The sequence below is a fragment of the Lactuca saligna genome, chromosome 7 (genome assembly GCF_052625555.1).
Source record: "Lactuca saligna cultivar CGN05327 chromosome 7, ASM5262555v1, whole genome shotgun sequence".
Lineage (NCBI taxonomy): Eukaryota > Viridiplantae > Streptophyta > Magnoliopsida > Asterales > Asteraceae > Lactuca > Lactuca saligna.
The window spans coordinates 53,355,190-53,427,278 of NC_136423.1; the positions used below are offsets into that span (position 1 = coordinate 53,355,190).

The 72,089-nt window shown below is 34.2% G+C and overlaps 1 protein-coding gene, 1 non-coding gene and 3 pseudogenes across 2 annotated transcripts; all 5 read left to right on the forward strand.

Annotated features, from left to right (window-relative positions):
- Positions 1-4,954: 4,954 nt before the first annotated feature.
- LOC145006946 (DNA mismatch repair protein MLH1-like) lies at positions 4,955-6,796 on the forward strand (annotated as a pseudogene).
- A 6,071-nt stretch (positions 6,797-12,867) lies between these two features.
- LOC145005568 (uncharacterized) lies at positions 12,868-13,658 on the forward strand. Its single transcript, XM_078964674.1, has one exon. The coding sequence runs from the start codon at positions 12,935-12,937 to the stop codon at positions 13,535-13,537; it is 603 nt and encodes a 200-aa protein (XP_078820800.1). The 5' UTR covers positions 12,868-12,934; the 3' UTR covers positions 13,538-13,658.
- A 9,317-nt stretch (positions 13,659-22,975) lies between these two features.
- Positions 22,976-23,692, forward strand: LOC145004974 (14 kDa proline-rich protein DC2.15 pseudogene; annotated as a pseudogene).
- A 16,036-nt stretch (positions 23,693-39,728) lies between these two features.
- On the forward strand, positions 39,729-40,144 carry LOC145005030 (14 kDa proline-rich protein DC2.15 pseudogene; annotated as a pseudogene).
- Positions 40,145-42,299: 2,155 nt separating this feature from the next.
- On the forward strand, positions 42,300-42,406 carry LOC145007685 (small nucleolar RNA R71). Its single transcript, XR_013663057.1, has one exon. It is a non-coding gene; the product is annotated as a small nucleolar RNA R71 (small nucleolar RNA).
- Positions 42,407-72,089: the final 29,683 nt, after the last annotated feature.

Sequence of the window (72,089 nt, forward strand, 5' to 3'; positions counted from 1 at the left end):
CCTTTGAACATCCTTCTTGCATTAAGTTTTCTAATCTTATATAGATTTAATGGATAACTTCCACCTATGAAACATTTCCAAATTCACATTCTGACTATCACTTCTAAACAAGAGCTACCTCTTTTTAGAATATGTCAATACGGTCATTTTCCAAAAATTTACACCATACTTCCAACTGTCCCTGAGCAACCAATCTTTGGTAAACCTTAGATTGTCCTCAACAATTGCTTAATCAATTTTAGTCATATCCAATTCCAGACCTTTTCCCCTCTTAATTCCTAGGCATTTGGAAAATTTAGAAAGGATAAATATTATAGCACATGTAATCGAACCTATATCCAAAGCATATGAGACACGATTCATGATGTCTCATAGAAAGACATGAGATTAGTCTTTTGCTACAATATTTTTGATGTCCAAACTTCCATAATAAGCTTTTAATATAAAAGACTAATCCCCTATTTCTCATATCTGAATCTAATTCATGTCTTAATGGGTAATGTTTATGGCTTTATCTCTTTGCATGATCAAATAGAGCAAAATACCAAGCCCTATGTCCATAACACTATGTTTAGCTCGTGAACTCATGCATGGATGGATGAGAGTGGCCAAGCTCTCATTTTTATGGATTTACAAGCTAAAAAACATCAGGAAATTACACTCAAAAGATCTGGAGTACCTCATACTCACAAAGACCAAGGTTATGGGGCCAAAAGCACAAAAACTCATGTCTAAAAAGATCTAACATGAGTGATCACCAACATGGAAGCTTTATACCTTCTCAAGGTCGATTATGAGATGCAAAATCTGGATCTAAAAAGCTTGAAGCTCCCAAGTGCTTCCCCAATGAACTTCTCCTTCAAAGATGCACACAAGAACACTCTAAGGCCTTAAAACTCTCACAAGGGGGATAGGGTTTTGAGATGACTGATTAATATGTTGGAGGATGGGCATCGAGAGGGCCTCAAGGAGTTACATACTTTAAATATGGCTCACAACCCCGAGAATTAAGGTTTTGGTGCAGCGTACTTATGCTCAGCGTAAATGAACCTACGCTTAGCGTAGGTCATTAAACCCTCGCATGACGTCTTCGTCCTACGCTCAACATAGGGGATTAGCCTACGTTCAACGTAGGACATAAAAATTCAAAAATGACAATTTTAAACTTCAAAGAGTTATACTGAGGATACAGGTGTTATACATTTACCTTAATTGGAGATGACCTGAATCAAGCTCTGGTGGCCCTTCTTCCCAGAGAAACCCTATATGATGTCCTAGGATTCACAACCTTCCTTCTTGGGTTCTAGGCCTCAATGAGGGTAAGGTCTGACTTCTTATGGTTGGAGTTACATCTATAAAGGGTTGGTATCAATTTGCTTTCAACCAAAACGAGTCGTGCATGACCAAATGTGGAAGTCAAACCTATGTCGGTAAATAGAGGGCATTGAGAAGATTAACGGTGAAGGAGACAAGTAGTTTTTGGTTCTGGCAACTTTGGTCCCTCAGTTTTGTACATGCTAACAACTCCACCCCCATATTTTGATTTTATTCACATGACTATTTCCTAAATTATCAAATGCACCCTACACTTTTATTATTATTATTATTATTATTATTATTATTATTATTATTATTATTAGTAGTAGTAGTAGTAGTAGTATTGTGCTACAAATGCATAAAGGATTTGTGTTATTGTTGATGATTGGTAATGGATTTTAAAGATCAAAGAAAAAATTGATTAGAATTTTTTTCACTCATTATAGAAACTTAATTTGATTTTGTTTCAGAAGTTAGTACCCCGAAATCGATGTGCGGTCATTTTCTAAAGAAGGCGGTGATTGGAATGGTTGCGAGGAATTGTACATATGGAACTAGATCGACATTTTTAATTTGAGGGAGGTGGTGGGAGTAAGCTAAACCGATCACCTCTTCTTGCAAAACACTAATACCATAAATTTTGGATTTACCCCCACACAGCGACACTTCGTAAAAGTATTAAGCATTGTAACGAAGTTTTGAAAAATATGCTTTGACCATTATAGAGTCACCCGCATAAAATACGTGGTAGATCTTAATGTCATTGGCACATATATTAGTAGGAATGACAAAAAAAAAGTATATTTTTGTAAGGAAGGGGGTGGGGGTGGATGTTGTGGAATAAGTGTCGGCCACAACATGGATGAAAATAGCGATAAATCAAATAGTCTAATTTTTTAAATTAGAGAAGAACTACAAAGTGCTCATTATTGTTATGAATCCATCTGTATATATTGTTATTAAATTGAGAAATTACGTGCTCAGATTTCGCTTTGTTTGCTTTGTGATCGCTTTGATCCGTCTTTGACCTTGGATCCGTCGCTAAATTCTTCGATATTCTCTTGTTATATTAGTGTTAAAATAATATAAAAGCAAACAGTACAACCTCAAAATATTTTTTAAGCACAAATTTTAATATTTGTAAATGTATAGTGTAAAGGGAAAATGACTCTTGAAGGTAATTAACTTTTACGTTTGTACTCATTTGGTTCCTTTTCTTTTTTTGTATTCAATATACCATTGAACTTGTTGTTTGTGTTCATCATAACCATTTTGACCGACTTTTGACCTGAGATAGCAGGTCAAAGGGTTATGGTGAATATAAACAACAATTCGATGATATATTGAATAAAAAAAAAAGGAAAGGGACCAAATGAGAACAAACTCAATAGTTGGTTACCCTCCTGAGTCATTTTCCCCGAAAAAGTTAAATGAAATTAAAGTTGCAAAATTATCAAAGATTGCAACATTCTTTGGCTATAACGTATATGAAGAGCGTTTCAGATGGATAACTTCATTAAAACATGGTCTATGCTATGCATATTGTGGTTAGTTGTCAACACCTCTCTTCAAAAGGATATGATTGTGTATGAGAGGTATATTTATCAGTATACACGTTTACCTCAAGGTATATTATGGTGATATGTCTGCAAAAGCAGCATGATATTGTACATATTGATGTTGTATCTCATCGCATGAATTCGATCTTAAAGCTAAGTAAACTAAAAAATCACAGCACTTGTGATTCCACTCGTTTGTAGACTTGTCTAGAATCCATGATACGATAAATCATTCGATTGGAAATGTAAATGTAGTCATGAAATGCACCTGCTTAGTCAAGATTCCTCTAATAAATATTCAAGTGAATTACAAAGTTGTACGTGTATGAATAGTGTTCTTTCGTGGGTTATGTTTGAAGAGAAGCAAGAATGAATCTCATAAAGTCATTAATATCAGTAGGAGATGATGTGGGATTTGCTGTAAATGAGTAAAGAGAAAATGACTCAGGAGGGTAACCAACTATTAAGTTTGTTCTCATTTGGTCTCTTTCCTTTTTTTTTGTACTCAATATACCATCGAACTTGTTGTTTGTGTTCACCATAACCCTTTGACCACCTATCACAGGTCAAAAGTTAAAAAACTAATATTTAATAAATGAATATAGTTAAAAAGTAAAGTTGTAGAAATGGTACTTATACTTTGGTTGCAGTCATGATCTATAAGGATAAAATTATCATTTAAAAAAAATTAACAACCAAGTTGTAATGTTAATGTTTTTGGATCAAAAATGCAAAAGGTATCTAAAATTGGACTACTAGTGCACTATCAAATACTTTTAGTGTCAAAACTGCATAATTTTGATAACGAAAGTGGCCATTTTTACAATTATGTCTAGTGATGACAACACTTGGTTTTTTTAGTGCTTTTTTCTTCGAAAACACAATGCTGATGTTACCATCCGATGACATGTGTTATGAGCTCGATATGAAGATGTTTTGCATCTTCTTGGATGATTAGAAATGTCTTCATAGCTTTGAAGTTCCTTCCATCTAACATTTTTTTACATCTCAAATATGTATGGATTTAAAAGGCTTTAGCATGTCATCTTGGAATGCACATGTGTTTTTTTCAACAAACTCATCTCTCTTTCTTCGCCATCTCATTGTTTTTTAAAGTTTGTGTGAATTTTGTTCCAATTCATGAAGAGATTGTTTACATTAGCCCATTTGAGTAACATTGGTCATGCGACCTATAATATTGACTTTGAACTATACCCTTACAAAGATACTAAGTAACACGTATCCAAAACTAATCATGAGATTGGTTCTTCCTTATGGCATTATCTTTCGATATGTCAACCTATGAATTCGCTAATTCTGTCTTTTCTTTTTGACTCCATCTACTACTTTCGGCCCTCCTTTGTCTTTTTGGTTGATCTTCTTGTTTGGGTTCGGAATCGAAAGGGATTTTAGACTGAGGGTGTTAATGGCAGTTGGGATTGGAATTGGAATTGAGTTTGCGTTTCGTTTGGGGTGTTGTACGTGGTTGTTAGGATTGAAATTTGAATTGTTGTGGCAATGTTTTGACGTTTGGTGGAAACACTTATTGTTGTGACATTTGGAGTTGTTAATAGTAGCTAGGAACACCACGTACAAGCATTTGATTTTGAGAGTAAATTGATAGATCGATTTGTCACTACAAGAAAAAGAACCTTTTATGACGCGCAAACCACGACACTCAGTGATTTATGTTACGCAAAAGAGAGTGACATTAAAAAAGTGTTATCTCTTCAAAAAATTTAAGGATTTAGGTCATGCATTATTGCATGCCCTTAAATTAGTGTCTAATGTAAAAAAACTAAAAACACGGAGAGCACTTTATCTAAAATGAGCGTCTTCTATGAATGTCGTTTTATATATATTTTTTTAGAAACGCGCGTCTCTCTTCTCCTCCTAGAGGGAAAATGAAATCCCCAAAAAATTTAAACATCGCTTTCTTCTTCTACATTCGTTTCGATCTATTCTCTAATATATGTCTCCATCGTCTCCGCCCCTCACCCACCCCCGACTCTTCAGGCCGGCACAACGATGATACCATCTCCATTGCCTTCAACATGTTCTCAAAATAAAATTTCTCCATGAAAACCACCGTCTTGCCATCTGATGCCGCCCTGATCAACATACAAAATCCGTCTTTCATGAATCTGTTATTGTGTGCGGCGGATGTTATGGAGATTGAAACTCCTCGAAGATTTAGGGTTTTGATCGGAGTTGTTCTCGGTGATTCTCAAGGAAGCGATTCAGGCATCATTCCTATCTTATAACGATTTAGGGTTTTTTGGTACAAGGTATCGACTAGTCTTTTTTCAGACACCAACGACTTAGGGTTTTTCATAAAACATGTGTATGTGCACTTCGATTGCTCCAATGGCGAATCCAAAATTCTGATATTCTTGAAAGATTCCACCTGAACGAACCCGGTTACGGGGAATGCAAATTTTGTGAGAAGGTAATCTCAAATCTGATATTCTTGAAATCTCTATGAACTTATAATCTTTTTTGCTCACCAAGTCTTTTTTTTTTTAATTATTGCACAGCCTGTTCACTGTGGATATGTTGCGTCAAAGTATCTTCACGAATGTATTGATTTGGGAGGAATATCAAGTATAAAATGCATAAGAGCAAGGGGAACACAAGCCCTAACACCAATGCAGGTAATCAGTTATCTATTTCAATCTTTTTTTCTAATCATTTGCTGATCGATTCCTTTTTCTAATAAATTATATCTGCTAATGCAGAGCAACCCAACTGACATTCCTAATGGCTTCATTCCATTTTCAGCGACTTGGCATTCATATGTGATTAGTAATCGAAAAAATGAGAATTCCATGGTAATGAGCTTCATTGACAGGTGAATTTTGATCTTACTAAATCTCTGTTATTATGTGACATTACTCCCCTTTTGATTAGATGATGTGTGTGTTTTTACCAGATTGAGAATTTATTTTATAACATGATTGCACGAAGGAAAACTCTCTAGAACTCTACTGATGATTATCCAAAAATTGTTGACCTACTTTGTCGGTTTGCCATTCATCATAAAAATGTGAGCTTCTTCTGCAGAAAGGTGAGTAGTTTAACTAATTGTTTTGCATGCATCTGAAACTAATAATTGTTTTTTTCCATAATTTTGGGAGGCATACTGCATACATTTTTTAATATTGGTTTTAATGTCTTGTACATATCGACTATATGATTCTTAGCATGGAGCTGGTGCAACCGATGTTCACTCAGTTGCTATGTCTACAAGGTTGGATGCAATCATATCTGTGTATGGAGTCTCAGTTGCTCGCAGTCTGATGAAGATAGAGGCTAGCTTCAGATGCTAATCCATCTACTTCAGTTTTTGAAATGGATGGCTTTATATATGACTCTAGTTACTCTGCAAAGAAGACTACCATGGTTCTCTTCATCAATGGTATGTGTTATGTATCACACAACTTTGAGAAACCATCAAAACCCTTCCCCTATAAATTTGAGAAACCACACACAAGTAACAAAAAAAAACAAAGAAAAAGTGAATATTCCCTAGCACTTATTTCTTTAGTGTGGTTGAGTGATAATTGACACCCTTGAACTTCTGAATTTTGACTTGTGCAAATTTATTGACATTCTTCCTGATATTTTGGTTCTTATTATAACCTAACTTTTCCTCACTTTTTCACAAAAAGATTAGTCGAATGTACTGCTCTGAAGAGGGAAATTGAAATCATCTATGCTGCAACTTTACCCAAAGCATCAAAACCTTTCATATATATGTCACTTATCTTGCCTCCCGAGCATGTTGATGTTAACGTGCATCCCACAAAGAGAGAGGTAATGATGTTTCTTGCATGATTTCTGTATTATTTCTTCTTGACTTATCCAAAGTGCTTTTTTAATTTTACCACTTTAAAAATGTGTAACAGACCAATGCATGAAAGACAAAATGAATGAGGTCTGTATACTTAGGGTTTTCCAGATGTGATAAATACATCCTTAGTTACTCTAAACTTGAGCTTATAAATTTATACAAGAGATTCATATGTGGGATGTTGAAGGGTTATGGGAAAAACCTTTGAGATATAAGGGCCATAGGCAACATAAATGTGTCATTTATTCTTGCTTTGGTGGGGTCAATAGCACCTTTATTGCCAGTGGCAGCGAAATTCACAGGTATATATAAATACCTGTGAATTTACCTAACTTTCATCAGCTCATTATCCTTAAGTTTATTCTCTGATAATTGTGAGAGCAGGTATATATCTGGAATTGAAGTGGTTGTGAGAGCAGGTATATATCAAGTCAGAACATCTTTTTCATTTCCGAATGTGTTGTTGACTTATTTTGGTTCTTGTGCTCTTCTCACGTACTTAATTGATTTAGATGCAGTAGTTCGTGTATGACCAGAAGGGCTGCTCCTATATTGAATCCACACATCTTCATTATATTAGATGGATATGACAAACTTGAATCCAAAACATTCAACCTAAATTAAAATGTTCAGAATCAAATTATTAGTTAAGAATGTTGAATTAGATTATGCTTCAATAAATTTTAATGTCATCTTTTCAGGTTCCAGCTACAAGTAGCAAAGGAGCTGGACCTTCTATGTTAGAAGGGCAAAGTGGCTATGGTTCAACCATGCAAGACTCACCAAAATTCACATCTGGAGACTACCCCGCAGCTACCCCAAAGTATGGCCAGAAAGGGGAAAGTATGCTCATTTTTGGTTTTTTATAATCATTAGATGGCGATAATGTTTAACTTTCTTCTTGCAGAATTATAGAAGGTTATTTTTTAATACTTTTTTACTGTCTGTACACTCTGAGATCTTTTAACACACCATTTACTATGAACTTTAGGTCTACTTCAACAACTTCTTTCTGGAGTGAACCTGAATTAGTTGAAGTTATTGGGCACTATTCAGGGAAACCGGGTTTTTCAAGATTTTAATATTAAAAGGGAAGCAGGGGGGTTCATTTAGTCATGTTTCAAGGGAAGTGACAGTTGAGGTTTAAATAACTACCTTGAGATTCATCTATTATGGACTGGAAAACGGACTTGTGTACCTACTCAAGGAGATTTTGGACCTCTGATCTCAGAAATCAGTGCTACACCAAGTAAAATTCTTTCATGAAATTGTTTTTTCATAACTTTTTGCTCTTGATTGACAAAATGACAAGACAACCCCCTTTACTTTTTTTTTTTACAGATTTCGTCCCTACCGTGAGCAACAATCCACCTTTTAATAACAAGAAGAGTAATATTGGTTTGATTGTATGGATTTTGGTTTCGGTTGTAGTTGTGAGCTTTCAGATGACTTTAGTCCTACAAATAAGCTACTAAGCTCAGGGAGGGTGATTTTGGACCTGTTTACAAGGTACTTCTATACTCTTTTTTTTAATCAAGAATTTATTTTTTTCTTTTTAAACTCGAATGGAATGGAATGGAATGACAAAAGAATGGAACAGACAGGGCCAAAATTTTCTTTGAGACTGTGAAAGACCCCTTCATTCTTTTTGAGATCCCTTCATTCTCTTTGAGATGAAGCATTTTTTGACAGATCAGCGGGAAAGTAGCTTTAGTCACCGGTGAAAGTTTGCTAAATTGGTTTGTAAATTGTAATTCAATTCTCCATCTTCAATGTTTACATTTTTTTGATCAGGTTCAACACTTATAGGTTCTAAGAAGATATATAAAGATATACACAGAACTTCGTTCACCTGTGGAGAAAGATGAAATCATATTTGAGGTAACAATTTATAAAAATTTAGGATTTAAGTAAAAAAGAACTAGACGATTGATGAATACTATGGTGGGTGGGTGTATAACTGTTGTTTTACGAAGTTACACGACAAAAAGATTCTAAGTATTATATAATACAATATTATCTAAATGCTTTGACTTATGTAACACCGTAAATTTCAAGACAAAATTTTCATTTAAAATAATCATTTTATACTTAGAAACACTTGTTCAAAATCTCATTCATAGTCAAATTACAAAACATAAATCCATTTTCACTTTCATAGAAAACCAGGATCCTCCAAAATATGACTCTTTCTCTGGTGTGTACAATCAAGCTGGTGCCGTCCCGTGATACTGAAAGAAACCTGAAAAACATCACACAAAACACTGTAAGCACAAAGCTTAGTGAGTTCCCCAAAATGCCACACATAGCACATATTAGCCACTCGAGGCTATAACTCTATGGGTCCGTGCACCCAAACTCTATGAACCCTCAGTTTCTAATTAACTCTGGGAACCTTCCGGTTCCAACTCTATAAACATGCACAACATAAATCACATAAAAGTAATGCAGTACAACACATCATGTACATATGGCATACAAATACTCTGATCACATAACTCTAGTTACCTACTCGAGGTAAAGTATAGTGAGAAGACTCACCTGGCAAGCAGAAAGCAGATTTCCCCACACTTAAATCTCGATCTCGCCACCGCCTAACACGTAAGGCAAATACTCTTATGAATATAACTCTCGAGACTAGAATCAATCCACTCATGGCACCCTCTTAAGGGTAAAAGACTATTTTACCCCTCTCTTGGCCCAAAGGCCACATCGCTGACCAAACCCTAAAAGTCAATGGCCAACTCTTGGTCAAAATCAAAGTCCTCAGTCAAAGTCAACCCCTGACTGACCCTACTCGCCGAGTTAACTCTGTGACTCGTCGAGTTCCCATAATCAGAACTTCACTCAATCCGCGACCTAACTCGTCGAGTCACCCCGAGACTCGCCGAGTCCAACAACTCTGAGTCCACTCGCACACAACTCACCGAGTCATCCCTCGACTCACCGATTCTCGACTCAACCAGAGAATATCGGGACCCTTCGACAAGACTCGCCGAGTCCAAGAACAGACTCGCCGAGTCTAAGGCTATCATTAACCTACTCGCCGAGTTGTTCTTCCAACTCGCTGAGTCCCAGCTCATCTTCAAGCAACTCGTCGAGTACACCCATGTGACTCGCCGAGTACCACCGGTCTGAATCCATTCAGAAGCATTCCAGGCAATGCAACTGCTCCAAAACATAGATCTAGTCTCCTACCACTCATCCGTCACGTAAAGTGGCAAACTTTACGTGAATCCAAGGAGATCTAAGCCGTTTGCATATTGGGCTAGGGTTTGGGACATGTAAGCTTCACTAAACACTCCAACACAGGGACTTTCATGCTCTCTGATTCTTCTCCCTTCCAGATCTGAGGTAGCAACCTCAGATCTAACCTCTAGTCTTCCCATTACATCCATAGACAAATTCCCACAAACCCCAAAATGAAGAAACAACATAACAACAGTCCAATAACGAGATATTACCTCTAAGAAATGCCCCAACTGCAATGTAATTCGAATCCAAGCAAAGCCCCTTGCTCCAAGCCTTCAATCTCCCAAAATTCCTTCAACAATTACTTCTCCAAGCTCCAATCCACTCAACAATGGTGCTTCTCCGTGATTTAGGGTTTTCTGGGGCTCAAGGGGTGATAAAGAGGCTGGGAGGAAAACATAATGATCTTTATATAAGGCTCAACCCCGAGAATTAGGGTTTTCTCCACTCAGCACCTACTCGCCGAGTCCATTACACTGACTCGCCGAGTTGGCCACTTAACACGCGACCAAGTCGCGACTCTACTCGCCGAGTCCGCACATGGACTCGCCGAGTCACTCTTTCCCAATTTACTCTTTTAGCCCTTCAACTCTACTCTTGATATTTCGGGATGTTACAACTTATAAGAATAAATAGTAATTATCTTTTGGATCCCCTTAAAAGGTGTCTCAAGGTAACATAACATATCTATTTATTGTTGGAGTCTTTATATATTAAGTACATGCAATCAGAATATTGACACCTTAATATGTAGTGTGTATTTAAATAGTGATTTGTATGATCTTGTAGGACCTAGATACGTTCACTACAACTATTGTTGTGAGTATTGCCTTCTCTTTCATTCCTGCTTTGTTAGTTGTTGCTATTATTAAGGTAGGCCACTCTCCGGTTGTATTTTTCACATAATTGACAAGGAGCTGTTGTATCTATTCAGACTAGGCTTAGAGCAATGGTTGCAAGAGATGAGTTCAGAAGAAGAAGAAACAAGGCTGCAACTATAGTTCAGGTACTATGGATGAATTATGTTTGTAAAGTATTTAAGAAAAAGATTAGAAACAAGGGTGAATTTGTACAGATTAGTTAGTTACTTGCTGGTTGATCTTGAATAAGCAAAGGGGCAATGGATTGTATTTTCGTATATAATTCGTTTGTAAATTTTTGTTACAGCTTCTATTGATTTGTTTTATATTTCCATGGAACGATTATTTGTATGACATTAAATTTATGCAATGGATTCTATTTTTTGTATATGATATTTTATTTTCTATTATGAAACATTAAATACAAATTTAATTTGAAAATAAGTAAATCTATGAATAATATGTTTTTTTAAACATTTAAAATGATGATACGCAAAAATGTGTGTCATCTTCATTTATGACATGACCTTTCTTGACAAGGGCTTTCTTGATACGCATTGCGTGTCATTAACATGCGCGTCGTAAGTTTACGACACACGAATGCGTGTCGTCTTTCTTTATGACAGCGCCTTCATTGATATACATTGCGTGTCGTAAATGCGTGTCGTAAATGCGCGTCATAAATGAGCGTCGTCTATAGATGACACGCAAAAGCGCGTCGTCTCTCTTTATGTCAGGGCCTTCCTTGACGCGCATTTGCGCGTCGTCTGAGCCTTTTACGACGCGCAATGAGCGTCGTAAAATGCTGTTTTTCTAGTAGTGTGTGTTTTGTAAGTCGGTGATGATGACTGATCGTAACTGAAGAGTGCAATTGGGTTGGAAGAGTCGGAAGAATTTGGGCTGTTAGAAGACATTTTAAGAGTAAAAGATTTGTAGTTTGTTTAGATTAAATGGTAAAAATATGATTGTATATAGCGGTTATTTGGTTTTAAAAAAAATGAAACACTCCAACGGACATAAAATGCAACCGTACGATCTCCAACGATCCATTTTTTTGAACGACGTCAAAAGCTTGCCATCGGCGTAATGCTGCCGGCGATAAGTCCACCGGGGATGGTATCTACCGCCGGTAACAATGTCCACCTCGACTTGCCGCCGGGGAAATCACCACTACACCGTCAAGTCTATCCTTAATTGCTCCATGCAGCCGTTTGTTTTCACCACGTGCCCACTTGCATGGAACGCTATTGTCTTGTTTTGACAATGATTTTGGTTTTATACGTACTTTCGTAATCATGCATACCACAGCGAAACAAATAATTAAATTCAAAATCTTTTTCTCATATAACACTTCTTTTATCAAATGTACCCTTTTAAAAATATTTAATTCATGTTTATATAAATTATTTTAAATTTCTTATATACCAGACATTGGTATTAATTTAGTGTTGTTTACAAAAAAGACACCGGTACTTTGCATAATCATTTTATTTAAAACTAGGAATTGTTTTTACACAATAACTAAAATAAAATCTAATAAACATTTCTCCTTAAGAAAACTATTCGCCAAAATAGATATTTATCGTCCCCATTTTGCGCGGACACACATCTAGTTGCAAAAAATTATATTTATAAGGTTTTCTGGAAATAAGTATTGGCGATGAGATTAATGAAAAATAACAACAAATCTAATAATATTAAAGGTGCCAAAAAAAGATATTTGTCAAATGAGTATTTGTATAAAGTCTCAAATTAGGCTGAGATGCAAAGTGCCAAAATAATTATAAATTGTAAAGTTGACTTTGATGTTACAATGTTTCACTAAACACGAATGCCTACATTTCTTAACATCCGTATGGAATTTTGAAAAATTTCGAGATTGATGGGTTTTATATATAATCATTTATATGATGAAATTATGTCATTTTCGTTCAAATTAATTTTGTAATATTAATAAAATGAATAAATATACTATGCTATTTATCAAACAGTGATGAAGCTATTTCTATCTATAAATACTGCAAGTACTTTGCATATCTTTACACAAAACAAACTACAACACTTTCCAACTATAAGAAGCAAAACCTTTAAAAATGGCTTCAAGAGCTTTGGCAACCACAGCTTTTCTCCTTACGATCAACCTTCTTTTCTTCACTCTCGTATCTTCCACTAGTACCCCAAAAGGCTGCCCACCTCCACCAAAACCTCCAACATCACCAGGATGCCATTGTACATCACCACCAAAACCTCCAACACCTTCAAAACCTCCAACACCCACAAAACCTTCAACACCTCCAACACCCATAAAACCTCCAACACCTCCAACACCTTCAAAACCTCCAACACCCACAAAACCTTCAACACCTCCAACACCCATAAAACCTCCAACACCTCCAACACCTTCAAAACCTCCAACGCCTTCAACCCCTCCTAAAGCCACTTGCCCAATAGACACTCTCAAATTGGGTGTGTGTGGTAACGTTCTCAACAACCTTCTCCCCATAGTCATCGGAAGCCCATCCGAGACACCATGTTGTTCCCTCCTTTCCGGCATCGCAGATCTTGACGCTGCAGTCTGTCTTTGCACTGCCATCAAAGCTAATATCTTGGGAATCAACCTCAATGTTCCTATCTCATTAAGCGTGTTGCTTAACTACTGTGAAAGGAAGTCCCCATCCGGCTTCCAATGCACCTAGATTTTGAAAGCTTATAACTATAGATTGTTGTGTTTTGGAATGTGTTTTCTTATGTTTAATACGATGTAAAGAATCAATTACGATATGATTCCATAATAAAGTTGTGTATTATATTTTGAAATTTTAGTGACTTTAAAAAAAATATCAACTCCAAAAAAACCTCCTAACATACAAAATAAATAAATGTAACTTAATAATCTACTTTATTTACAATAGAATACATTCTGAATTTATGGTACTCTATAACTCTTCAAGGATATGTTGCTTATATATTATCATAAGAGTCTATAACATGATATGTGATTATATCCAACCAAACTTAAGTTCAGATTACAAACATATAGTTGTTTGCATGTTTTTAGTGCGACAATTAAATAGAAAAGATCGAGGAGAACGAAGAAAGTCAAACTCCCATTAGCGTTGACCACAAAAGAAGCAACACCGACTTTAATTATACGTTATGGAAGGGAATTATTCTTTTAAAAATGAGAAATTAAATACGCTTATATTTATTCTTGTTATCTCATTCCACTTTTTTTGGAACCCATAAATATTATAAATAAAGACCAACTTCTAGCAAGGAACTTGAAGGGGCCAAAGAGGAGATGGCTAAAAATATTTACATAAAAAGGTTAACACACCAATCAATCCACATCTAAATGAACTACGGATTTCACATTATTAACCACCTTTGTTGGAGATATCCCATTTTTTTCTAAAATCCAATCATACCTCGCCTTACAGGCTTCCATATCAACCATGCAGCTCCATAATATGTTAGAAAATAGGGGATGAATAGATTGCTTGAATTCTCTGAAAGTCGTGATTCACTATCAAATTGAAGTATTTCGATGGTACAGATCGAACACTCAATTGGATGAAATTCAGATAATGAAATCTGAGAATGTATGTGAAAATGTTCTTCAAGATGTACCAGAAAAATGACCAAAAAACAGATATATCATTCCTGTTTGAAAACTGTCAATAGACAGTTACAAACTGTCATAAAACTACTAAACCAACCAGGGGCTCTGCCCCTTGGACCCCACCAGGGGCTACCGCCCTTGGGACCCCGCTCTCAGGGGCGTTGCCCCCGGAACCCCGTTCGTTTACGGGCTTCGCTCCTAAATAACAATGTACTTTGAATCTTGAAAAACTTGAACTAGTGTGCACTCCTACACCATCTTAACGTGTTCAATATTCAACAAGATCACTTTTGGTCAACAAATTTAATCGTATTACACTTAAATAATATTGATGATATAAAATCACCAACATAATATATGCGAATGAGACTTTTTCTCCTCTTCAAACAATCCCCCCATTTTGCACTAAACTCCACCACTTCCCCAAAGTTGTCGTGAAGTCACGTCTTCTGCTACTTTTAAATAATGATAAGTGTAAATTTTTTTTTATTAATTTTACTTAATATTACAAGTGTCATAATCATAAGTGTAGGAAGACGATAGAAGAAAAAAAAAAAGATATTTGATTTCTTGAAAGAAATTAATTGAGGTGACTGGATTTGTTTTACGTTTAAGTGCTTGTAACTTTTTTCCTCTTGGTGCCTTACCAAGTATTGTAGTTTAATAAATTGTAGGTTGTTTCAAAAAAATAAAAATAAAAATTCATTTGTATAATATGCACTATTTTTAAATCTATTGATGTATATACATTGAAATATATATTTTATATGGATAAATTAAAATTATAAGTGAAAACAATTATATATATATATATATATATATATATATATATATATATATATATATATATATATATATATATTACTGAAATAGGGTGTTATTAAATTTGAATTAATATTGTTATACAAAGTTGATATCAAACATTTTATATTTAAAAATATATATAATGTTGACATCTATTAAAACCATATAATATCAACCATCTCAACTAATGAGTCGATGTGTAAATATAATATAATTTTTTATATTATATTATTTTAACGTATTGTTGTAATTAATTGATTTACATAGACATATATTGGAACATAACATGTCATTGGTATGTGCCTAAGTATTTTGTATGAATAAAAGTAAATATAATATTTTATTTTATTTTTAAATAGTTTTATGCTTAATTAATTAAAAATAAGTTATTTTCTAAAGATAAATGAAGCATGGAAGTTTATGATATTATGGGGTTATTATACCGAAAGAAAAGTAGAAAACGTATGAATTATCCTAATCATGCTTATTATGATAATAAGTGGTGTAATAATCATATAATCAAGAAAAGTCTTAATGCATTATATATGCATGTTTAGTTAACTATTATAACAAGGACGATGCCGAATTACAATATATCAATATACGGTATTTATCGGCAAAGGAAAAATGGTATTGCAGTTTCGTCATTTATCAATAAACATATACTATTCTAACAGAAATCGAGATGGTCATTACTTATGCCAATTCATCGAGAATGGAAACCTTAAAAAATCATAAATTACAAAATGGATCACACAATTATATATACATTTGAGGTATCATAAGAATAATTGGTGTGATAACATTCGTAAATTTGTTCAAGTATCAATACAACATATATTAATCTTATGAAAAATAATAAGTATTATAAGAAGGCATAAATACATTGATGGTTGTGTTACCTAACGATAAATACATATAATAGTCAAAACCTAATTCGACTATTATAAATTAGTATACTGATCAGGTTCCTTTTTATGAACTATTTTTGGTTTTGGCGAAAACTAAGATTTCATTTCTTAGTAGAAACCCTCCATTTTATAACCGTTAATCCAAAATGAACGACTAACAACAAATATAAGTATCATATTATTGATCTAATATGGTTCGACCGTCTGACGGGACAAATTTAGGCGCTGATATTTAGATCAATGAACATTACCACGTGCTATAACGAGATGAATTACTTTAGCACGCCCTATTATGAAGTCGGTGCAAAATATGACTTCATTATAAAATCCCGAAATTATCTCAATCTTATATGGAACCGATATAGTATTCATACATGGATCAATTACTCCACGAATCGGATAAGAATTAAGGATAGTAAGAAAGAATTGCCTTACTAATCTTCGGTTGGTTTTCAAACTAACTAATATAACAATCCATTATAATAATTAAGATAAGACAATTTGGCACCATAAACTTATTGATTAATAGTTTTCATAAGATTTACGCAGTCATGGAATGGAAATTTTATGGTGGAAAATGGCTATTTTTATGTCTTAAAAAGGATAAAGCTTCTCATTATTTTATACTAAAATATTTAAATAAATTTATTTTTTATAAAGATTTATGGAGTCAAAAACCTGTAAAACTCACCAACAAAGTCATTGACGTGTCTTAACAAGTATTCTCAGGAAATTAAGACAGAATCCACACGAAGAGAATGAGACCATCATCTTGTGTTTTTGTTATAAATTATATTTTGTGCTATCTTTTCCTGTTACTGAAGATTTATCATGAACCATGTAATAAAGTAAGATATAATTATGACCTATATTTTGTAAAACCTTAAGTGGTTGTGTTAATCAATACATGTTATGTTTGTGATATTCGATTTATGTCGATTTATGTCAATCGCACGGTGATTCTGCTTTTGACTGGGGTGTGACATACACAAGATTTATGTCAACAAGTTAATTTAATCAAAATATGTATTATGTCAAAAATATGTATCCTGACATTCATATAAAATATCATTCTAACATAATTTCATTATGATAGAATAAAATCGGCTATAATTAAAAACTATGTTAGAATTAGAATTGATTTAATTAAAAAATCAAAATTTTAAATCAAGATAATTAATTATCTCCTAAAATCAGAGATTTTCCTTTTTAAAATTTATTTCAATTGATTAAAACACCTTTATAGTGAAATTAAATGGTATTTTTTAATTATTTTTAATTCAATAATATTTATTAATCATTTTATTAAAATAACTAAAATGATTAATACATATTAAAATCTATATCCGCACAATTGATATAATATAATAATCTAATCATCTCTTTCTTTCTCTCTCTCTCTCTCTCTCTCTCTCTCTCTCTCTCTCTATATATATATATATATATATATATATATATATATATATATATATATATATATATATATATATATATATATATATATATAAAAGGTTTTGAAACTATTAAAAATAAAAATTAACAAGATTTTCACTTTGGCAATATTTTTTTATAAATTATCCTACCTTGCATTTTTGTAGATATAATTTTAAGGGATAATTTTATATATGTATTTCTTAAACATCAAAATATCGTATTTAATCAACCATAAACTAAAATATCATATTTATCCTTTATAAATTCAAAATATTACATTTATCAATTCTAAACATCAAAATATCATATTTATCAAAATCATATTTTAAACGTTTTTTTTTTTTTTTTTCAATTTTATAATGTTTTCAAATTAATATATTTATCAATTTACAATTATACCGCTTCATAAATTTTCAGTTCACCATCAAACAACCACCTAAAAGAAAGTTAATTGAAGTGTTTTTTTTGGAACAATGGTGGTTCTTATTTGTTTGAGATCTTTTCGTATAATATCAACGACTGAGTATTTTTTTTTTTTTTGAACGGTCAGTTAGTTGTTAGATGTTAAATTCATCAAGTGAATATTTTTTTTTTGAACGGTCAGTTAGTTGTTAGATGTTAAATTCATCAAGTGAATATTTTTTTTTTGAACGGTCAGTTAGTTGTTAGATGTTAAATTCATCAAGTGAGTATGTTTTTTTTTTTTGAACGGTTAGTTAGTTGTTAGATGTTAAATTCATCAAGTTAGTAATTCGTCTATGCCTAGGATTGAACCCAAGACCTCCTATCTAAAAGGCATCCACCTCTACCAAATGGGCTAGTTCCACATTGGCGAACGACTGAGTATGTGAGGGCAAAATTGTAAAGTGGTTTTCAAAATTAAATATGTTATTTAATTATGTATGACTTTAATGAGTAATCAATTTTGAGAATTGATTTGAGGAAGATTGAACTCACAAGACATTTAGTTTATTACTTTTGAGTAGAAAACACTACCAAAATTCAAAGCAACAGAGACGCATACATATTTTTGATTGTTCAGACTGTTTTGAGATGTTTCATCAACGTATTAAGCACTTTTGGTATTGCTCTAAAAATATCAAAGTCAATTCTTTCAGATGTGATTTTGAAGTTCGAACAATCAATAAATGTTGAAGAACTTATGAAACGTTACTAAAACTAAATATTTAAATTTATTGTAAAATGTTAAAATAAATAAATTTTTTAGGGGAAAATATGCTATTTAAAGTTTATGAATGTGTAAAATGTTAAAATGAATATTGTAACATACACGTTCTGTAATTGTGTATTGTTATAATTAATCATCCCTAAAAATCCGAAAATTTCCTTTTATAAATGTAGTTAATTGTCCAAAATACCCTTTTGCTTAAAATTTGTGTGATTATATGCTATATGTTACCCCATTGTAATATCATACATTCTCAAATCATGTCCATTGATTAATTTTATCCATTGGTCCAGATCTGTGCATTCTGGCATACAATACTTAGTAAAAACAAAATAATCTAACCCTATGTATATATATATATATATATATATATATATATATATATAATATATATATATATATATATATATATATATATATATATATATATATATATATATATATAAAAGTTCAATTTAGAAAATAAAAAAGAATGAGAATGTGGGAATCATTCTCAACTACTCACTAAACTATACTAATCATTACATTAATATATATATATATATATATATATATATATATATATATATATATATATATATATATATATATATATATATATATATATATATATATATATATATAAACATAGTTTTTTTTTTTGTTTTTTTTTTTAATTTTTAAGGAGCTATTTTTATCAAAAAATGATTTTAAATATATCAAAATTCATAATGTCATTTGATAATTTATGAAGATAAAATATATGCTAATACCGTTTTTGTAGAAAATTCTGACGAGTTATTGACAACTTTATTTCCTTCGTTTAATTGAAAACTCGTCATTATATTGATGAAAATTGATACAGAAGTTCTAGGAGTAGGAATTGAGAATTATAAATAGATGAGTAATGGTAAGTATAATTGTGTAGTAAATGACATTTATATAGAGATGAATTATTTTTTTAAATTTATTTAAGTTATAGTTGAAGTGATATGTTATTTTTTCAAATTACAAGATCTATAAAAAGTGATGAATTATTTTTTGAATTTTGTAAAAGTCAAAAAAACGAAGTAATGTTTTATTATTTGAAATTATAAGTTGTAAAAAAAGTGATGAATTATTTTTTGTAATTTGTAAAAATTATAAGTGTAATGCTGTTTTTGGAAATTATAAAAAAAGTGATGAATAATTTTTTGAATTTTGTAAAAGTTATATGAAGTGATATGTTATTCTTTTAAATTAATAGAGCTATATAAAATTTAAGTTATTGTTTGGTACCAAAGATTAAAATACTTAAATGTGTTATAAAAGAATAATGAAAATACTGTTAATAATTATGAATAAATTAAAAAACTCCAAACCATAATCAATTAGTAATAAAATAGATTCGTTTTAAAATTAAATATTAGTAGTAGTGTCCATAAATAATAAACAATAGTTCTATTTATAGTCGTAAATTAATCATAATAGTTAAGAAAAACAATATTAACTAAATCAATAATATAAAATTATTATTTATTATATTCTAGAAAAATGAATAATAATAATATTAATTATTTATAGCATATAGAATATTAATTGAAAAATTATAAAATAATGATATTAAAACTAATAAATTAATAAAAAAAAACATAAATAGTTGTATTTTATGTAGATTGAGGATTGATTGAAAAACTAGGTTATGACCCGCGTTTAACACGGGAACATAAATTAAATATATATCACATTAATAGGTGGTTTTGTTTTAGGTTGAATTTTAATAAAAAAAAAAATGTTAGTTAGATTCATTTTTAGAGTTTTTGAACCAAACTTATTAGATAAAAATATTTAATATATATTAGAGCAATTTGGTTTTTTAATACAATAATTTTTAACATAAATGATCTATGTGATCTTTGTTTTATCACAACATAATGCGACTTCTTGATTAAAACATGTTGTGTAGTAGCTCTATGAATTAACTTTGTTCGGTGTACCAATCCCCATGGAGGCTCATATGGTCCTTTTTATATTGGTCATGTAAAACTGAAAACAATAATAAGTTGTTACATGTACCGACAACATTAAATTCTGCAAATAATTTGATAAACATTACAAATAAAGTGAATTGTCATAACCATAAACATCAAATTCAGACATTGTAATTTGGTTGATTTCAAAGTATTTTTTTCTTATAAAAATTAAAATATGATTTTTCAGGTTACACCCAATCACATATACATATATTCCGATCAAATTAATTATTACAAAAAAACATGTTACCAACAAAAATATAATATTAGTTTCATAATTTGTTAAAGGTTAACACTAATAAATAATAATGAGCTTTCACAAATCTTGTATTTTGATCACTACATCCAACTAACAAATAAAATTCGGTTTAGATGATTGATTCAAGAAGTGCATCCATGACTTCTTGTAGTCGAATTTTGGGAAATGTAAAGACCTACTGAGTTATTTGCGAAATGCAAGAAATTGAAGAAGAATAAGGAGAACACTGTAAAGTAAAAGCTTGGAAAAAGAACCGGAGAATAAGATTGCTCAAGAAGAACACTGTAAATCATAGGACTCAATCTAAAATCGTAAGAATAACCACTTCAGTGTAATCGTATATATAAGGTGTTTTTGAATAAGGAAATCATTATCTTCTAAAAAATTAGGATCCTAAGATGTCAGTTTGGAGATTTTCGGCTATTCATCTGGAAAAAAAAAAAGATTTCAGCTATATTAATTCAAAACTTCAAATTAATTGACGTTCTTATTTAATAAGTTTTAAAATTCAAACAATTGTCTCAAATTGATTCATTTTATGTGAGATATACTGTGAGATAAATTATGAATAATATTGAATTTAATTTTGAGTCTTAAATATTTTGCTGATTTAATGGGATTAGATTGTATTTCATAGGTTAATAACTTAATTATTGATATTTTTGTTTAATGAGATTTAAAAAAAAACAAATAAATAAATAAAATATAAACGGGTTTGAATTTGGAAATGAAAACCTATAAATAATGAAGTTAAATTAGGAACAATATTAATTAAAGAAACTTATATCATGTATATAAATAGAATGATATGTTTCAATTGATAATATAATTACTAAATTTAAAGATTCTATAATTATTACAGATTCTATAATTAAATGTAATTGTGTTTGAATTTTATTTGGAAATGATGATGTCAGTAATTTGATCTAAGTGTGGAAAACATAGTAATAAAACACAATCCATGGTCCTGATTGCTTTATAAGTGAATTAAGGGTTTTCTTTTTTAAAAATAACAATAAGTATTTAATATTTATTAATAATGTAAAATTACCAGGTTTGAAACAACAACAACCCCCCCCCCCCCCCCCCCCCTAAAGATTTAGCCCACTTGCATGAAATCCAAAGATTTAACCCACTTGCATTAAAGTCCTGTTTGACAACGATTTGGTTCTGTACATACTTCACTGTCTAAGAATACTTACATTTTTCTAAAAGTTTTTATATAGCAACCTAATAAATATAATAGCATGTTAATTTACATATGTTTCTTAAAATCGGAAACTGTATTTCAAACTTCACAGAATCACGGTACTTTTATATTAAACGTGAACAGAATAGCATGTTAATTTATATATGTTTCCTAATTTGGGATTTTTATTGATATTCATTTAACATAATAAACGTGAACAGAAATTAATAATATTTGTCAAATAAATATCTATAAAAAAATCCAAAATTAGGCTCCAAAAATGTTATACAAAATAATTATAAATCCTAAATTTGATTTCGATGTAACAATGCTTCACAAAACTAGTTTATATAAAAGACTCATGCATGTATTAAATGTTTCACTTTAATTAGATCGAACATATAAATACTGTGTAATGCAATTTCTGTTTTTAAGAAATAAAAAATTAAAGTTGCTATTATGTTTTTGTACAAATACTTTTTAAAAAAAAACAAAGTGTAACTATCATTTCTTCTTTACACCGAATGGAATTTTGACGACGAATGGAATTTACAAAAACGTCATGTGGATGGGTTTCATGAACATTTATGATGAAATTCATGTCACTTTCGTTGAAACTATTTTTTTTTTAGAGGAATATAATGGAATAAATATATTAAGCTACTTGCATGATTATCAAACAGCGGGATGAAACTAGTGGCAAGCAACTGAGGATTTCCATCTATAAATAACGTAAGTACTTTGTATATCTTTACACAAAACAAACTACAAACACATTCCAACTATAAGAAGCTAAAGCATTAAAAATGGCTTCAAGAGCTTTGGCAACAACAGCTTTTCTCCTTACGTTAAACCTTCTTTTCTTCACTCTTGTATCCTCTAATAGTACCCCAAAAGGCTGCCCACCTCCACCAAAACCACCATCACCAGGGTGCCATTGCACATCACCACCAAAACCTCCAACTCCTTCAAAACCTCCAACCCCTTCAAAACCACCAACACCTACAACACCTTCAAACCCTCCCAAAGCCACTTGCCCAAAAGACACTCTAAAATTGGGTGTGTGTGCTAATTTGCTCAACAACCTTCTCCCTATAGTCATCGGAACCCCATCAAAGACACCATGTTGTTCCCTCCTTTCTGGCCTCGCAGATCTTGATGCAGCAGTCTGTCTTTGCACTGCCATTAAAGCTAATATCTTGGGAATCAACCTCAATGTTCCTGTCTCATTGAGCGTGTTGCTTAACTATTGTGGAAAGAAGTCTCCATCCGGCTTCCAATGCTCATAGATTTTGAAAGGTTAAAATAATAGATTGGTGTGTTTTGGAATGTTTTTAATTATGTTGATGTGATGTAAAGAATCATGTAGGATATGATTTGAGAATAAATGTGTGCTTGTATTTTGAGATTTTAATGAATTTACAACTGTTCCAAAATGTGAATTTTACGAAATGTCCATTCTTAAAGTTGTAGCATTTTATATCCCTTACAATTTAAACATGTCTTAGGGCATTATGTTTAAACATGCACACTTATTTTTTCTTTTAAACATGTGGGTCGAAAAATTAACCCGACTCAACCACAGGAGTGGATCTAAGAGGACAAGAGTGGGGGCAGTGCCCCCCAACGATACAAATAAAAAAAGAAAAGAAAAAAAAACTAATATACATAGGCCTTTTTTAAGATCAAAAGAAATTTTAATATATAAGGCCATCAACTAATTTGGGCTATACTCTAAAACTATAAAGTGAATGTTTGAGATAACTTTTTAAAATAGCTAGCTTTTCAAAAAGCTAATAAACTAAAAAAATGTTTGTGTATTTAAAAAACACTTTTTAAAACAGCTTTTTGGATAGAAAAAGAAAAAACTGAAAAATTCTAGTTTTTTAGCTTTTTAAACCATTTTACTCCAGAAAAAGCAAATTTTCTTATCCAAACACTTTTTAAAATAACTCATCCTAAGAGCCCTACATTAATAACCATTTTTCTTAAAAATCACTTTAGGTGTAAAAAAACTAATCCAAACATACCCAAAATGTCTTGTTTGGTGAACAAGGCACCGATATATTAAATCTCCATTCCATCTTTTGGACCATGATTTTTATAGGGATTTTAACATCTGAAATTATCAAAAATTTATGCGATTTACAGAGATTTTAACATACTATAGATATGGTAGTTTGGTTTGCGGGTAGGGAAGAACATAATACACGGTGCATATTTCTTTTGTATGCTTGTTTATTTTCGTATTTATGATGGGTTGATGACGTTGTTATGAATTTTGGCAATGAACCAAGTTCTTATTACGAGTTCTTCTCAGCTTCTCTTGTAGTTGTTATTATTGTCTTTGTTTAACAAAAATAGTTCTTGTGCGTTAGGATGTCTTATCGTATTGACATCAATATATCAAAGTTTTTTTTTTTTTTTTTTTTTTTTTTAAATGCCTATCAACTATTTGACAAAATGTATCACTGTGATAAAAATGTGATTTTTAGTTTATTTGTTTGTTTTTGGGTTTTTGGTACATCAATGAACTAAAAGTCTAACTTTTGGAAAGCATGTTTGATTTTTCACGCCTATAGGATCTAAATATTGTCTTTAGTGGAAAAAAGGTAATTTATATTATAGATATCAAGTCCTTGTCCAATATTGGTTTTTATGTTGATTCTAAAAACTAAACGATTAGTTTGTAATCTTTTTAGTTTGTATCAATAATCTAATAATGAATGAAGTTATTTGAATCAAAATTAGGCATATAATCACATACATCTTTGGGCTTAAACTAAATATCTTTATGAAACCTAACCCGACCAAGTATGACCTTTCAACTTTTCGTTTTTGCAGTTTTAGACCAAGTTTATGATCCCCTCAACTTTTATTATTTTGCAGTTTTGATCCAAATAATATTTGTTTTATTAATTACTTTAAATCTTTTATATAATTTTTCCTTAGCTTTTCTACAAATTTGTTTCTATATGCTTTATAAAAGAAATCCTTGATAAATTATTTTCTTACAACTCGATTCACAATTTTGTTAAATGATTTTTTTTTTCAGACTTAATAATCTAAGAAAAAATTCATTATTACATCTTTGTTTTTAAATTCTTTTTTTAATTTTTACAAATTAGCATTTTGTTACTTTTTTTTTAATTTTTTTTATTTTTTTTTATTGTATGTATTCACTTTCATGCATGCGGACTATGTTTTTCAAACGAATACATGTTCTCCGCAGCAACACATGGGGTTGCAAACCCTACTTAAGAATAAACATGACTTAATACTATACCTAATTTACAGTATAATAAAATTTAAAATTACTATAATCTATAAGTCTTTAAGACCGTGAAGTTTATATATTATAATAAAAGTTACTTATCAATAGAATAAAATTTAAAATTACTATAATCTATAAGTCTTTAAGACGGTAAAGCTTATATATTATAATAAAGGTTATTGATCAAACACTTCAAAATATATATTTATCTTTCTTCATATTAATTTTATATTGTTTTTAATAATATCACTAGTGAAAAACAACTGCTACCCAGCCAAATTTCCTTGACTATGTCCTAGAGCAAGAACAATGCTTATTTTGGGATTTTAGAATCGATCCAGGAATGGATTCCAATAGCAATACCATGTTTTCTAAATGGCACTATTTCTTTTTTAAGCATTTGGAAGTAATACAAAAAAGCTAAAAGGACCGGTTAAATATTACAAAGGACTTAATTTGCAACCGAGTTTTTATGGGGCGAGTCCTATCGGTGAAATCAAATAGAACCGGTTTTACAATTGGGCTTATTAAGCAAATACAACCCGGTTCCCTTATATAAAACCGAGATTATTTTTTTTAACTTAATATACCCTAATAAAGAAATCATTTCACTAATTTACGATGAATTTCTACAACCACTTTATGGGGCAGAAAATATAAGTAGGATTTTATATCAATAGAAATGAAAATGAATAAAGAAAAATAAATAAAAAACTAAACAAACATTGGACACTATTTTCTACTTTATATAAAATGGGAGAATGATGTTATATTGAACAACAAAACCAACAGATGAATAAGAAACAAAAACTAACTAAACCATTATTGGACAGGAAATATAAGTAGGATGTTATACGAAAAATGAAACCAATAATTAGATTGAAAAACAAAAGTTAGACCAACAAATATATTGAAAAAAGTAATCCACAATAGATGAAAGTAGAATGTTATACTAGATATGAATGAAAATGGAAGTCTGATAAAAAAACATGTCAATATAGCAATCAAATTATTTCCTGAAAGAACTAGGGGACAACTTGTCAAATGATTATTAGTAAGAAACAACATATTAACCCTATTTATTAAGAATTTTGTCCATTAAAACCACTGATAAATGTAACTTGTAATAGAAAAAAATACGTTCATGGGCTTATTAAGAAGGAAAATAGAAGTATGTAATCATAAACATCAGTCACTTAACAATATTGATATTTTTTTTCCTCTGGGACCATAAATGAGGTTTCTCACAACGTTATTTCTATCATACTCAGGGACTCCTATGCATTTAAAAAATGAAGGAGTTAATCAGAAATCATATAATGATGTCAAGAAAGCAACCACTTATTGTTACAGGTTGTATCTTTAGACAAATTTGAGGCATTTTCGTACACTTGTTAAGTTTTCAAACTCTAAGATGATTTATCTTTTTGAACCAAACATTGTATATATTGCACTCGTTTATAATTAACAAGATAAAAAAATGACAACAACCATCAATCCAATATTAACCCTAAGCGGAATGAGTATCAATCGAAATGGTACCCCAATAGCGTGGCTTTAGTTAGTGATGATAAAGATTCAAGTTCATGTTGTTTCAGAGTATTAGGAACTTTTGATTATTGTGGCTCAAGTGAAAATAGTGGTGATAACGTTGAGAATTCATGTTGTTTTATGGTATTAGGGTTTTAGATCGGTGGTTTCTAAATTTCTAAAGTGGTCGCATTCACAAAGAGTAGCTTCGAATTGAAATCATAGTCACATGGTGGGATAACGGAAATTAGTAGGTGGGATAACAAAATGATGGTGGGATATCGAAAATTGATGGGCAGTGTTTTTTTAATTGAACTGGTGTCGGAGTACTCACAGAAGAGTTAAATTCCTTTATTTGGTGATATTAGTTATTAAGTAATAAAAATAAAATAAATTCAAACAAAATCCAATACTAAAATAGGTCCACAATTATATTATAAATAAAATCACTTATATATCCATAAAGTTTAAAAGGCTTTTGTAACACCCTGTCTGGGTCATTTTGTGATTCAGAGTCCTGAGTCGATTTTGTAAAAGCTTTGGGCCTAAAGGAGGCAAAGTTAGTCATTGAGGAAGAGGTAATGATGGTGGAGAGATCTAATCTTTGAATAATGTTTTGGGCCGAAGAGTAAAAAAGGGAAAGTCATAGGCTGGGGCCTTACGTGAGATATTTTTTTCAAGAAGTTTTTAGTCCAAGATATCTGGATAATATTGTGGGGGTCTTCAATACCTTTCCATGGATATAAAGAACGTCGAAATCGGAGTTAGAAAAACGTTATGGCCTTCGGAAGTTAGAAGGTTTCTGGGTTTAGCCTAGTATGTTGGGCCTACAAGATGTATGTTGGGTGTACTAGCTCATATGAATTGCGAATGCTCAACCTAGTATACCGGTCCAACTAAGAGTATGCAGGGCATATGCACTCAGGTGCCAAAACCCTAAATTGAGGGTTTTAAGCCCTATTTAAGCTTTTTAGCTCACCCAAACCCATTCCATTCTCAGACTCCACTTCCTAAACGTCCTCCCATGAAACCCTAACCCTAGTTGGAGCTTTATGAGCAAAAGAAGGTGTTCTTGAGTGCCTTTGAAGAAAGAAGAAGGTGGTGGATGTTCTTAGATGCTTGAAGCAACCTTGGATCTAGAAGTTCTCCTCCCTCATTTATCTTTAGAAGGTATAAAGTTTGTACCTTTATGCCTCCATTGATAGATCTAGTTAATGGTCAGAGTTATGTCCTTTTTGTCCCATAAATTAGTCCTTTTGAGTGTGGGATGTTCTTGGTCTTGTGAAGTGCATATCCATGTGTAAAATAGGATATTAAATCATAAAAATTTGATCTAGGCCTTGTTCTTCTATACATGCATGTATTATGAAGTTCAAAATGTGATGATAAGTTAGAGTTTTGGTTTTGGATCCTTTCTAGCCATGAAACATCATAAAGTTGGAAAGTTTATGATTTAGCACACCATTTGTTTTGGATTAGTGTCTAAGTCCATAAATATTTTTGTATGAACTTGACCCGATTATGAGCATGGTCCTTTTGGGTTGCCTTCATCATAGCAACTTGTAGGATTGATTATGGAAAGAGAAAGGTTTAATTATGATTTATTAATATATTATAAGAATAATATATTAATGGAGAAATCATATTGTTTAATTAATATTAGTCAAGAATTAAGTAAGAATAAAGTTTGTGGCTAAAAGAGATTAATTAAACTTAGGAGACTGGATTTGTAATTATAAGATAATTACAATTGGGCTATTGATCACCTTGGAATATAGGTTGGACGAATTCTATGGGAAGCCCATAAAGAATTCATCTAAGAGGTATTCTAAAGGAGTCCATGGGCTGCTTAGGGCTTAAGCAGTCAGATTAGGATTTCCTAGTTGCAAACCCTAATAACCTACATATATAAAGAACCCATATGGCCCCAAACACGTGGCTAAGACTTCCTTTAGGGTTTCTAGACGCTTTCTGAATTCTATGGGAAGCCCACGAAGAATTCTTCTAAGAGGTATTCTAAAGGAGTCCATGGGCTGCTTAGGGCTTACGCAATCAGATTAGGGTTTCCTAGTTGCAAACCCTAATAGCCTACATATATAAAGGACCCCTATGGCCCTAAAAACGTGGCTAAGACTTCCTTTAGGGTTTCTAGATGTTTTTGGCTGCCTCCTCTCTTCTCTTCTTCATCGTTGTTGCTCATGGTGTTTGTGACTCTATTAGAGGTGCAACACTTGAGGCACTAAGCATTCTGAAGCCAATAAAAGGAATGAATAGATTGTTATTGATACATAACAATCAAAGGTATTCTCTAAACCCCAATTTAGTTTATAATATGTTAGATCTAGGGTTTATAGCTTTGGATATTCGATTGCATGTTCATTAGACAAACTAGATCTAAAGCATTAGGGTTTGCATGTACACCATAGGATTGATGTACTGCCCACAACCCTTCAGTGGTATCAGAGCCTAGGGATGTTTGTTAATAAATTCGATGCCTATTTGATTAAATATTAACTGAAAATCGAAAATTTTGAGTTTTTAGGGTTGGACTCGCCGAGTCCATGATTGAACTTGCCGAGTCCACTGGGTACTTGATGAGTCCAATGCAGACTCGACGAGTCAGTGAGTCTGCCAATTGATTTTCGTGATTTTCTTACTGTACTGGCTTAGGATAATTACCAAAAACGTTTTAGTTGATAAAATCCGATTTTTATTGATTTTGGGTGTTTATCCTTACCAAAATAGTAGATAATTACCAATTAATCACATATTTATTGCCTTATAAGAAAATTTTTAAATTATTTGAGTTATTCAATGAATTATCTTGTAAGAAATTGGATTAGGTCAAAATTAGATAATCACAAATTAATTGTTAATTGCCTTATTTAAATGTGTGATCTAGAATATTCTTGATATAGTTTTGAAAAGTTTCAAAAACATGCCCTCAAGTTTTGGAATTTAAAATTTGATTAAAAGTTTAATTTTGAAATATTAAATTCTAAAACCCTAGTATTTTGAAAAGTTCAAATTACACCCTTATGGTTTTGTTAATTAATTGAAGTGTGTAATTAAAAGAGAGTTAATAAATCCATAAAGTTTGGTTTACATTTAATTAAATTAAAAGTATAATTAATTAAATTCGACAATCTAGTATTTTAAAAGTTTAAAATACACCATATACTATATATAACATTAAAAGTCTGTTAATATATATATATATATATATATATATATATATATATATATATATGTATGTATGTATGAGTAAACTGTCAGTCTTACCGTTAGTAGGCTTCATTCACGAAGTTGGTCTATAAAAGGCATTTAAGGAAATTGCCTATAAAATGACAATTGAATGGGTATCTACTCTTACCCACCGCACTCTTGACTAGTGGAGGGGCGTTAGCCGAATGGGTATGATAGGACGAAACCTTCCATTATAAGTATAATAAAGTACAAAGTAACTAAATGCTTTTACAAATTCCCAAATCATAGTTACTTTAAGCAAAATGTGAAATTATATGCTAATCCATGGAATTACACTTCATATCCTTGTCAAACATTAGTGGAGTGTGTGTGGTTAATCGGCACACTAATTTGGGGTTGACATTGGTAGTGAATGGTGGTTCGATGTTTATCATAGATCAATGGAGCGTGTGTGGCTAACCGGTACATTGATTAGGTGATTGTAGCATTGGGTGCACCACGTGATTTGCATGGTTATTCACACCATGTTTGTGATCTCGGTATCCTAGTCGCAGACCTGAAGGGTATAATCGAGATTTAAACATGTCATTGAAAAGTTCAATGAATCTCAAAAGATCTGGGAGTTTCAATTCATTTAAAACTTAAACTTCATTTTCGTTTTTCATGGTGGAAATTGGTAAATCGTCATTTACCTACCTTTAAATATTCTGCAACTAGATTACGACATCCATCTTCTAGGTTTTAGAGTATTGTGTTGGATCCTACCCTTAATGACTCATTTGAGTCTTTTATTAAGGACTCAATCAACTTGACTTGAATTTTCTCCTGTTTTGTAGATGTCTGGTTCTGACAATCATGGTCTTCCTGAATCCTTTGAAGATGATATTCGACGATATGATCAAGGAACAAGAGATCATGCTTCACTTCCTCCACCTCCTCCAATTATTCTCCCTGACCCACAAGTTTGAAGGCTTGAAAAGTTGAAGCTCACTCAAGCCCTTTTGGCAAGCAAACACAAAGATGGGAAACCTGTATGTGCACACGTCTTAGAGTTGTCACACATTGACAGGTCAAGGATGTTAGGTGTCGAGATTTTAGGTGAGTTGGCTATTGACTGGGTTCTTCAGTCGCTTCTTGAATCATATAGTGAGTTCGTAAGAGAGTACTATATGATGGACCACGATGTGACCCTCATTGATCTCATCTATTTGCTTATAGCTGCCAAATCATCAATGATTTGGTGTGCTGATCAAACAAACATGTCTGGTGAATCAAACTCCCAAACTTCAATGGACACTGGCAACAATGGAAGTCCAGAAAGGACTAAGTATGAGATAGTTCCTTGTGCCATTCCAAAAGGTGTCACACCCCCAAACCGGAACGAAAGAAACATTCGGGGGTGGTTGACGTCATGCGTAGTATCACAACAGTTGTATCATAGGAAGCATAGTAAACACAACCAACCATTGAATACATATATGAATAAGATTTACATTATCTTAGTACAAAGTTGTGTTTCTTAGCAAATGTAGAATAGAAAGACGTGACTCTACGCGCGGACTTCTCCAAAAGACCTGAAAGTACCTGTCTACTAATTCCCTAAGAATACAACTAGTTTTGAAAGAATACCAGCATAAGGTTGGTGAGTTCATAAGCATATAGTTTTGGTGGAAAAATGTTTCTTTGATCCTTTTGAAAAGTGTTCCTCCATAAAATCCTATATTTTCTAATGAAAAGTGAATTTGAAAAACCCATTCACTCCATGATTTCTTGGTTCATACTAGTTATCTATAAACTAATGCCGGATAGACAGTTAATTGTGTAGATCTGCCCTAAACCCACAACCAAACAAGGAACAAGGAATAAGGCAGAAACAACGCATTCCACAGTCTATCAGGTATTCTTCATACATGACTTAGATGTATAAACTAAGGAATCATGGGATCAATAATGAAAGTTCGTTAGTTACATGTAAAAACAATCCGTTTATGAAAAACAGAGTTATCCCGAGAAAATCCTATATTTTCCCTAAAAGTTGATGGTTGGTTATCCGTTCTGAGCCGAGGTGTACAAGTATCTACCATACTTATATCGATAAGCGTAGTTTTCCTTTTAAAAACCCTGGTTACCCCCAGTGAGGTATGTTAGTCTTATTATATAGATAAAATTGATAAAAGAAAACGTATTGAGCTAAATCCTGAAGGTACTATTAATACCCTCTAGTAATCAAATCGGTTATTACTTTAAGGTTAGTTCACTTGATTCATTATTACAAAAGTAAATCTCTGCTATATAGGTTGTGAGTTTTATAACCATACAATAACGTGATATGGCACGTAACGGAGCCAATATCTTATGGCTCTTGTCACCCCGGACATGTCTGCCTAATTGTAGCTAGCAGTTCAGGTGCGGGATAGTCAGTCCCATATAGATCTATACACAACAGTTACACTCTCCCTACAAGAGATTCTGGTTACAGGAGGTGGTCCTACACTCTCGAATAAAGTGGGAGTGTTACCAAGGATGCGTCTCAAACTTAGACTAGCAAATTTACAAGTAATAGTATAGAAAACCCTTCTTGTGATTAACATGAGTCCTTTATAAAAATACATTTTTCTACATGATTCATAAGTTCGTTACTCTAGTTTTGGAAACTGTTTCTACGAATTGATTTGTTAATCATTTGGTAAAACTGTTTTTCTGTGTTAAAAACATTCTGAAAATTTAATTATCTTAAGCAAAATAATATATTTTGAGCACAAGTTTCCTTGTACTTTTGCTTGTATCCCCCCCCCCCTGAAAAATACGAGAAACTCAGAAAAACGTAGGGGTATGAACTCACCATTTTGACGTAGGATTTGAATGTAAGATCGGTATGGATGCTGAGTGTCAACTGAAGCTTCAAACACAATTGGACCCTATTCAACATGTAATGATTCAAATTAGGGTATTTTATGACTAGACATGATAGGAAACCACTCTAAGGACTCGGGAACACTTGAACTAAGTGTTAAAACCTTATGTGATTGAGTGAAGGAGGTGTATGGCCACCCTAAGGGTGTGTACGGCCATGGGTGCATAGTCCATGAGTGTACGGCCGTACACTAATGATGGGGAGTGCTTTTGAGGTGTTTCCAAGGTTCTACAAGCATCCAATGAGTGTTATAGGTCCCATACTTAGTGGTTTTCCAAGTTTAAGGCCAAATATGAACATCAAAGTGAGTGTACGATCATGAGAATAAGTGTGTGGTCGTACAAAGGGGTGTGCAGCCGTACACTCTTCATCTGCACCCAAAATGTCAATTTTGAGGTGCTTCAAGGCTAATACCAAGTCCAACTAGCAGATGGAGGCCAAAGTCTCACTTTGGAGATCCTTTAAGGTGTATATGGCCACCTTATGAAGGTGTGTGGCTGTACACCTTCAAAGGATGAAGAACATGATCAAACTTGATGAATTAAGGCTTAGATCAAGAAGTCTTACTAGTATAACAATCTAGATGATGGAATACTTACGTTTTTGAAGCCTTTGGAGGGTCCTTATATGAAGATTCTAGAGAGAGAAAGTAGTGTTCATCCAAAATGGGAAAAGAATGAATGAAGGGGTCTCCTCCTATATATAGAGGTGGGTGTACGGTTGAAGGGTGGGTGTGTGGCCGCACACCCATGTGTATGGCTGTACACATCTCCCAAGAGGGTGTATGGCTCGATTTCGCTACTATGAGAATTGATAGCTTGCCCCTAATCTTAGTCTTGGTTGTACTCATGCTTAGAACACTTAAACGAACCCTTAAACGGCGTTAAAAGGTGACGAAGTCGAGTTTAACATTGATAGAAGTTCTGGGTTGTCACATCATCCCCCAGTTAAAGGGAATTTCGTCCCGAAATTCAAGCATATAACACAAATAGCAGACTCAGAAAAGATGAGGATTATTCTTCCACGAAGTGTAAGCTCCCGAATAGCTCTGAGCGGTCTTCGTCCTGAAGTTCATGATAGGAATCATACCTAGTCCATCTATCATTGTCTTGCGTACATAAGTCGTATATAATAAAGATTGATAGAACGGTCGGATGGGTGACTCTGCCCCACGTCCACAACCAGACAAGGAACATGAGATAGGGCGGAAACACACATCCTAAGTTTGTAGGGTCTTAATTATATACCACCCTCGTGTATACATTTAACATCGATAGACTAACCGTATTTGTCCCTAGTCTCTGTGTTTGAACTTGGCTCGTTGCGATAATAAGAATTCTAGATTGGGCTAACAAGGATGTTTAAGGGAGGTTGTGGGTGGATGTCATACTTTTTGCGTTCATACTCTCGGGTTCCGGAAGGAAGATGAATTTTTTGAAGTTCGCATCTAGTTTGTCTTTATGAGTGATGTGGGTTTTGGGGTTCGAATGGTTAAAGGAAAACGATCTCCTTAAGGACGTGTATGTTCGGTCTGACGTAGACTTAGTCGATCTAAGTGGAATGACGTCGTATAATCGCGCATTAAGTTAGTTCGGATGGGGCGTTTTGCTAGAACATTGGTGCCTCGTTGTGTATATTTTTGATGTTTCCTATTTTTCTGTTCGACGTTAGTGGGTACTACTGGTACGAGGGTTCTGATACTTTGAAATTATGATACTTTTATGAAATGATTCTTACTATGTCTCTCTATAATAGTTTGGTGTATACTAGTCATGTATAATAGACCTGTATGTATACATTAATCCATCATAGTTCGCCCATTAGGGCTTCAAGGTTTATATGAATGTTGGAATTTAATTTGAACGAAAGAATAATCGGAATACAGGAAATTATTGGGGTTTTGAAAGCGTACCAAAATATAGCGGCGTTCCTTGATGCTTCCTCATTCCCTGAGGTCAGATCCTTCCTATTTCCTCATTGTTCTTCTCTGTTGGGCAGTCCGTTTTGAAATGTCTCTTTTCTCTACATGTACGGCACACTTGAACTACGCTAGCATCGGTAGTGGAAATGATGTGTTGAGTCGGGGTCTTTGTGAAACGAGCTTCTTGACCATCCTTAACCCTTGGACAATTTCTTTCGAAATGTACGAGTTCGCCACAATTGTAGCAAACCTGACCCATCCTAATAACAAAATTCGAGGTGTTTGGTTGTGCAGGTGCCCTGCAATATCGAGTGGTGTGTCCTTGCCTATTGCAGTTCTTACACCAAAGTTTGCGGCACTTTCCTACGTAGTGGAAGTTCCATCTCTCGCAATTTGGAAGTTTTCCTACGTAATGCCGCACTGGCGTTGGCACGAGTTGGGTGGATGTGGTGGCTGTAGAAGTTATCTCGGGTTGTCATCTCTTGGCAAGTTTCTGAGACAACTTGGACTTTATCCTGATCCAAAATTTTCATTTGGTGCTCTTAGGTTTGGGAGTTGGAGTGTCCTCCTGAATAAGCCCTTGTTGGTTTTCGGGGGTGTTGCTACAGTTCGAGGTGTGGAAACTGTTCCCATTCCTAATTAGGTTGTTAGCGTTAAGAAAAACTAGGGTGGCTGCTATGGCTGCTGTGACAGTAGCTTGGAACATGGCTAAGTCCATCTGGAGGACTGGTGTCTTACTGGAGGGTTGGTTACGTTTCTTTGGAGGCATGATCTGCTACACGTCGAAAAAAATGAGCTTGTGAGCGACAATGGTTACCTCTAGATGTATTATAAATGTTTATATGCATGAAAATTTCCCATTTTTCTATATGGTTCTCATTGGTCCGACCCACATCCCTATGATGTGGTTCTAGCATGAAATAGAAGTAAGTTTCTAAAGTAGTTAGAGACTGAGTGTCATCTGAACTCAGTTACCTTAGATTGGCGAATATTGATTTTTAAATTTTTGAAAAGATTTGAAAACAATCCATAATAAGGTTCACATGACACAGACTTATGAATCTTTTGCTGGTTGGAAAAATTTTGTACTCTCGCCGGCGTTAGACGATATTAAAGGCTTAGATACAGGGGTAGCTCTAGGGATTAAGTTGATACGAAACTCGACTTGGCGCTCGGGAGAAATCCCTGGATTAGTTTTGAGGAAGGTATCGGGAAAATTTGCAGACTTCGAGAAAGTACTCGTGGTCTTCAACATTTGCATTTCATTATCATGAGTTGGAAATGCAAAGCATTCCTTCTGCAGGTACTTTTGGGCTTTGATGCATGAAATGATACGAAGATTCGAATTGAGTTTATCATGGAAAATGGCGAGGGATTCGCCAGAGGAAAAATTTAGACGAATCGTTTTCTCGAAACAAAGGTTATTAGCGTGATTGAGGTTCACTCATCTATGCCGATCATAATATCGAAGCTCTTTATGGAGAATGACATGAGATTGATAGGAAAGGAGTGATTGTCTAGGGTAAGAGTACAGCCTATAAATACGTTTCGAAGATGAATAATGCTACGACTTTGATAAAGTTACTTAGTTCGCAGGTTACTGATCTACGATATACGTTTGCTAACGATGACCTTTAACTGAGTTAAGACTATTGTCTCTTTAGTTGGTATTAAGATTACCCAGAATTAGTAAAATTTTTTACCTACGATTAGGTCTACAACATACCAATAGAAGGAAACAGCAGTATGAAGAACTAGCAAAACAGTACTTGCAATACAGAGTTGTTTACGGGAAAAAGTGCTACTTAGAGCATAAGCAGGAAGGCTATTCTTATCTAAAAGAAAGGATGAGTAGAGTATTTCCTACTAGCGACGGGGACTCCTCGAACGGATCCTTAAGTTAGCCAGCTGGCGCTCCATGTCAAGACGGTGTCGTTCGAATACTTTTTGGCATACAAGGAATTCTATGACTTCAGCTCGAGTTGCAGCGAGCTCTCACCGCAAGATCTCGTTGTCACCCATAACCTTCTCACGAGCATCTTCAAGGTGGATGGTGCGGATTTTATGCATTCTCGGATACCATTATGTCAATTCCAAACTGTAAACCTCGACAACAACGACGAACTGGTCCAAGACACATTAGAACCATCTCGAAGAAGGCAACCAAAATCAAAAATGAAAAAAGTAGTGTCTTGGAACGAAGAAGAGGAGGAAGCTTTAACGAAAGCTTGGATTTTCATATCGCGTGACTCGAGAAGAGGCAACACACAATCCGTGGAAAGTTTTGGAATTGTGTTTTGGATCACTTTCATGCACTACTTGGAAGGCACACGGATCAGTCGTACAACACGATCAATGAAAAATGGCGTGATCTACGTGTTGCTTGCACAAAGTTTAATAACATATTTGAAAATCTAAAAAATATGTAAAAAAGTGGTTGCAACGACTTCAACATTTTATCAACCGCATGCTACCAATTCAAAGTTACCAATAATGTTAAACCATTATGTCACCAAAAAGTGTGGGAAGTTTGTCATAATAGTCCAAAATGGGTCCTTAACACGGAGACGTCGCATTCGGAATCGACCACCAGCTCCAACAAAAGGCCAAGAACTTCCTATTCGGATGCGGGTTTTGGGTTCGACCTCAATGATATTTTGAAGATGCAGAGGGTCCACTGGAAGTCCAACTTCATCGACCAGCGGGAAAGAACAAACCAAAACGGGCGGCATCTTCAAGCGGAAAAGCAACCACAACTAGTGACGACGGACTTTAGGAATCCATAGATAAAACTCTTAGTTTTCTTGAAAAAATATGAATCAACATAGCAAGCTCGTCGTCAAAAAATCATTCTTACCGATCTTCAAATCATCAACACAAAACCCCAACCGGATCTCGATCCGTAAAATCTCGCGACATTTCTAAAAATCCAACAAGTGCGAAAAATATGTAAAATAGGTTCTAATATTTATGTTTTAGTTGGTATGTTTTATGTTTTTTTAAGTAATTTAGGATTTTTTTAATGTTTTTTTAAAGTATTTTAGGATTTAAATTTGTTTGTTTTAAAATTAAAGTAATATATTTTAATTTAATGTGTGTTTTTATTTGAATTTTTTTTTAATTTAAGCTAATAATGTAAAAGAAAAATGATATCTACATAAGCATTTCAAAAAAACTAGCGGTTTGATAGTGAGTTTGTAGTAAAGTTTTGGTATGCTCATGTGACATCATTTTGGGGGAGTTAAGTATGACCATACCCCTTAAGTTAAGTGTTGTTGTCGTCATTCGATCGTAGTTTTCTTCTTATTCACACCAAATGACTATAACTTGTTTTCTGTTCTTTTTGTATCTTGTGAAGCAAGTCGTCCGTTCTAATGAATTATGTCCGTTTGATTTGGCATCTAACTGTGATATTTTATATTGTCGTACTTTTTTGTGGATAATATGTTTTCCCATTGGCCGTTGCTGCTACGGCTTTATCAAGTTGGCCTGGTCCCTCTTGACTAGTACTCATTATAAGAGATACAACGTGGCATCATTATTCTTAGGATACTAATTTACAAAACACGGATGCATGCATTAAACGGTTTAAAGAATGATTATATATACAGGTAATTAGTATATTAAGCTTGTATCAATTCCACTATATGTTTATTTCTAATGTCAGTGTTTTCTTCTATCCATGCCTAGCATCTAGCTAGTGTTCCTTACACTACAAGAAGTCTGGGTATTAGCAATGACATTAGGGCAATAGCGGCGACACATGGAAGGAAAAGTCAGCACGTCTTTTCGCTTTCCTCTACAACCGTTGGATTGAAAAGAAATCGGACGGATGAGAGTAGTTTGACGCGGATTGCTGTAACTGAGCACTAGCGGCGACACCAGACAATAGCGGCGACATGTAACGCGTCAATTACATGTATTGTTAATGCATCGCTGCTAAAGGCATCGCCGGTAATGCTAACATTTCTTGTATTGTTAATAAAATTGTATTATTACAAAAAAAGTATATTTTAGTAAGGTTTTTCATAAAATAAGCATTGTCGAAGAGATGGATTAAACAACTGAAATATCTAATCAGTCTATTTTTTTTAAACTATAAGAGAATTAGAAAGAGGTCAGTGACATATTAAAGGTAAACGAAATAATGATATTCGTCAAATAAATATTTATATAAAATCCCAAATTAGGCTTACATGCGAAGTGTTATACAAAATAATTATAATTTGTAAAGTTGACTCTGTCGTTACAATGTTTCACGAAAACTAGTTTACAAAACACGGATGCATGCATTAAATCTTTTGCTTTAATTACATTGAACATATAATATACAGTGAATTCCGTTTTTAAGCAACAGAAATGAACACGCGATTATGTTATTGTACCAACTAGTAATAATGCCTACATTTCTTCTTAACATCCGAATGAAATTTTATTGATCGGTTTTATGAGCATTTATGATGAAACTCATGTCATTTTTGTTCAAATAGCCTTATAATTTTAGAGGAAGAAAATGGAATAAACATATTAAACTATTTATCAAACAGTGATGAAGCTAGTAGAAAGCGATTGGCATTTCCATCTATAAATACCGTACAGAAAACAAACTACAGCACTTTCTAACTATAAGAAGGTAAAGCCTTAAAAATGGCTTCAACAGTTTTGGTAATCACAGCTTTTCTCCTTACGTTCAACCTTGTTTTCTTCACTCTCGCATCCTCCACTAATACCATAAAAGGCTGCCCACCTCCACCTTCAAAACCTTCAACACCTCCAAAACCTTCAACCCCTCCCAAAGCTACTTGCCCGAGAGACACTCTCAAATTGGGTGTGTGTGCTAACCTCCTCAACAATCTTCTCCCCATAGTCATAGGAAATCGATCAGAGACACCATGTTGTTCCCTCATTTCTGGTCTCGCAGATCTTGACGCTGCAATATGTCTTTGCAATGCCATTAAAGCTAATGTCTTGGGAATCAACCTCAACGTTCCTGTCTCATTGAGTGTGTTGCTTAATTACTGCGAAAAGAAGGCTCTATCTGGCTTCCAATGCACCTAGATTTTGACAACGACTTAAAACTATAGATTTTTGTATTTTGGAATATGTTTTGTTGCCTCCCGAGAAGTGCTTCTTTTAGTTGGAGTCTTGAGCCGAACTCCTTGCCATCTTACGTTGAATTACTCGGAGTGTCCATCACCAATTGCACCTTTTGCTCCTTCCATTTCCTTCTATACGCTTGGACTCATCTAAGATACGCCTTTTTGGAGTTCTCTTTTTTACCCTTTACATCTCCTTCTTCAAGCTTTCTTTTAACTCCCTTATTTTCCACATGTTTAACTTCTTCATTTTTAAGCTCCACAGGAACCATCCTTTTTTTCTAAATTGAACTATTTAATTTAGAAGTAACATCCTCTTCATCACTGGACACCAATTCTTCATTGTCTTCACTTACCCAAGATGTTAGAGTTTTATAAGCAATAACTTCAAAGACCATAGGAAAAGATGCTCTTGGTTTGGTGTGGTTGACTTGTCGAATTTCTTCTTCAGTAAGCTTTTCTAATTCTTCAAGTTCATTTTCTTCAGACATTGAAAACTTCATCTTGAACATCACTCCCTTGGAAGCCATCTTCTACTCCAAAAGTAGCTTCATCATCTCCCACTCTCAAGTTAATCTTGGATTCCTGAATATCAACGAAGGATCTAGTAATATTAAGTAGAGGGCGACCAAAGATAATTGGAACATTATTGTCTTCTTTCATGTCCATTATGACAAAATCAATTGGAAAAATGAATTTTCTAATTTATAACTAAAATATCTTCTACAATGCCTCTCAGATATGTTACTGAACGATTGGTCATGTGAATTGTCATTCTTGTAGCTTTCATCCTTGGAATATTAAGTTTTTGATAAAATGAGTAAGGCATTAGATTTATGCTAGCCCCATAATCAGCTAAAGCATAAGTCTTCAAATTATTTCCAAATTCACATGGAAGAGTGAGATGTCCAAGATCTCCCATCTTCTTTGGTAACTCTCCCATAATTACTTTAGAACTCTGCTCGCTTAGAATTACCTTAGAATCCTTCTCTAGCTGCTGGCGAGTAGTGATTAAATCTTGCAAAAACTTGGCATACTTGGGAACTTTAGATAACGAATCAATGAAAGGGGTATTTATTGGAATACCCTTCACTTGTTGCATAAATTTCAGATGCTCCTACTCAAGCGGATGGATATTGGCTTGGGAAGGAAATGGTAAAGGAGGACGATAAGTAGGAACATTATCCAAATTTTTCTGATCATAGCTATTCCATGTCGTGGAAATTGGATCTCCATGTTGTGGTTTCAGTGTTTCAGCAAGTTTACGTTCTTCGAGTTTGGACTTCTTCGAATTTGTTTCAGACTGAGCTGGATCGACTTCTAGTGATTCAAGGAACTCAGAAATGGTATCCTCTTTAGTTTCCATTACCATGACATGTGATTGAGGCTTTTTCTCAGGGATTTTTGGAGATAATTTATCTTGTACTAGAGTATTTAGTTGACCTAGTTGGACTTCGATATTTTGGATCGATGCTTGGTGATTTCTTAGCAAGGCTTGTTGTTCTTTCATGATATTCTAATGTTCCCTTATCACTGCATCTGTTTCATCGTGTCTTTTCTCAGAAACCTCAATAAATCTAGGTGACATAGATTCAAGATCAACTTTTTTCTCGGGAGGTGGTTGTTCTTTTTGGTAGAAGCCTCGGTCAATTTGTCTATACTTTCCTTCTTTTTGCTTCTTGTATTCATCATATGGTAACCACTCCCTTTTTGGTTTCCTCCAATTTTCATCATACTTATCCCCACTTGAGTAGCAAACTTGCACCTTTTTATTTCCATGTTCATCCAAGTGGCAATATTTTTTTAAGTGTGGACCATTGCACCTTTCAAAACCAACTCTAATTCCATGAATCGATTGGTCTATCTTGGTCATTCTTCGATCCATGGTATCAAGCATAGCTAGTACAGTAGCCATGGCTTCAGAATTTCCTCCCCCAATTCATTTAGCTCCATCATGTCTTGGATTATGGTATTCACGAGAATGCTTTGAGAACTCTTCAATCAAATCCTTTACTTCACCCAGATTTTTCTTAGTAAGTGGTCCTTGAGAATCAAGGAGTTTCCTTGTCATGACATTCACCCCGTCATAAAAGAAAGACACCTCTTGTTGTATTTTAAGGTCATTTTGAGGGCAATTTCTTAGTAACCCTTTATAACACTCACATGCCTCATAAAGTGATTCACCCGGATTTTGCTCAAAGTTAGCTATTGCCTTCTTGAGTTTAGATTATTTTGATGGTGGGCAGAATTGTTCCAAGAATTGCTCACGCATCTATGCCCAAGAAGTAATTGCAATGGGTGGAAGTGCTTTCAACCAGTTTCTTGCATCTCCCTTAAAAGTAAAGGGAAACATCCTTAACAACCCAATCTCTATTGGAACATTTGGGATATTGAAATAATTGGCAATGTCGTTGACTTCATCTAAATGCCTGTAAGCATCCTCATGATCCTTCCTAGAAAATGGTACATCCTTAAGTGCAGTAAGGATGTGCCCTTTCAACAAGAATGTTGCAGTGGCGGGAATCATAGGTTGTACTAAACAAGGACCAACATCGTCTTTTATCTACTTTTTGTGTGCTCCCATGGACATATCCTCAATATTTTCCATTTCGTTTTTTTGGCTCATCTCCGGGTTCACTTTTCTCTAATTCGAATTCGGGTTCGAACCCGTATTACTAGTTATTTGATGAAGATCTTTAATCTTACTTTAGTCCTTCGAAGATGTACTTGACTCTCCCACTTTCTTCCATTTCTTCTTTCCAAATACTAATTTAAAGTCTTTAAATGGTGAGCTCTTTGGTGGTTGGTCTTCTTTCATGTTTTTATCCGTCTTTTTGTGAAGGGTCGACTCTGGATCTTCAAGTGGTGCTTCCAAAGGTTTGTTGGAACCTCTGGTCATGAACTACTGCAAAATAAACAAAAACAAAAACAAAAACAAAAACATAAAGCTGAACAAAAACTAAAAATTAAAAATACTAAAAACACTTTCCTAACTGAACCCACGTCGTGTACTTAAGGTCCACGTCGTGGTCTCAGACTTGAAACAAAAATTAATGAAAAAATTAACGTTTTGCAGGTTTTACCCCACAAAAAGGGTCGATTAACTCAAAGCAAATAAATTAACAATCAAATAAGTTGTTCCCCGGCTACGGCACCAAAAACTTGATGTGTTCAAATAGCTACACCTAATTTTACCTACTCTCCCACTAGTTATTCGACTCAGGGCAGTGTACCTATCGCAAATAGTATAGTACAAAAGTTGGGTAGTGAACACAGGAAACGGAATCCATTATTTAATCTACGTACTATTAAATTAATCTAAAATTCTAATAAAAGTAAAATGGGGTTTTTATCTAATTTTTCAAGTTTAGATGAACTTAATTTATCAATACCTATTCAATCAAATTATAAAAACACTTTTGTTAGTTTGAATCCACTTTCCCTTAATTGTTTAAATATTAATTATGACAATTCTCGTTGGTTACCAATTAAAGTATTATTAGCAATTCAATTCCAAATTTACCAATATTCATTTAATTCATGTACAACTATGCATGGTTATATATAATTTAAAAAATAATCAATTATTAGATAGGATTGGAGGTATGTAATATTGAGTTAACAAACACAATTGTGCTCACAATATGAGTTCTCCAACACAACCAAATTCAATACTTCAACTGCTTATCTAAAATTGGTTTAATCTTAGCTCTAATAATCTAATGTTCACTAAATTACTAGGTAGTCAAATTCATGCAGATTAATGGTCACTAACTACACAAAATATGAATTAAAGCAATTACGTATCAAATTAAACATGTTAGGTATAAACAATCAAACACAAGACATCAACCAACTAGAAAAGTCTAAATTAATATAAACAAGTCATGAGTTCCAGCTTCATCTAGCTAACAAAAGCAGCTAGATTTAGCTACTCATCAAAACAATCACACTAACAAACTTCATAGGTGAATACATAGTAATATATCAAACAAAGAATAAACTATGATCTCCTTCTTCTTCCTTGGTTGAAATTCTGGGTTTCCTAGCTTGTAATCCTCTGAAAAAACGACTTCTGGAACTCTATTCTCCCAAACACCAACCTCCAAACCCGTAAGTGTTAAAGATATATATATATATATATATATATATATATATATATATATATATATATATATATATATATATATATATATATATATATATATAGTTGTCATGAAATTACATTCAACGTTGTGGACTTAGAGGAATCCTTATCGGGAAAGGATTTCGACTTTGCGCATACACATCTTCCAGAATTTTCCTTGCCACGTTGTGTAAATGATATCCACGATGTGGATACAACTGTTTTCATGGGTTTTCTTCTCTTTAATATTCCAAGCCTCTAAAGTTTCTTCTTTTTCCACTTTTAGTCTTTATTTTCCAAAATGAGTTATATTGGCTAAAAAAATACAATTTAATCTTATAAGTACCATTATTCCATGAAAACAACCAAAATATGTATAAAAATGTATTCAAATATTGCTTAAACGTATGTATAAATATGGAAATATCAGATCTTATCATTAAGCTTGGTCATTTAAACCAATTTCGATGACTCTGTATCTTCTTCAATGGTTGTATTCTTTCAATCAGAAAGTGATGTTTGTTGAGTTCTACGCTAAGCATCTTATTGTCGACACAAGATAAGGAAGAACTGCGCTCAGACAAAATGTTATGAATTCTATCCTTGCATCCTCTTAACCAATCACTTGTTGCTACGGAGTTAGATGATGAAACTAATTGGAGCACCTCTAATTTCCGTAGACTCCACTCACTATCTCACTATCCTCCGTCCTGGATGAAAGAGCTCATTGTCAAGACAATTATTCTTGTCTTCCATCTCATGGTTCATAATCTATTGCTCCTTCAAGTATCTTCCTGTTGATTTTCATAACACGAAGGTTACAAAGATTAGACCCTTTTAACTCGTTGTTACAAAGATCATGTTCCTCCTTTTGACTTTAAGATCTTTCTGAAAAAGATGCAAGATTCTCTCATTTTGACTATTTCCTTATTGACTGTTTATTTTATTTTATTTTATTTTGTCTTGTACCATCTCAAATGAATTGATGGTGAATCCTTGATTCTAGACTGAAACTTTGTCACTAAAAATGTCCGTAGAAGCATTCTGATGAATGTGTCAAAATCTCGTTAAGCATCTTATTAGCAAGACCAACTGTTGAGATGTCATTGAGTCACTAACTCACAATAATAATGTGACATTGTTCATATCTTCAAAATAAGATTGTCCGGTCCTTTCAAGAAAAATTCTAATAAGGCTTGATGTTTCATCCCCTTAACTCGATAATGCTGGAAGTTAAACCACTCCCTGTTAATGAGCTAGAAATTTTATGTTTATGATTCACACTTTTAAAACATATTGTGATTGAGACATCCAACATCCTCTTTTACACTATAAGTCTTTTATATTGACAAACTGGGAGAGTTGGGTTTCAAAGTCTTTAGAAATTTGGATGTTCAATCACTTTCTAAGTCACATAGTGAGTTCATTTAGGACTACTATGAAACAGACTATGACATGACCCTTAATGATCTTATATATTTGCTTGGTGTTGCTGAATCAACAATAATTTGAGGACTAGTAAAGCAAATTTGATTAGGAGATCAACTTCCCAATGGACATTGACAATGGTAACATTGGATATCTAGAAAATGCTTTCTCTTCCCAATAGAAATGGATTGGCCATAGTCAACTCGGTTGAGCAAATGGTAAAGAGAAAGGCTAAGTTTGCGATAGTCCCATGTACCATTCCCAAAGAGTCCATTTGTTTCTCTTGCCAAAGGATGGGGCATTGATTGCGAAGATGCCTAATTACCTGCAAGATCATAAGGTTGATCAAGTCAAGAAGTTTGACTCTACTTCAGGTAAAGTCCACTATCTAACTCTATTAAGTTTCTATTTTGATATTCTTATTACATGATGTGACTAGGTCACATGTTTATGTTTTAAGAATCAAAGAAAAGTGAAGAAACATAAAGGAAGTATATGTTGATTCTGATCGCGAAGATTGATTAAGATCACATGGTTCGGTGATCAAAATTTTGAGTTGTTGCTTAGGAGTTATGTATATTGCTTAGGAATAGATAACAACAAGTTTTTTCACATGCTTTTGCACTGTAAGGATAAGTTTTTCCACAAAGTTTTAAAATAAAATTTTTTATTTTATTTATTCTAAGTATCCTTAAAATGACATATGTGAAAAATTGTTGCTTATATGATTCCATTGATAGCAATATTGGGAAATGGATTTGTTTATTTCATTTGTGGTAATGTCTAATTTACCAAATAAGGAAAGATTCTCATCATCCAAGTTTCTATTGGGCTAAAACTTGGAATCATGAAAGTTGTATAGTATGATGAATGAGAATTTTCATCTTTGGAAAAATAAGACTAATTCCTTATTCACATGTATATGTGAGTCAAAGTGAAGGACTAAGGGATCGAGTATACATTCTTGTGCACTGATCAAGTCCACCACAAAAGATCGTTAAGATCATTCGACATGATTTACTAAAGTTAATAAATATGGTTATAGTTACAAGTTTAAGTATAATTCTAAAACATTGGAAAAGCTTCAATGCATGGCAGAACGGATGAGAAGAATCAAATTAGGCAAAAAGATAATAGTTTCTCAAATCTGAAAAGATAGGAGAGTATTTTAGTATCATGGTTTGTGATCATCTTAATGATTAAAGAACCATATCACAATTGGTATTCTAAGGAAATCTTAGTGCATTCTTATGGATAAGAAGAGGAGTCATGAATTGTTGAAATGGTTAAATCAAGAAGATGAGTCATACTTCGTTCCAAAACAAGTCTTAGAGTCATACTCCAAGATTCTAATTTGAGTGAAAGATCTTAAAGAAGGTTTATTAACACTTGTCAAATGTAAGAGTAAAAAGTGTCCTACTCTTGTACATTTGAAATTTGTAAGTTGTGATGTTTTGGATAAAAGAAAGACCAACTAAGGCCAATTGTGTGAAGTGTTTGGCTTGCTAAAGAATATTCATGATCTCTTGAATATTTGGCAAGAAAGAGGTCAAGAGGACAGTGTGAGTCTAAAAGATCCTGAAATAGTTTCAAGAACTAATCAAGAATAAAACATGTATTTCATCACTAGCACACGACATGAGGTTTATAACCTATCGTGTTGACATATTTCTATTTCCGTGCCCATTCCAATTAAATTTGTCTTTGCATATGAGTTCTGAGAGTTCTCAATTGGTTGCATAAACAACTTGGAAGCAATGGCAAGCCCATGTACTGCCATGTCGCAATAAGTTAAGATTGCACAAGTTTAATCCATATGAATTTGGATTTGTCACTAGCCTAATCTTGTGATTAAGACCACATACACCTTAAAATCTAAGGGTCATAAGGTTTCTCTCCGATTCATGAAAATGATGGTTAGGAAACACTTTCACCAAGTAGATTTTAAGTAAGATAGCAATTGTGATCTTTGCATTCTCAAAGTCGTTAGTGGAGTGTGCGTGGTTAACTATCACACTAACATGGACTTATGAGAAATGGCAAATGTCTAAACAATTGAGACTATGATTACGACATTCCTTTTCATAGTTCTGAAATTGTTTAGATATACATGTGTGCTATCTAAGGAAAGGTGTATGATTTTGATAAAATTTTATCAAAGCATCTCGTATCATAAATCTAAAATTTGGTAAGAAAGTCAATAAAGTCTTGATTTCTAGAAGTCCAACTAATTTTTGAGTACATGTCAAAGCTAGTGGGAGCATAAGTGTTTTGCTAACAATTATCATGTTAGTGGGAGCATGATAATTATGATAAGTGTTGCAAGTTAGCAATGTTAATTATAAAAAAACAAAAGTTCAATTGGGAAAAGTTGTTTTGCTATAATTAAAGGAAATGAAATTATACTTCATTTTAAGTCTAAAAACTTAGATTGTGGTTTTAATCATCTTTAGTCAAGGATATATATATATATATATATATATATATATATATATATATATATATGAATTTTGAATTTTATGTTGGAATGGCTTTACATAAGGAAATTCTATATATGGGTACATTATTTGCGTTCTACAATTCGATTATGATTATAGTATCCCTTTTCATAATCTGAATTATGAGAACATGGCAAATAGAAATATAAAAATTATAGCAAAAGACTGGTCTAGTATCATGTCTTTATGTGAGACATCATGAATCGTGTCCCATATGCTTCGGATATAGGATCGATTGCATGTGCTATAATACTCATCCTTTTCTAAATTTTCCAAATGCTCAGGGCATTAAGAGGGGAAAAAGTCTAGAATTGGATATGAATAAAATGATTAAGCAATTTTCGAGGACAATCTAAGGTTTACCAAAGATTGGTTGCTCAGGGATAGTTGGAAGTATAGTGTTAATTTTGGAAGGATAATATTGATATATTCTGAAAGGAGGCAACTCTTGTCCAGAAGTGATAGTCAATCTGTGTAAGATTAGAAAACTTAATGTAAGAAGGATGTTCAAAGTAGTGTACTTTGAATTTGAGACTTCGTTTCCATGGAATGATCTCAATTGGAATACTTTGTAATGACGGTTGACAAGTCTTTGTGACTTTGTGCATAATCATTACAAGAGGATCAATGCATATAAGTTTAAAATCTAATAGATTTCGGTAAATGGTCGGAATTTGGAATTCTTTCCTTTACGGTAAGGATTTAGGATTGTGAAATGAGAATCGTTAGAACTATGTTCAATCGATCTATTTCACAAAGTAAAACATAGTGTGCATACTTGGTGTATGGCATGACTAGTGTTCAGAAAACATAGTGTACATGCTTGGAGCACGAGACAACTATTGTTTTATTTCAAGTATAAAGTTGATAATTTGAGACAGTATACAATGAATAATGTGTAATCAATATAGTGATAAATAAAATTTGTTCTAATTATATTCATAAGTTCTGATACCATATTGGATTCGATTATTCTTGTGTTTCACTTTGCATGTTTTGACTTCCAGAATAACGAGGTTATTCTTTCCGAATGACTAAGTTATTTAAACCATTCACAATTGGTCATATGTTGGAAGTAGATATGAATCAAGACTCTCATGAGTTGGCTTGTAGATGTCTAAGATGTTGGACATAGCAAAGAGGTGCTACAACACTCATGAGTGCTTATAAGTTCTGAGTATTGGATTCAACCCACGCTTATTTGAATCACTTCATGGATTTTATCACGAGTGATCATGAGACGATAATATCTTATATTCTTCAAAACCTAGAGATATGAGTTGTTACTATGAGTTGGTTATACATTGATAGCACAAAAACTCATTAGTAACTTTATGTTATAAAATGTGCCTTTGTGTACGATTCAACAAGTAGTAGAACAAGCCATATGAGTTGAAGTTTATCCATTCCTTTTACCTTTAGGATAAAAGCGATATCTGTGGGCCCCTTGATATTTTAATGATGACACATGTGAGTTCTTGGCCAAGCCAGGACTGATTTGATATGTTCAATCAGTCAGTCATTATGAATCGGAAATCAGGAAACAAAAAATGGATAGAGAGAATGATTTATAATCCATGTCTCAGTCCATATGATATCTAGAATGGATGAATATATGATCCTTTATCTAATGGACAAGTCATTGACGAGATCAAGAGTTTTGATAACTATGATTGCTAGTCGGGTTATGAAGTCATACTTGCAATAATAGTTTTAGACTTACCCAAGTGGGAGATTGTTGGATTAATATCTAAGTCCATAACTATAATTGGTAAGACTTGACCCGACCTGTCATGGTCCATTTGGGTTGCATGGCATCAGAACACTTGGATAAACCTTTTATGAGAAGAAGATATTTGTTACATATTAATATATTATAAGTTCTAATATATTAATATGAGATTATGTTATTTAATTAGTATTGATCTAGAATTAATTTGGACTTAATATAGTGATCAAAAGAGACTAATTAAATATATGGGGATTGATTGTGTAAATCATTCATTCTTATATAAGTGGGCTTATGATCCATGATTCCTTATGTTGGGTTTAACCCATGTGGTGACCCATGGATACTCCATGGAGGTTAAAACCCATAAAGCATAAGGAATGGGTAAAGTCATGGGTTACATGGTGTAACCTAATGTGCACATTATATAAAGACCCCATTGGTTGGAGAAATTGGAACTAGTGCATAAGATGGAGTGCAAGCTGATTTCCAAGTCTCATATCTTCTTCTCATGGTTATTCCATGTCTTGGTGATGTTGTGTGAACCATTTGAGGTGTCACACTTGGGGCACTAGGCTTTCGAGCTTCACGGAGTCAAGCTACATCAACAAGGTATGTATTTTATCTATTTTATTACCCAAGTATCAAAGTTTGTATGCTAGTTAGGGTAATACCTTGGAATATTCATATTTGCATGTATAATAGAGAAAACATAGATCCAAGGTATTTAGGGTTGCATGTAGACCATAGGAGTGTTAGAATGCTCAAAACCCAACATGGGCATGTATAGCCCTGGATAGGTGAGACCGGGAGAGGCCGTTCCGAAGTGTAGTTTGGGTGAGACCCGTGGGTGAGGCCCGTGTACTTATAGCAGCAGATGGGACCTGGTAGAGACCTTAGGGTAAAGTAGGGGATTGAGGATCCAAGATCTTCTAGAGCTAGAGTGGCTAGGTTGGTAGAGTAGTTCAGGTAGTCGTAGTATCTTCAGAAGTCACTGAGAGCAACTGAGAGATTTTTCTTGTATTTGGTAACCGGTAGGGGATCGGTATTTTAGGTAATGATAGATCAGTTGGGTCCAGGGTAATCTCGGTTCACCCAGAAAGCGGATGAGGGTCAGCAAGATTTCAGGTAGGAGTGATGATAAGGGATTTCCTGCGTAGAGCAGTGAGTTGATCAAGAGATGCTAAGTCGCTCACGGCGGGAATAAATAATCTCAGAGTGATTAATTTGGTTCTATTGCACAGCTCTTGTCTAAGTCTTATCCATTGCAAAAAGGAATCTTCTACTCAAAGGATTATCTGATTCACACACTGGGTGGAGCTTATAGCATTGAAGCATAGTAAGTGGAATCTTTCAGTGGGTAATGGTGTGATGGTTGACACCGGAGGTGCCTGGGATTGTATTTTTGGCAGAAGGTTTGATCTTGATGGAGATAGGAAAGGTTTGTTGCTTATGGAAACTCTCCTTGGGAAGGCTAGTGACGACGCAGGGTGAAGGGGGTGAACCCCTTGGATGTCAAGTGTAAGTGTTCGAGAAGAACCGGAAGGATTACTTGTTAAATAAGAGTATTGTACTCAAAGGTTGTAGTGAGTAGATTGTTCTTAGGATGATATTTTCAAGAATTGAGTTGAGCAGGCAAGGAATGCGACGATTAGAAATGTTGGGAGAAATTGCGGGGTTGTTAACCGTTGTGGACTTCGAGAATGAAGTCAAGTTTAAGTGGGGGAGAGTTGTAAAACCCCGAATTCAGAAAATCTAGAAAGGATAGAAAAACCTCAAGATCAGGAAGCGACTCACCGAGTTCTTGGGATGACTCGACGAGTAGGAGCACGTGTTGAGCCGCGGGTTAAGTGACCTACTCGACGAGTCGGGGGACCGACTCGGTGAATTGATCTGGTTTGGAAAACCCTAAATTCGAGACTTGGTACCATATTTAAGGATCTTATTCCCCTACTCTTGGTCTCTCCTCCAGCCTCTAAGACCAGAACCCTAGATCTCGAAACCCTGATGCTTGTGAGCCATTTTTGAGTGTGTTGTGTGTTCTTGAAGTCAAGAAGAAGAGGAAACTTGAAGGCTCAAGGAAAGGCTTGTGGATCCATAAGTAGCTTCTCAATTTCATCATTTTCTTGTAATCAAGTCTCTAACTTGATCATTAGTTCATTAGATCTACTCTTTTCCCCTTTTTGAAGACTTTGGTCCAAGAATGGTTGCTTTTGGGAATTGGACGTTCCCAAGCAAGATCCTTTCAGATCTGGATGTATTTAGGGTGTTTAAGGAATAAAGGTGCAAGCTTTATGCCATTAGAACTCCCTATGCAAGGTTAAAGAGGTTGTTATGGCCTTTTGAGCAAAAAGGGCCATGTATGGATGTAAAGGCAGAGGCTTTGGGTGTTATTTCGACCCTAGAAGGTTAGATCTGGGTTCTGGATGCTTTGTGTTCGAATAAAATCGTCTAAATAGAGTTGGACTTAGGAGGAATCGAAGAGTTGCTTTTAGGACTCGGCGAGTCAGGGCGTTTTCTGCCCAAAACCCTTCTGATAGCGGGTGTGTGTTGAGTTGCTAGGGGACTCAGCCAGTTGGGTTCATTATGGAATTGAAGATCATCGTACTCGATAAGTTCAAGGAATAAACTCGGCAAGTCCAAGGTAAAATCCCTAACTTATGAAAATGGACTCGACGAGTTCAAAGGTGAACTCGGCGAGTCAATTGTACAAGGGTCCCGACGTGTTTGAAGGTGAACTCGACGAGCTCAAGGAAGACTCGGCGAGTAGAACCGAAGTACAGAGTTACGTGTGGATTGTGGGACTCAACGAGTTGGTAGGTCAACTCAGAGTGTTGACTTTAACCTAGTTTGACTTTTGAGGGTATTTGATCTAAGTGTTATTTTGGGTATTGATAGTTCGGGGAGCTGAAGGATCAACAATTCAGGAGTTGTCAGTTAGCAGTCAGAAGTGTTCAGCTAGTCTTTAGCAGTGCGAGGTGAGTCTCCTGACTGTGTGCATGGGTCTACGACCACAATGTCGGCCCATTATGTTTATGTATCGTAGAAAAACCTGCAGGTTACTAGGCACTTATTATATATGTTCCGGGTTACGATCCGATGTCGGGCGAGGCCCGAGGAATGTTGTATGCTAGAAGCCTTTGTGATTCTTTCATGTGTTAGTACGATAGGATCCGAACCAAGGTCTGATGTCGGGGTAACCCCGAAGTATGTTTATATGGTAATATATTCCGGACTAGGGTCCGATGTCGGGCGAGGCCTGAGGAAGATTTATAAGTGCATGTTAGATTATACTTGTTGTCTTTGTGATACTTGTATGTGTCTGGTAAGGAGGTGAGTGTAGGCGAGGTCCCATATCTCATCACTAGGTGAGTATGGATGGGGTTCCATATCTCAATATTATCATAGTAGAGGCCCGTTATAGGGGAAAACTGAGTGCGGGCCGGGACAGGTATCTCACTCACAGCAGGAGTGTGGACGGGGTTCCATAACTCATCAGTAGCAAACCAGGGGCAAGACCCAAGATAGGCGAGGCCTTAGTACAGGAGTACGGTAGAGTATTTTTTGTTATGTGCTATTATGTTATTTGATTGCATGTATGTGTATAGCAAGCGAGGCCCAAAGATAGGAGGGGCCTAAGAAAGACATATCTGTATACCGAGTTAGGCTCGATACCAGGCGGGGCCTGATGTTGGGCGGGGGTCGAGTATGTGGTTATGTGTATGTTGATATGCGTATGTGGTATGTGGTAGGTTGGGTAACTCACTAAGCTTCATGCTTACGATTTTCAGTTTTGGTTTTAGGTACTTCTGGTAGCGGAGGGAAGAGCTTGGGATGATCGCGTGGCACACACACCAAGAAGTTTTAGCTTGGGATGTTTACTCTGGTAAAAAGAATATGGTTTGAGATGATACTGTAATTTGATATAAACCTTTGCTTAAGAATGAAATGATTTGATACTTATGGCTTATTTAATGTCTTTACAAAGGAAAATTTTGGTCATGATTTTTGGGATGTTACAGGACCGTGATTGTATTAATTGATGACATCCTGGTATATTCCAAGACCCAGGAACAGTATGAGGAACACTTGCGAGAGGTGTTGGAGACCCTGAAGAGGGAAATGTTGTATGAAAAGTTCTCCAGGTGCGAGTTCTGGTGGTGCGAGGAGTGGTTTTTGGTGCACCTTGTCAACTAGAATGATATTCTAGTCGCTCCGGCCAAAATGGAGGCCGTGATGAGGTTGGAAGTTTCGAGGTCTCCATTGAAGATTCAGAGTTTCCTCAGTTTAGCTGGATATTACAGGAGATTTATTTAGGATTTCTCCAAGGTAATGGTTACCTTGACCCGGTTGACGAAGAAGACTGCCACTTTTGTTAGGGGCCTGAGCAGCATGCAGTGTTTGAGACTTTGAGACAAAGATTATGCAATACGCCGATTTTGACCCTGCTAGAAGGTGTTGAGGATTTTGTGGTCTACTATGACGCGTCTATCACGATATCGGGCACGGCCTTGATGCAAAGGGGACAAGTTATTTCTTACACCTCAAGGCAGCTGAAGCCTCATATAGGGATGTCAACGTGGGCAAACGGGACGAGGAGTGCATCCCCCACCCCCGCCCCCGAAATTTCCACGTTCCCCCGTTGCTACCCCCGCCCCCGAAATGTTCAGCCTTCCTACCCCCGCCCCCGCCCCTGAATCCCCTTTATTACCCCCGTCCCCGCCTGATTTTAAGCTATCTTTTTTTGGCTAAAAGAAGTTGTTATTTATGCTAAAGGAAGCTATTTTTTAGGTAACAAATAATTATTTATAGCAGAATTTTACATGTTAAAAATAAAAAAGTTATGACATCTTTAAAACATTATACTAACAACTTAAAAACATGTTTTTGATGAATTTTCAAAGCTCAAAATCACGTTATTGTTTATTATATTTATATAATTAATATATGTATATATATGTGTAATTTATTAATGAGGGTCCCCATTAGGGTTTCGGAACTGGATTGCCTACCCCTGCCCCCACCACTACCCCCAAAATTAAAACGGGGGTTAACCTTGTCCCCACCTTATGTGTGTAAAACAAACTATTTTTAATCCTAACAAACTCAAATGAAAACAAACACACGCAGGCAGTGTACCTATCGATAGTAGTTTAGTTTAAGCAAGTAGGGTATTGAACACAGGGAACGGTAACAATCAAATTAAATACTAGTATTATCTAATTAAAAACAATTAAATAAAAAAGGGTTTTTCTCTAGTTTTTCAAGAATAAAAAAACTTAATCAAGCACTTTAAAACTCAAACAAAGACAATTAACAACTAAGAAGAATAAGAAAGGACAACTAGATTCAATGATAAAAGAGACTTCTGTTTAGATTCGATTCACTTATTCCTATAGTTAATTTCGTGGCAAGTGTAATGAATTAATATGTCAATGGTTACCGATTCCTAATGTGATTGGGTTCATTTTCATTATTACCAATCCTTTAGTAGACAAGTTAATTCAAACAATGATCAAGTGATTAAATTAACAAGTTTCCTAGTGTTCAGCTCGTATCAAGCAAGACTTATAACAATAGTTAATTAAATTTGTTGAATTCAATCAACTCATGTATGGTTGTTCATCACGCATTCTCACACATTGATTTACACATTTTATAGTTAGCCCTAGTTTCATATTCACTATTTCTAGGCATACAATCTTATATTCATAAAACTATATGAATCAAGTAATCAAGAAGATATTCATGCAACTCAATCACTTATTTGTTAACTAAAAATATTTATCATCAATACATAAGGATCTTTAATAAGCTTAACAAGATGAATAACCAAATTAATATCAATTCAACCACTCAATCAAACCATGTTCATAAGATTATCTCATCCAAACAGAAGTAAAAAAGCTTTTAGCTCATATCTAAAGCAAGTAATAACCTAAAATCAAAATTTAATGATTCAAATGTGGTTCAAAACAAAGATTAAGAAAATAAGAATGATTATTTGCCTTTGATTCTATTTGAAATTGTCTATTATGTTGAAAAATCGAAAATAGCATCTCCAAGAACCCTTCTGATCTTCAAAAGTCGCAGCTAGCCTCCAGTAAAAGTTAGGTTTTCGGGTCTATAAGTTATCTATTTATAGTTTCCAAAAATCGGCCCAACTCGTCAAGTTTTTTAGAATAACTCGACGAGTTTCTTTAGTAATTCGCGTGGTCAGCGTGTACGGCAAGGCATCCTTAAATCTAGAATATTCTAATAAACTCGTCAAGTTTGTGCCAAAAACTCGTCGAGTTTCTTCTTTTATTTAGCTTCTTTCTTTAATCCTTGATCTCTAAGCTTCCAATCACTCAATCCTCTTCCTTTTTCATCCAAGCATGTCTTTAATTGATGAAATTGAAATATTAAGCTAATTAAGTATCTTTTGTTTATAAAACGATATAAAATCAACAATAATTAATAAGATAATGAATGATTTCTATGACTAAATAAGCCCATATCACCACCCCCGTCCCTGCACCCAATTTTTAAAAGAAAATTCCCCCAAACGGGATGGGGCCCCCATGGGAATGGGGCCCCACGGGACTTTTTGACATCCCTAGCCTCATAGGGCGAACTATCTGACACACGATTTAGAGCTGGGGGATGTGGTTTTCACCCTCAATATTTGGCGCCATTGCCTCTATGGGGTCCGCTGGATTATTTGCACGGATCACAAGAGCCTAAGGTACTTGATGGATCAGTCGAATCTTAACATGAGGTAGTGTTGGTGGTTAGATGTGGTGAATGATTATGATTATCACATCACATCTCAGAGTCGGCACAAAAGCTATGCCGACAAGCATCGATCAGACTTGGAGTTTTAGGTTAGGGATATGGTTCTCATGAAGGTGTCACCTTGGAAATGTGTCATTCGCTTCAGGAAGCGGGCAAGTCGGGTCCCAGGTATATCGGTCCTTTCAGGGTTATAGCCTAGGTGCGCAAGGTGGCATATCGACTGGATCTTCCGAGGGAGCTTAGTCTGATTCACAGTACCTTTCATGTCTCATAGCTGTAGAAATGTTTGGTTGATGATTCTGTAGTGGTTCCATTATAGGACATTCAGGTGGATGACCGTCTGAACTACATTGAGAGACCTGTACTGAACCTCTATAGGAAGACGAAAATCTTGCGGAATGATGTTCTCGAGTTGGTTAAGGTGCAATGGTAGCACCACAAGGTTTCATAGTGGACGTGGGAGCCGGAAAATGAGATGAGGGAGCATTACCCGGAGTTATTTGGAGCATCGTACTTCGAGGACAAAGTCTAATTCAAGTGGGGGAGAATTGTATCATCTGAGTTTTGGTAACTATCTTTTTAAGCCTTAATACAATAAATTCTGTCAAAATTAGTCTAGTGGTTAGTATGTTGGGCATACTCATTGGGTACACTTAGTGTACAAGCCATGAGTTGGTCGCCAGACTTAACCACATACGCAGGGCGTACGTGGACTATGCATGGCATACGTGAGTTTGAGACAAACCCTAGTTTTTAGGGTTTGAACCCTAATTAAGGACCTTAATTCCCCCAAGTCCCTTACCTTTTAAGCCTCCATTTTCGTGGAAGTGTAGATCTCGAACCCTAAGCCACCTTGAGTGCATTTGTGAGCTTTCATGAGAATTTTTTGTGTTCGTTGGAATCTTTGAAGAAGAAGGAAGCTTGGGAAGATGCAAGGACATGGGAAAAGCTTGTAGATCCATAAGTTTGGCCCTATTTTTGACCCATTGAAGGTATAAATATTAAAACTTGATCGTTGCATGCTTGGATCTAGGTTTAGGGTAGAAATGGTATCTTTTGGTCCCATAATTTTGATTCTTTGAGTTGAGCAACTTCAGACCATATGAGCTGCCCTTTTGAGCTCTTGGAGGTGCTTTAAGTCATAAAAATTGGATCTTGATGGTTAAGCCAGAAGCATGCAAGAGTTAGGAACCATCCACGTCTACTTATAGACTTGATTCATGTTTTGAGCCCCATCCTTGCATGCAAAAGCATAAAGTTTGTAACTTTATGGCTTAGGACGTTTTTAGGGGTCTGGATCTATGTTTTGAACGTTAGGACTTAAAGGATTAAGACTTGAAAGTGAGTTTGGGTTGGCAGACTAGTACGCCATGCGTATTTCAGTGTACGTCGAGCATACTGGGTCAGCTCCTCGACCCTTGGTCAACACCAGCATACGTTGGGCATAAAAATAAAGTACGTCGCGTGTACACAATCTGTGGGCCTAAAAGGTTTTTGGTCTCATTTGGCGTTCACCTTTGGACTTGAGTAAGTTGGGCCTTGCGCCCACCTGATTGTAGCAAGTCATTTTTTGCCTAAGGCCATGTTTAGGGTTCTTGGGCCATATTGAGCCTTAGAGGCCCTATAGTGGGCTTGGATGGATTTTTGTGTTTTTGTGGATTTGGGCCTTGGAGGAAAGGAGGCCCAATAAGGCGAAAGTAAAAGAGCCCTTTTACCTTGAGTCAAGAATTATGGTTTTGGACCTTTAGGTTAAATTGTGGCCTAATTTCTAATTAGGGTTCTATGCTTGTGCGATAGAGAAAGGAATTCGCGAGTCATCCGTTGAGTACAATATGATACCCACAGTCTAAGTCCATAACTATGATTTGTATAAACTCTAATTAATAGTAGCACAATACTTTTGGGTTACCCTCAAACAATAGGATAACTTTTAGAGAGAGAGACTAGTTTATTAATTTATTACTTGTTTAACAATATTAATTAGAAATCAAATAAATGATTTGTTAATATATTATAAGAATAATATATTAATTAATAATAGTAATTTTCTAATTAAGAATTAATCAGAAATTAATTTGAATTAATTTTGTGATTAATTGGATTAAATTAAAGTACTGGGGTTAAAGTGTAATTATTTAATAGTTGAACAAGAGGCATTCTAGAATCGTCCATAAGCCTTGGACGGTTTTGATAGGGATCTAGAATATCTAGATGATCTAGAATTGTCCCTGTAGGATAAATAAGAAGCTAGATAAATACCAAAATAAGATAATGTTATTTTAATTTTTTGGGACTTATCTAGGGTTTCTTGGTACACAATATAAAGACCCCCAATCCTCATATTTTCGTCCAAGCATTCTTAGAGAAGCTAGAGTCGAAATTCTACCTTTCTCCTCTCTCTCTCTCTCTCTCTCTCTCTCTCTCTCTCTTCAAGCTCCTTGGTCGCTAGGGTTTGGGTGTGAACCATTAGAGGTGCGAAACTTGTGGCATTTGCTTCCAAGAGTCTTTCAAGAAGGAATTCAATATTGTTGACAATAACAATCTTCAATGTAAGTTTCTTATTCTTATGGGTTATTTTTCATGGAAACGTTTTGTCAATTAGCCATTCATAGTATGTTTCCTATATGTGAAAGACATAGATCCAATTAGGTTGCATGTGCCCTAATCATTTAAATTGTTGGAATGTTTTCCATTAGTGTATTGTGTTGTAACCTCCATAACCCATCTATGGTATCAGAGCCTAGGGTTTTCTTTCATTTATTTGTACATTGGTGAATCGATTTTCTAAAAAAACCCAGCTCACGATGTGAACATAGCTGCCCACGACGTGAAGCCTAATGAAATCCGAATCTGATTACTGTTCGACTGGTCTCACGGCGTCAAATTAAATTTTTCGAGATTCTATTTACAGATCATCAATCCTCACGACATGGGCTTAGAGGCTTACGACGTGAACTCAGTGTATTCCGAATTTTCGGATTTTCTAGCCTAACGTGATTTATTTGGTTGTTATTTGGTAATTATCTTTTATTAAATCTGTCATAATCTGAATTTTGGTAATATTAGATAATTAAATAAGACCTAAATGTTAGGTGATAATTATAGATTAGATAATGAAGAATTTATTTGATTAAAAATATCCTTGTGGATGTTATTTTTAATTTAATTAATGGATTAATTAAAGGATAACTAATAAATCCATAAAATTGTTTAAATTTAATTAAATTAAAAGTTTAATTTATTAAAGATTAAACCCTTTCTATTTTAAAATGTTTTAAAATAAACCTTATACTATGTATATATAATTAAAAGTTATATGTATATATATATATATATATATATATATATATATATATATATATATATATATATATATATATATATATATATATAAGAGTAATATCAAATGAGAACACCTAAAAGGTTGAGAACGATAAAACAGATCTGGACCATTTAAATATTTAAATCTAAGGTCATTATTGAAAGGGGGATTTATGAAAAATTCTTAAACTGTTGGCATTAAAATGTAACTTTTAAATGGTCAGAAGGACATAACAGGAATTTCAACTTTACCTGTATCCTATAATTTCTCACCCACTCACATATTTCCTTTAATCTTCTCGTGTATATATTTCTACCTTCTCTTGTTAGGGTTTCATAAAACTCAGGCCATCATCAATCTAGGCATCACCTATTACCCACCACGAAGATATGTTCCCCATCTTCATCTTACACCGCAACCATCATCGTCGCACATAGCTCCAATCAAGAGTGACGGCCGAAGATGATTGTGACAATTGGTAATGTTGAAGATGACTGTGACAATTGGCAATGGTGAAGATGACTGTGACAATTGGATATGGTGAAGCAGCGATGTTTGAGGCATATTGCGGTGGTACTCGGGTGGCCCAACGAGCAAACCACAACTAGTAAACCACAGTGTTGGTGTTCGTGTCATTCTACAGGTATGCTACCATTGATTCGTAGGTTGATTCTTTCTCACCTGAAGTCGGGTAGATTTAGTGGATGGAAAGGGATGCATTGTTCATAGGTATGCTCTTTGAAATTTTATTATCTAAATGCAAATATCTTAACACATGGCTACCCAGATTTGGTATTTAATCGAAAATCATGGATCGCTCTCAACAATTGTACATTTTTTTTTTAGAAATTGGCAATAGTCTTTAATTTGTTGAATTAATGGGAACCAATAGGGCCAAGAGGGTCTGTTCGTGAAGAAGGGATGAACTATGCACATAAGGTGCTCGATAAAATGTCTGTGAGAGCATTTTCGACTGGAATGATGGAAGGGGTCTCGATGGGGCAGTTGCTTCGATCGGTAATGATCATCTTCTCTTTTATTTTTATTTTGACTGTAAATCAATGAAGTTTAATCAACTACATTTCTTTACTCATATTTCTTTCTATTCATACATGAATCTAGCTTTAGAATTAAGTTTTATGAACCACAAGATCTTATCATGAAAATGTCTACTCAAAACCACAAGGTTTCTGCTATTTTGATCTTCGGAGACTCCACTTCTGATCCTGGAAACAACAACTACATTCTGACCCCTTTCAGGGGCAATTTCCTACCTTATGGGAGAGATTTTGCAAACCAAAAAGCGACAACTAGGTTGTATTTATTTACCAATGGAAAGAAACACAATCCTAATTTTCGAATTTTTTGGTAATAATTTCTTGAAGGGGGTGCGTGAATGGTTGTATTTATTTATGAATCGCACGTGTATTCATTTATGAATAACATTGTAGTTATATGTGAATAGTTGTATTCATTTATTAATAGCACATGTATTCATTTATGATAGAATGTGTATTAATTTATAAATAACAGTGTATTCATTTGTGAATTGCAATGTATTCATGTGTGAATGATTGTAGTTATTTATGAATATTAGTGTATTCATGTGAATGAGTGTATTTATTTATGATTAGAGGTATTCATTTTATGAAAAAATGATAATTTTTACACTTTTTTTTTTTTTTTCAATTTATGAGAAATGCATTGAATTATTTGTAATTTGATGTGTTTTCATTTATGATTGGAAGTGTATTGATTTGCAATTGGATTTCTATTTTTTTTTTTTTTGAAAAACAAAAACGTGAAATAGTCGAAAATAATTTTTTTTTAAAGATTTTCTTTTCAGATTTAAAATAAAATGAAATATCAATTTTTTTAGGTGATTTTTTTGAAACGGTCATAAATAATTTTGGGGAAAAATCATAAAAAAAATATTTATATATATTTTACTAACTAAAAGGAAATATTAATTTTGTTAGGTAATTAAATCATTATTCCTAGATTTTAGGAAATCAATAATTAATATTTATATAAAGTTACTAATATACCCTTATAAGATGATTGGTTCAGAACTGTTCTCGCGTTCTCAACCTTTTAGATGTTCTCATTTGATCCTCTCCCTATATATATATATATATATATATATATATATATATATATATATATATATATATATATATATATATATACACCTTAATAAGCATTTAGCCTTAAATGTTGAATTTTAAAAGGTACATCCCTTAAAGCAGCATTTACAACTATTTTATGCATTGAAAAAATAAAAATATATGTTTTAATCCACGATGGCTCTTCGACTTGGTCCCATCACTAATCCTGGCCAACAATTTTCCCATTATGTAGCACTTTCTTCCGTTGTTAATCTTCTTCGCCATTTATAGGACCCTCTCCCACCTCGACTCTCTCTTCTTTATTTCAAAATCGTTGCACCACCTCTCTCTTTCATTCTAGACCTACACCATCATAGACTATCACCTACACCACCATCATTTTGTCTCTGCCATGACCAAGAGTTGTCATTCTTCAACCACCCATGCAAGAGGACTATATGAAGTTATTACAGTTGATAGGTAAATCTATCTACTCCTGATTACCTATTTCCCACTTGGTTCAAAGAGACAAAAGGACCCAATGTCTTTATTTACTTCTTTTTATCTTAATTTATGTTTTTGGGTGTAGCTGGCTCCACCAAGAACGTCGATTAAAATCGTGAATATGTTGATTTTGTGAATTTTTTATCATACTTTTTTTAACGATATATTTCTCCATTATTTTTGTTCTTTTGGTTAATTTTCGTTGTGAATGTTTTTAGCACCACCGAATAGGGTTCACATTCCCTCAGTCACCATTTCTTCTAAAACCCTAAATATACAGGTTCTGAAATCATTTTCTCAAATAAAATGCTTTAGGTTATGAAATTTTTTTGTCTCTGATTTTTTCATGTTTCATGAAGAACAGGGGGACATGGTGTTCATAATTTTGAATGAATGAAAGTAGGGTTTTGGTTCTTTGGATCCCTTCATAACTTAGGAGATATACCAATAGAATGGGTTTTCTACAGTCTAACCATACTATCAGATTCAAGGGGAAATTATGATTCATTATGTTAAGGTTTGTTTATAGATTTTGATTCTATCGACCGCTGTTAGAATGGGAGCTCTAACCATTCTCATCAATAGAGTAAAAAACATTTGAGATTTTGTTTGATTTCTTAGATTACATTAAACTGATTCTTTTGTTTTGTTGTAGATCTGTTTCTTTTATAAGTCGGGAGGTTTTTGGAGTTTCTTTTTGTTGTAGATCTGTTTCTTTTATAAGTCGGGAGGTTAATGGTGTTCTATAACCTCTCTTGGTTATCATATATGAAAAGAACCATGACATCAACAGTGTGAATTTTTTTAATTATATTTACTCATATCATTGGTTATTTTTATAAAATATCCTAGAAATAAAATGTATTGTGTTTTATTATACTGTTTTTAACAAATGTCATTAAATGAAATACTTTACCATTTTTAAATATTGAAAGTTATGTGCTTGGACTTTCTTTATGGTTTTTGAGATGGAAACACAAATTGTAAATTATAATTATGAATATTTTTTTAACGGAAGCTATAATTATGATCAAAATTAAGAGATATAGAGGAATTACAAAACTAAACAACAAAAGCCCCACATGTTCTCTAATTCATGTTGAACACGACTCTTTATGTGGGAAGCAACAAAACTTTTATTAAGACGCTTAAGAAGATCTTACACTTTGTGAGACTACTATACACTTTGCTTTCTTTGAGGCTTTCTTGGATGGTTTGGAGAAAATCAGCTGCATACCTATTTATAGGCCTCTTAGGAAGGTTCTAGATACTAGCATACACTTACTACATACTAGATAACTCTAGAACTATCTAACATACTATACATGCTTCCATATGTTTCTAGAACATTCTATCATGTTTTGGAGAGGTCTAGGTTCCTCCAGTGTCTTCTAAAATGATCCATGACCTTCCAGGGCCTTCCATGTCGTTCTAGAGTATTTTAGACTCTTCTGGTATATTCCAGAGTCTTCCATAGTCTTCCATAATGTTCTAAAATCTTCTAGAACATTCCAAAACAAGCTAAACTCTTCTAGATAATATTTGTTCTTATTGGGCTAGTGATGATCTTTAACACTCCCCCTCAGCACTAGCCCCCATTCTTCGTACCATGTTAAGCTGACAGCGAAAACCTTCACATTTTCCAGTACTCAGCCCTTTGGTGAACAAGTCAGCTATTTGGTCATCGGTCTTGATCTGTCGCATCTCAATTTCTTCCATCAAGACTTTCTCTCTGATAAAGTGATAATGCACTTCCACATGCTTTGTTCTAGCATGAAATACTGGATTTTCTACCATCCGAATTGCAGATTGATTATCGCAGTGAAGTGGTACTGCATAGTTAACTTTTTGATGTAAGTCCTCCATTAGGAGTACCAACCATGTACTTTCTTGAGCTGCTACGGCCGCTGCTTTGTACTCTGCTTCTGTGGTTGACAACGATACGGTTGGTTGTCTTTTACTACACCATGATATTGGCCCCGACCCAAGCTTGAACACATACCCAGTGGTTGATCTTCGGGTATCATGGTCTCCTGCATAGTCAGCATCACAATATCCAACCAACTTGCAGTCTTCTCCTCTTTTATACAAGAGACCATAGTCAATTGTACCTTTGACATATCTCAAGATTCGTCGGGCAGCTTCCAAATGAGGTTTCTTCGGACTTTGCATGTATCGACTCATAACTCCAACTACATAAGGAATGCCAGGCCGAGATAAAGTTAGGTAGATAAGACTACCTACTAGTTGGCGATACATCGTTCCATCGTCCAACTCTTTTCCTTCATGAGCACATATCTTGGCATTTGGCTCTATTGGTGTTGATACTGGCTTACACTCCAACATGCCAAACTTTTGAAGTATATCTCTTGTATACTTTTGTTGGCAGAGGAACAACCCTTCCTTTGTATGATCAATTTCTAACCCCAAGAAGTGTTTAAGCTCCCCCAACTCTTTCATTTGGAATCGCACCGATAGATTTTCTCTTGTTTGATGGATTTCTTTATCGTTATCCCCGGTAATGATCAAATCATCCACATAAACCAGCACAATTGCCAACTTCCCTTCTTTTTCAAGCTCTTGGTGCCTGCTTCAATCCGTAAAGTGCTTTTCTCAGCTTGCACACATGATTGGGATTAACTTCATCCTCAAACCCCTTTGGTTGGTTCTGATGGGTTTTGGTCATAAGACATCCTATGTGCTCATACAAACCCTAATGCTTGGATCTAGGTTTCTCTATTGTACATGCTTTGAATCCAAGACTATAAACCCTAATTCTAGTATTCAAGTAATCATATTAACATAATAATGAGTTTATAATGTTACCTTGATTGTTATGTAGCAATAACAATCCCAAATCTCCTTGATTTGACTTTGGAATGCTTAGAGTCACAAGTGTCACTCCTCTAATGGCTTACAAACACCAAGAGCAAATGGAGAAGGTATAAAGAGAGAGGAGAGAGGTTAGAATTCGTCCTTAGGACTCCTTGGGAACAAGTACACGAATTCTAAGGCCTTAGGGTCTTTATATAGGTGTAGAGATAGGGTTTCAGTCATTATCCTTATCTAGTTGCTTATCCACAAAGCAACTATAAGATAAGCCTTGAAAACCCTTATCCTTTATCCTTCAGACGATTTCAAGGATCCTTACCTCCTTGAATTCGTTCAACCCATATTTAGGATAACCATTACCATATTTTGTAACTATCACACAATTACAATTTAGCCCCTCTAGTTTAATTAATTACACTTGATCACAAAATTAATTCCTAATTAATTATTGACCAATATTAATTAAGCAAATATGATTTCTCCTTTAATATATTATTCTTATAACATATTAATAAATCATAATAACCTCTCTATCTTTATTTATTTCTCCAATCAAGTTGCTTTGGTAAAGGCAACCCAAAATGACCATGCACCATCGGGTCAAGTACATACCAAAATAGTTATGGACTTAGACACTAATCCAATAGTCTCCCACTTGGATAAGTCTAATAACTATTCTGCGTATGACTTCAGATCCTAATCTGCAATCGTAGCTTTCCAAAGCCTCTGTCAACTCTGATCCTATCAGATACGCATTTCCTTAGATAAGGGATCATATATTCCTCCATTCTAGATATCGTATGAGATATGATTTCAAATCGTTCTCTTTGTACTACTTCTCGATTTCCGATTTTTGACGACAGACTAATTGAACAAATCAAATTAGCCCTAGCCCGGCCGAGCATTTACGTTTGTCATCACTAAACCATCGAGGGGCCCAAAGATATCGCTTTTATCCTTCTTTGGATAAAAGGAACGGATAAACTTTGATACAATGCTTGCTTGCACTCACCCACCGAATTACACACAACAATATGTTTTATAACACCAAGTTAATGGTGCGTTTACATATTATCAATGTGCAACCGATTTGCAAGATACAACTCACACATCTCGGTTTCAAGAGTATAAGATGTTATCGTCTCACTAATCACTCGAGATAGTGATCCAAGTGAGCGTGGGTTTAATCCAATGCTCAAATTCATATTCATAAGCACTGATGAACGTTGCAGCAAACATTTGCTTATGTCTAATACTCTTTTAGACAATCCACACACCAATTCACGACAGTCTTCATTCATATCTACTTCCAACATATGAACGAATGTGGTCCGTTTGAATAATTCGATTATTCTTAATAAACTCAATTATTCTGGAAGTCAAAACATGCAAGGTGAAACACAAGAATAATACTAATCTCATATGGCCGCAACCTTTGAGTATAAACAAAACACATTTTATTTATCACCATATCGATTACTCATTATTTGTCGTTTCGGTTAATCAACTTCTTACTTGAATTATTACACTTGTCCCATGCACCTAGCATGCACACAATGTTTACCTATGGTTCTTACTTTTGTGAAATAGACAAATTGAACACATTTCCAATCATTCTCATTTTACAACTCCAAATCCATTTTCTTAAGTGTAAGAATATCAAATTCTTGTTACTTATAGAATATACTAGATTCTAACACTTTATGCAACGATCCTTTTGTAATGTCACTGCACCAAAGTCTCAAAGACTATTGCCAATGATATTACAAAGTCCTCTAACGTAGATTGTTACAAGACAATTCCTTAGATATGATGTCTCTCACTCAAAGTACATTCCTTTGAACATCCTTTTGCATAAAAGTTTCTAATCTAGACATAGATTTTCAATATTTACTTCCTAATATGAACACGCTTCCATATTTTCCATATGACAACTCATTCTTAATAGAATCTTATCTATTCGTAATTATGTCGATATTGTCCATCCAATATGGAAACATTTCCATAATTTCCAATACTATACTTCCAACTACTCACAAGCGACCAATCCTCGTCGAACTTTGGATTGTCCTTTGATAGTTATTTAATTATTTTAGTCAAAACCAATTCTAGTCCCTTTTCCCTCTAAATGCGCTAGACATTTGGAAAATTTTAGAATGGTCAAACATTAAAGCATTTGCAATCGATCCTATACCCGAAGCGTATGGGACACGACGCATAATGTTTTATTTGCTATGTTCTCAAAATTTGAATTGTGAAGAGGAATGTCGTAATCATAATCGAAATTTTAAGAACACAATATGTACCTTTGACTAAATTTATCAACATTTCTCAACCTAATCCTTTAGATTTGAAATGAAGCATAATATTCTCTTCCTTAATTATAGCAAAACAACTATTCCATCCTTACGACTTTGCAAAGAATGACTCTTGTTTTCTATAATTAATATTGCCAATTTGCAATACTTTCCATAATAATCATACAATCATAACTTTTATGCTCCCACTATCATGATGATTACTATAAAATATAACACTTATGCTCCCACTAGCTTCGATATGTATTCAAAACATCTTAGCTTCCAGAAAAACAATACTTATTGAATTTCTTAAGTCCATGTTTCTAATACTTAATGCTTTGATAATCTTTTATCAAGGCCTCTTAAACTTATACACCTTTGCCTTAGATAGTTCATATGTGTGTCTAAACATTTAAGACTAATTGCCAAACCTCACAATTCAAATTATGGAAAGGGATACCGTAACCATAATCGAATTCGAGAATGCAATTTTACAATCACTATCCTTTTAAAATCTTTCTTGGTGAAAGCATTTCCTCACAATCATTTTCATGAAGGTGGAAATCTTATGACACTTAGATTTTAAAGCGGTGTATGTGTTCCTATCCATGTGAATTTGTTAAAACCAAAGTTTAAGACAAATTCAAACTCATATGGACCGAACTTTCTTAATCTTGATTTCTTGCCTTATGGCAGCACAGCTGCCCACCACGTTCTTCCAAGTAGTTAAGCAGCTCACCCTTTCCTATCAATGTACCTTTCATTGATTAAGGTGTCTTGCCTTTTATGCGTTCAAAATGAGAACTCATAGGACTCATATGCATAATTAACTCAATTGGAAGGGCACGGAAGCAAAATAATGTCAACACGCTAGGTTGTAAACCTCAACCCGTGTGCTAGTGATGATCAATAAGTTTTATTTGATTTGTTCTTGAAACCTTTCAAGACCATTAAGACTCCCACTGACTCCTTGACATATAAGATTCTTTTGTCAATAAACATTTCTTCACAAACAAATATTCAAGAGTTAGTGTAGTTTTTATCAAAACACTTCACAAATTGGTCCTAGTTGGTCTTTTGTCTTATCCAAGACATCACAACTTTCCACATTTGATGAATGTTATAAACCTTTAATACTTTTCACTCACATGTCACAATCTTAACTTTAAGACTTGTTATTGAAACGAAGTATGATAGACTTCTTGATTTAACCATTTCTTCAATCCTTGATCTCTCTTCTTAGACATACAATTGTACTAAGATTCACTTAGAGGATCAATTGAGATATGGTTCTTAATCATTAAGACCCATTATAAAGCATAAAAGCTACTCTCCCTTCTTCTTAGAATGGAGAAACTTTTATCTTTCTGCCTACTTGATTCTTCTTATTCGTTCTACTATTGATCTAAACCCTTTAATCAATTCAGAATTACACTTAATCTTGTAAGTGTAATCATATTTACTAAGCCTTTAGTAAATCATGATGAATATCTTTGTTACTCTTATGGTGAACTTGATCAACACACAACTTTGTGTACTTGATCTCCTAGTCCTTCACTTGACACTTTGTCAATGAATTAGTCTAATTTCCAAATACGAAATTTCTCATTCATCGTGCATCCACGTTACATGATTCCAAGTTTCTGTTCAATTGAAACTTGGGCGATGAGAAACTCTCCCTATTTGGTAAATTCTTGACATTTCCATAAATAACATAACTAATAATCATATCCATTCGTTGTACAAATATTCAAACATCAATTTTCATAGCGATTTCATTGCAAGGAAATAAACAAATAAATAAGTAAGTCAAAATTTATTTTATTTATAAAAGCAGCGGAAAAACATTTGTCCTTACAATGCAAAATCCATTGAAAACTATGTAAAAAATGAAAATTTTCTAACAATTCTATCATAACTATCTAAGCTCAAAATCCAATCTTCAAGTCCATGCGATCAAGATCCATCTCTTGTGATTAGATTCATCTTGCTCTCTTATCAAGCTTCCTTTCTTTTAACCGATCCTTCAAAACATTTAAGTGCAATCTTATCACATCATGTATTAAGAATCAATGAATAGGAACTTAACGGAGTTAGATAGTGGATTTTACCTGAAGTGTAGTCATACTTTTGACTCTCCCATCTCTTAGATCTCTTAGGTAAATAGGGCAACTTTGTCTTCAATGCCCCTTCTATTGGCAATAAAAGCAAATTGACTCTTTTGGAACAACACATGGAACTACTTCAGACATCGCCTTTCTCTTATGATCAAACTTTTCGATCATTGCATGTCTTTCATTGCCATTGTCTATATCCATAGAGGTCTTGAAGGCAGATTCACCAATCAACTTTGCTTTTCTATTGCGCCAAACCATTGCTGATTCAGCAGCAATAAGCATATAGGTGAGATTAATAAGGGTTACATCGTGGTTCATCATATAGTACTCTCTTACGAACTCAGTATACGAGTTAGGAAGTGACTAAAGAACCCAATCAACAGCCATCTCTTCACCGACAATGGATCCCATCATTCTTAACCTATCAATGTGTGACTTCATCTCTAAGACGTGTGCACACACCGACTTTCCTTCTTTATGTTTACTTGCCAAAAGGGCTTGAGTGATATTGAACCTTTCAATTTTACAATCTTGTGGGTTAGGGAGAATAATTGGAGGAGGAGGAGGAAGTGAAGCATGATTTCTTGTTCCTCGATCAAATCGTGGAATATCATCTTCACGTGGAATGCTTGTTCCACGGGATTTGGGAAGACCATAGTTGTCGAACTTTGACATCTACAAAACGGGAGAAAAATGAATTCAAGTTAGTTGATAGATTGAGTCCTTAGTAAATCACCCAAATGAAATACTAAGGCTAGGACCCAACACAATATGCTACAACCTAGAAAAGGGATGTCGTAATCTAGTTGCAGAATATTTGAAGGTAAGTGAATGACGATTCACTAATTTCCACCATGAAAAACGAAAAAGAAATTTAAGTTTTAAATCTATGAAAAACTCCTAGATCCTTTGCGATTCATTGAACTTTCAATGGCATGTTTAAATCTCGATATGCCCCTCTTGTTTGTGACTGGGATGCCAAGGATCACAAAGCGGGTGTGAATAACCATGCAAACTTACATGGTGCCCTCACATGTTACAATCACCTATTCGACGTGCCGGTAAACCACACACGCTCCACCAAACTATGACAAACATTGAGTCACCCTTTGCTACCTTTGCTTAGAACCATTTAGTGTGTCGGTAAACCACACACGCTCCACTAACGTCTTCGCAAGGGCACAAAGTGTAATTTCATGGAATTGCATCAATTCACTTTTGCCTAAGTAACTAAGATTGGGAATTAGAGAACATTTAGTTAGTTTGTATTTCATTATACTTATAATGGAAGGTTTCGTCCTATCCTACCCGTTCGGCTAACGACCCTCCACTAATCAAGAGTGCGGTGGGTAAGACTGGATACCCATTCAATCGCCATTTTATAGGCAATTTCCTTAAACACCCCTTATAGACCAGCTTCGTGAATGAGGCCTACTAACGGTAAGACTGACTTTTACTCATACATATATATAATGTTATACTTTTAATGTTATATATAGTATAGGGTGTATTTTACACTTTTAAAAATATTAGGCGGTCTAATTTAATAATTATACTTTTAATACAATTAAATTGTAAACCAAACTTTATATGGATTCATTAAACTTTCTTTAATTATACACCTTAATTAATTAATAAAACCATAAGGGTGTGAATTGAACTTTTCAAAACAATACTAGAGTTTTAGAATTTAACACTCCTAATTAAACCTTTTTAATCAACTTTTAAATTTCAAAACTTGAGGGCAAGTTTTGAAACATTTCAAAACAATTTAGTTTTAATCTATCTTAAAGTTTCGAATTTATGACATTTAAATTAAAATTTTAAATATTAAAACTCTTGATTTAATAATTATCTTGAATTAGACTAATAATTTAATTATTAAATCATTCTTCACACCCATCTGCCATAATTTCCAGTCTTTACTAGCTGCAAGAGCTAGCAGCACCCGTACAGTAGTTATCTTCGCCATTGGACTAAATGTTTCATCATAGTCCAGTCCATATTGTTGTGAGAACCCTCGAGCCACCAAACGAGCCTTGTATCTTTCAATTGATCCATCTGTGCGTCGCTTTAATTTATAAATGCACTTGCAGGAAATGGGTTTTATATCTCTTGGTCTTGGTACCAGTTCCCACGTTTGATTCTGCTTTAAGGCTGTAACTT

Bases quoted from the DNA above. Each gene is read 5' to 3' on its own strand.
- LOC145005568 (XM_078964674.1), top strand. From the start codon at position 12,935: ATGGCTTCAAGAGCTTTGGCAACCACAGCTTTTCTCCTTACGATCAAC.